This window comes from Rosa chinensis, chromosome 1, assembly GCF_002994745.2.
Source record: "Rosa chinensis cultivar Old Blush chromosome 1, RchiOBHm-V2, whole genome shotgun sequence".
Classification (NCBI taxonomy): domain Eukaryota; kingdom Viridiplantae; phylum Streptophyta; class Magnoliopsida; order Rosales; family Rosaceae; genus Rosa; species Rosa chinensis.
In genome coordinates this window covers 55,150,092-55,220,558 of record NC_037088.1, presented here as the reverse complement: position 1 = coordinate 55,220,558, position 70,467 = coordinate 55,150,092, and the positions used below count along the sequence as shown (strand labels likewise).

The following is a 70,467-nucleotide window of genomic DNA, read 5'->3' as shown; positions in this document are numbered from 1 at the left end:
TTGATTCATTATTCTTCTCGTGATTGAAGATAGAGATAAAAAGTAGAGTATTGATTATTGTATCTCATATTCAAGGGTGCTTTGGTAAAAATAAGAAGGTCTACTTAGCTTTTCAAGTATTCTAAAAAGTAAATTAGAGGTGTACTAAGTATAGGAGGTCCAAATAGCAAATTTGTAGGTCCAACTAGAACCACCCTTTCTAAATAGTTTAATGTTTTACAAGATCTCCAAAATACTTTTGCCACGTTTTAGTAGTATTAATTAGTTTGTATTTGATTGAATAGTTCTACAACTTTATTAAATCTCTAATTATAATTAGTACCAAATATTTTACTTGCGGCAGCGCATATATATACTCTTAATTACTTTAATTCACTATGATATGAAGGTTGTTCACCATTTTTTTTCAAATATAATAGATAATGAAACAAATAAGTAGCTCACAAAGTTTCACTTAAAATTTGGATAATTTTCTCTCAATTTCCACCATTTCTTTTGAAAAAATTTCGATATTGAAATTTTCCACTAAATTTTCATTTTTCAGACTATCAATATTTTTTTGATACTCGATATTTTGGTCATTGATCATCATAGACAAGAGAGACAGAGTTGGCTATTCATTATTCTTGCGCCGCACGGCAAATGCAGTTGGAGCAAAAAAAAAAGGTAGACACAAGCAAGGCCACCACCAGCACCCAACCTACCTTAATCTTCATCTATAATTTGCCTTTTCCTCAAGATCCTGTAGTATGGCCTTTATTTAAACCTTATTCTCCATGTATATTTATGTATAGCGTACGATTGATTTCGTTTGGGATCGATCTCGAGCGAGTTGTAAACTAAATACCCTACGTCAGCGAGTTGTAAACCAAATACCCTACGTCAGCCTTACTCACTCACTTAAACAGACGGCAAGAAAGCAAATTGGAAAGAAGAAACTAGTCCACATCGTTTTCGTGTGCGGAGATCGTGGACTTCAAGCCTTCAATTCCTCCTTGATCATGTAGTCCACATCTTCACAACACATAAACTTTGATCCAAAAGTACTGTTTGTTCGAATTGTTTAACTCTCGTTTGTTAGTTGGTGAAGGAAAAAGGACTCCACTCCCCTGCATGCCAATTAACACATCGGATTCCAATGTTGGCAGTCTGTTTTTAGTGTGGCAAAGCAAGCAAGCATGAATATTGTCATGAGTAATTAATATGTACACGTACAGGTCATACCCTTAATTTGCTATGCCTTGCCTTGCCTTGCCTCTTTTGGTGAAAAAGCAACGGCTAGTGCAAGCTTGATGAGAGCAAGCGCAAGTTGGCTAGCTGTGCAATGAGTTTTTTTCACGTGCACGGGCCTTATGTGAAAATTGTATGCCGAAACCTATTTTTATGGATCTTCGTTTAGGAATTACAATGTTCCCAAATTCATCACAGGCCTTATATGTTATTTTCCAATTGTTTCTCTCTTGATATCTCGTATGCATATATAGTGTTTTGTAAAATGCTTGTTCATTTTCTAATATCAAAATTTGGGATCACAATAATTGTGAAATTAGCTGATTAGCAGCAAAGAGCAGAAGATTGCCTTTACTAAACTAAGTAAAAGACACCAACATAATTAGAAGGATCGATTATATTTTATGTTAATGAGGTCGATCTGTAACCGATTTTATGCTAATAATGTTACCAGCATTGACATTGGATCAGAGCTAAATTAATGTTGCTTCGCGAGGTTCTGGGGCACCCGTTGTTTGACAGTATGCAACTCCCATTGCCGGCTAAGGCCATTGGAGCAACGTCAAGTATACCATTAATTAGCACTACGGTCACTACAGCCAGCAATTTAAACCCACGTTGTTTCAATTTCTCTCTTCCTTTTTGTTTGTATGCCTGCATTCATTTTCTAATATCAAATTTTGGAGGCGAACCAGGAGTATCTTTTTCTAAACCCTAATAAATATTTATTATTATTATTTTCATCCTAACACCGAGATGAGCACAACAAAAGAAAAATTAAAGATCGAAAGATGAAGTTTTTTTATTAGCTTAGAGTTGGTCTATATGTTCTGTTCTCTAACTAATCAATTTAGAGAACTCATGCGACAAGGAGACTAATTTTAGTTCTAATATATGATTGTGGATGGGTATGTACGTATAAAGACAACATTATTGAGTAGAAAATTCCAAATTAACACCAATTACAGGCACCTTATATGTAGCTGATGATCGCAACGTGAAACTATACATACACAATACGATCGATCGATCGACCTTATTTCATGCTAAGGTGACAATTAAGTGGATCGATCAACAATATTTATGTTAAAACATCACTGGTGACAGTGACGGCGATGGTGACGGTGATGATGGTGGTAGAGGCGGTGCACCTGGAGGTGGATTAATTTGACAACAGATACCAACGCAGGTTCCAATAGGAAACGGAACAAAGGGAACGCAAATACAGCCAATCTTGCATGGTTTTGTCATATCGCATACCGACGATGGACAACCGTCGTCGACCTTCAGACGTTTTGATCCAGTACTTCTGCTGCTTTCGTCTTTTACCATGATATTATCATAATAATCAACAGGACCCGGCTCAGCATCGACCGAGGCTACTTCGTTACCATCGTTAGAATCATAATTCTTATGCCGCACGGCGAAAGCAGTTGGATTGAAAAAGGGGGACACGAGCACCATTGCCGCCGCCGCCACCGCCACCAAACCTACCCTCTTACTCTCCATGTCTATTTGCCTTTTCTTTAAAATCCTAATGTATTTGTACGTAGCCTATAGTTGAACCTGATCGTTACACATATTTATACTAGTCATGATAAAAGTGTAGAGTTAGAACTGCTTCCTCTCTCTATTTGTAGAATAACAGACGGCTCCCTAACTTACTTACCATGCGACAAGAAGAAGCAAATTAAGGGCATAAATTAACTCACCATTTTCGTGCCCTGGCATTGTTGTGTGACCACACAAATTTCTCCCCTTACTTGCAATAAAGTCAGAAAACTATGATATATATCAAAAGAAGAAAGAAAAAAAAAAAAGAACTTCAAGTTCTTGCTAGTTAGGAGGGGAGAAACTAGCTAGCTAGGGTTTTGCTTTGCAGAGCACAAAGACAACATCCATCTGTTTCTTCTCCATTGCACGACTAGTTTGATCGTGTTTGATACTATAGCCTTAGGTAGGGACGTAGCCAAAAATATATTTCTTTTTGTATGGGGAAATCTTTGTAAGATAAAAATTAACAACATCTTGTGGTGTCATGTTATGAAAACTTGCCGGATGGTTTCACTTATCAAATTAATATAAAACTGTGTTTTACTTTTATTTTTTATCAGAATATAAAACTATGTTTGGGTTTATTTATTCCATATAAATTTGCAATGGTTACAACTACAATTACTACAATACTACCAAAATTTGAAATCCTAATATATAAAATTACAATTAGGAACGATAATTACATTTTATTTTACTTACTAGATCCTATGAAATTCTTACACTTATACTAATCATTATACTCAATCTCATCATTTATCGCTAAAGCTTAACACTTTTTTTCTGAGCATGTATCATCAAATGAATTTCATGTTTATTAATTACTCAAATTTCGTTAAGGGTATACGTGTGCGCTAATAAGATCCATGAGTCTTGAACTTTATTTGAATTCATGCATGTATCTTCATTCTTTCAAACCAAGTTGAACTTTTTGATATTGCAACTACTAGTTAAGGATGACATTAGTTGATATAAATATTGTAACTAAGTGAAAGATTTTATTCGTTTGATTTGTCTCAATTTGGATTTGGGTCGCTATAGAGCAGAAGTTTATTTTTCCTTTTGCTTTAGTAGTTGCTTTTTTGGCTAGCTAGTCTTTTAAATAATTGAGCATATAGTATGTGTACTGAGTAAACTTCTCTTGAAAAAAATTTGATTAGGCTTTTGGGCTTTGACCGTGTTGAATTTTTTCGAGTGTTTATTTATTCTAACTTGACCTAGTAGATTCTCTTGTATTGATCATGGCATCAATGGAGCTATATTATTTCCCCTAAAAAAATAGTACATATATATACGGACGTAGTACAATTAGCAAGTTACAAAACAAGTAATATTAGATAACACGTACATGATCACATTTCCATGTAGCTCATGCTGATCACAGCATAAGTGAATTACATCATTACGCACAGACACAGCAAGTACTACACAACACAAAATAAACGATTAATGGGTGGATGAACTATTTTGTGCTAAGGTGTGACGGTTGGATCGATGGACAAACATCATTTTATGCTAAAGAGCCTGAGGCAATGACGGTGGCTTGGGAGGACGGGGCGCTAGCGTTGGAGGATGACGTGGCGGAGTCGGAGGATGATGTGCCGGATTTGGAAAATGAGGTGGTGGAGTCGGAGGATGTCGTGGAGGCGTGGGAGGAGGTGACGGTGGCTTGGGAGGTGCCGGTGGCGTTGGAGAAGGTGACGGTGGCTCGGGAGGTGCTGGTGTTGGAGGAGGTGACGGTGGCTTGGGAGGTGCCGGTGGCGTTGGAGGAGGTGTCGGTGGCTTGGGAGGTGCAGGTGGCGTTGGAGGAGGTGACGGTGGCTCGGGAGGTGCCGGTGTCGGAGGAGGTGTCGGTGGCTTAGGAGGTGAAGGTGGCGTAGGAGGAGGTGACGGTGGCGTAGGAGGCGACGGTGGTGTTGGAGATGGACTATCGCAACAGATACCAGCGCAGATACCTACAGGTAACATTCCAATGGGGACGCAAACACAGCCTGGCCGACAAGGGAATAGGATCATATTGCATACCGAACCTTTACACCCATTTTTCGGATCGTCATCATCGTCATCATCATCGGCAACAGAAGCAGATCTGGCTATTTCATTATTCTTGCGCTGCACGGCAAATGCAGTTGGAGCAAAAAGGGTAGACACAAGCAAGGCCACCACCAGCAACCAGCGTACCTTAATCTTCATCTAAAATTTGCCTTTTCCTCAAGACCTTAATATGGCTTTTATTTAAACCTTAATCTCCATGTATATATAAGCATATGTATGATTAATTCCGTTTGGGATCTCTAGCGAGTTGTAAACTAAATACCGTACGTCAGTCTAACTTAATCACTTAACATACAGCAAGAAAAAGCAACGTACTTGGAAAGAATTAAGAAACTAACACACTGTTTTCGTCATTTCGTGTGACGGAGATAGAGGACTTCATGCCTTCAATTCCTCCTTGTTCGTATAGTTCACATCTCCACAACACATACATTTTGATCCAAAAGTTGTGTTTGTTCAAATTGTGTAACTCTCGTTTGTTAGTTGGTGAAGGAAAAACGACTCCACTCCCCCTCCATGCCAATTAACACAGTGGATTCCAATGTTAGCAATCTGTTTTTAGTGAAGCAAAGCAAGCAAGCATGGATGTTATGAGTAATTAACACGTACACAAGTCATACCCTTGTTTTGCAATGCCTTGCCTCGCCTTTGGTGAAAAACCAACGGCTAGTGCAAGCTTGATGAGAGCAAACCAAGTTGGCTAGGTAGCCGTGCAATGGGTATTTTCCACGGGAGAGGATCCTCTCCTGAGCTAGATTTCTAGCTGAGCTTCCTGACCTTTTCATCTTATTCCGCCACGTGTCCAAAAACACATCCAACGGCTCCTATTTTATATTGTACTTATTTTATCTTTTGCAGCTTAATCCAACGGCTGTAACCAAACCAAAACATTCTCATTCTCTTACTATCTGCTCTCTCTCTTGTTCTTCTTCTTCTTCTTCTTCTTCGTCTTAATCAACTCCAGTCCTCCACCTATCTCTTTCTTCTTGATCATTCTGATTTTTTTTTTCTCTTCCTTGCTCTCTTTCAATTTCATACAGACCCAAAAAATAAAAACAATCATTCAGATCTCAGGAACTTTGGTAACTGAGATTGAACCTGCAAAATCTCAAGCTTGGTTAAAACCGGTGCCTGGGTCTTACCCAAATCTCATTCTGATTTGATTTGTTTCTGTTTCTGAGAAAAGAAACCAGTTTCTTGGTCAAATCTGAGATTGAACCTCAGGCCCTCATCAAAATCAAATCAAATCAAAACTTTGGTAAAACTATAATCGTTCAGTTCAATCCATTGGCATTCACCTTTGGCATTCACTCTTTTCTCTTCTTACCCAAGTACCCAGACCAAATTAAGGTTGTATTTTCAATTAAATATCAACCGGAATCTCTAAGAAATAGAAGATGAAAATTGAATCTTTTGAGAAATAGAAGATGAAACTTGAATCTTTTGAGGTTTTTCTTTCGAGACCTGGGTTTGATGAGGCTTTGTTTTTTATTTGATTTTCCAAGTGGCTGTGAATGGGAATTCGAAGCTGGAGCAGATGCAACAACATGGAGTTTGATGAGGCTTCAAGGCATAGCAGATGAGAGAGAGAGAGAGAGAGAGAGAGAGAGAGAGAATATGTGCCTCAAATTGGGTTCTGGGAAAATAAGATCGATTTGCAAGAGTGAGGAAGAGGAGATAAGGTATGGTCATGAATAGATATGAGCCATTAGATGTGTGTTTTGGACACGTGGCCGAATGAGATGAAAAGGTCAGGAAGCTCAGCTAGGAAACTAGCTCAGGAGAGGATCCTCTCCCATTTTCCACATGCACAGGCCTTATGTGAAAATTGTATGCCAAAACCTATTTTTAATATAATGGATCTTCGTTTAGGAATTACAATGTTTCTACCATAAAAACTATCACATGTGGTCGAGTTGGTAAGAGCCTCCAGGTGTGGAACCCCCTCCCCCCCACACCCGGGTTCAAATCTCATTCGATGCTGATTGGAGTTTAAATCCCAATCTATTCTTGGTGGTCGGGGGAGGAAGCGTTTTGACATGAATCCCAGCACACGGATTAGTATCTAGGCCTAGGAAGATTTTGAGGATACCGTGTGATTTCGATAAACACCATAAAAAATTATGGTTTTTGAGTTTTTTTTTATTATTATTATTTTGGGAAAATTTCACAAACAGTACACCAAGTAAAGGTCACTAATAATTCTTATACATAAAGTTCCAAACCAATCATTTCGGTACACGAAATCTGAAACTCGACCCACTATCAGTACACGACGTCATTGACGCCGTTAATTTGACACCAAAATGTCTATTATGCCCTCAGTTCTCTTTCTTCTGTTCTTTTTTTCTCTTTTTTTTTAACCAAAAAAAATGAATTAGAGTGTGAGAGTACCAAATTACCCTTTTCTGCAAGGTAATATTTAACGGCGTCATTGACGTCGTGTCTACATAGTGGGTCGGACTCAAAAGTCCATGTACCAAAATGTTCAGTTTGAAACTTTGTGTATGGAAATTATTAGTGGCTTAGTTTGCAAAATTTTCCCTATTATTTTTTAGGGAGAATTCCACCAATGGTCACTCAACTATGACTCATTCGACACTTTGGTCACTGAAATTTCAAATATATCACTTTGGTCACTCAACTATTACACTGTCAATCACTTAAGTCACCCAAAGAGTATTTTTTATAATTTTTTTTAATGAAAAAAATTAACAAAGTGACTTAAGTGGTTGACAGTGTAATAGTTGAGTGACCAAAGTGATATATTTGAAACTTGAGTGACCTGTCGAATGAATCATAGTTGAGTGACCATTTGTGAAATTTTTCATATTTTTTATTTGGGGGGGGAAGGGGGAGGGTTTAATTTTCATATTTGATAAAATAATAAACTTTTTTTTTTAGAATTGATAAAATAATAGGGAGAGGATCCTCTCCTGATCTTCTATTTTGCCTAACCTACCTAAGCTTTAAAGGAGATTAAGATATGTGTTGATATTGAATCCAATGGCTGACAACTAACTCATGCTTTGTTTTTTCCTTTCACTGCCCATCTTTCATTCTAACTTTTGTCTCTCACTCCTTCGTACTGATCACTATTCCAATTCCTCTTCACTGAAACTATCAGTGCATGATTGACCCAGAAAAAGCAAGATCAATCCAAAATGTAGATCCCAAAATTCAAGGGATGAAGAACTAGCCCAGATGAAGAGGATATAACGAACCAAAATTAATCAAACAAATTGAAGAAGCTCGAATCTTGGACTGGAACTCGACCAAAATCAATTGAAGAAGCGCCGGTGCTCAGATGATCATGCATCAGCGTGAACCATGGAGACTCTGATAACATTCAATCAAACCCAGAAGAAACAAAATTCACTCAGCACCCTTAATAGTACTTATGTGGCTCGGGGTTCAGGTTATATGTCCCCCCTTGATGCAAGTTTTAAATTCAATAAATGACACCGGGCGTGGGGCTGAGCCTCCCAGCTAGGCTGGGTTCCAAACCCCTTTCAAAAAAAAAAAAAAAAAACAATACTCAAGTGGGTTTCCATATATGGATTTGATGGAAGCTCTTGATTTTTTTGAAATTTTGATAGAGTTTTAGAATTAGTGGGGTGATTGTGGGTCTTGCAGTGGTAATTAAGAAAAGAAAAACAAAAAGAAGAAAAGGTTCAGTTTTGTGTAGAAATTGCTTGCCGATTAAAAGAAAAGCCTTCAATTCTAGGTTTGATAATTAAGAAAAGAAGAACAAAAAGAAGAAGAGAGAACGAAAGTGAGAATGAAGTACAGAGAAAAGAGAAAGGTTGGGAAAAGACAAAATAAAATTTAAAAATAATGAGAGAAAAATTATGTGAGTTAGTTGTGGATCATTTGATCTCATATTAGCCATGTGGCATTACCTCTTTAAAAACTTAGGTAGCTTAGGTTGATAGTTAGGTTATGGGAGGATCCGGGTCCAAAACAATAATAGATAAATATAATATTGTTAGTCTTGTGGGCTGTGGCTAGGTGCTTTTGTATGCTTGTCGCTTTCGGTCTGGGAGCAGGATGGTCGCCGATACTTGTGAAGGCACTGTCCGGTGCTTCTCTAGAGTCCAGCAAAGTCTTGCCGGTGATGGACTCAAGCCTGGGGCAATGTTCTGGTGCCATGAAGGGTTGGTGGATTGCTGAGGCACGAGTGCTATATGGGTTTCGACCGGGCCTCTTCGGCTCTCGTTGGCACTAGTCGCCAATCAAGTTGGTGAATGACCGTGGGGGAGATGTACTGGTTTCTGCTGCAGGTGGGTGCGCGGCTGAGGGAGGTGGTGGTGATGTCCAGATGGTGACAGATCAGATGATTGAAGCTAGGGGTTTTGTTTTCCTCTGGCATCGAGATGGTGGTCATGGGACTGAAGTGCGACCTGATCGGTTTCCCATTGGTAGGAAGACTGCGGTCATCGGCGGCGGCCGGGCATGGTGGCTAGGCCTGGGCTAGGGTCAGACCGGGCCTGAAAATTAGTAAGGCCGAGACCGAGCACGAAATTGTAGGTTCGGGTCGGTTCGGGCTTTTTCCAGAATGAAAACCGACAAAAACCGAACTCAGACTTTTCTGTTCGGTCTTTCCGGCTTTTTGGGCCAGAAGAAAATATAGATCGGGTCCACTGTGTGCTAGAGCCTAGAGCAGTGTATGGATATCAAGACATAGGGTCGACATATTTGATTCCACCCAAATATTCTTTATTTCCTTCTTCCAAAAATACAAATACTATTATAGTATTATACTGCACCTTTCACTTTTTGATTCCACTCACCACAAACCCATGTGAACAACTCAAGAAATATGGCCGACATCATTTGATTATTCTTTCTTTCCTTCTTCTTCATCTTCCACACGGCTACACCTTTCTCTTTCCAGTCTCAAAAGCTCAAAGCCAGTCAAGGCCATGAAAAAATCTCATCTCAGATCCTTATAAAACTATTCGTTTTTCATTTCCGACAATTCAATTTCCATTTCTCCACCCAAATAATCCAAAACCCACAACTTTGCTTCTAAAGTTTCCATCTTTTGGTTCTTGCTACTGGAGTTCGGAGACGGAGAGTGGCGGAGGAGATGGTAATGGACACGAGAGAGAGAGAGAGAGAGAGAGAGAGAGAGAGAGAGAGAGAGAGAGAGAGAGAGAGAGAGAGAGAGAGAGAGAGAGAGAGAGAGAGAGAGAGAGAGGGAGGTACTGAGACGGAGATTTAAGCTGGTAATTTTATCTTGGTTTCTTGCCTTCTGCAAAGACTGAACTTTGAAATGGGGTTGAATCACCTGAATGGTTTAGGGTTTTAATCTGGGTTTTCAGAAATGGGGGAAGAACACGATATCCTTCGGGGCTGAGATGGTTTTGAGAGAGAGGGAGGCTGAGATCGGTTTGGGTTCGGGCTTTCGGTCTCCGTATATTTGAAACTCGAGAACGAACTGATAAAATACATTCGGGTCGGGCTTTGCACCGAATCGATAATTTTCATATAAAAACTGAACCGAATCGGGCTTTTTTGCTCAATTCGGGTTGGGTCCTCGGTCTTTCGGGTTCGGACGCCCAGCCCTAACGGTGGCTTCTGGCTTTAAAGGGTGCAACGGCAACCCTGTTCTTTCTAGGTCTAGGACTAGCTGGGCCATCTGGGCCTCAAACTTGGGCTTCTTGGCCTCAAACTTGGGCTTCTTGGCCACCCTCTTTGGGCTAGGGTTTCAGTTGCTGTGGGCTACTCATTTGTTGTGGGGTTGCTTGGATTGGGCCTCTGTGGCCCTAGTTCTTGTTTAAATCAATGTTAGGTCGCAAAGATCATAATCTCTTAGGGTTTTTTGCTCTTGCTTCGGAGGTTACTGGTCTTTATTTGGAATAATGGTGCGTGAATTGTCTAAGAGGTGGGTGTACTGTATTGGGTTCTTGTTCTTGTTTTAGAATAGGAGTGGATACTCTGAGAAACAATTCTTTCTGTTGACCCTATACTCATAGGAGTGTTTCGTTTTTGTACTGCTTGGTGAATTTATAATTTTATATAATGGGCTAACATCTTTTGATAAAATAAAAAAAAAAACAAATAAGAGAACAAATAAATAAATAAAAACAGACAAACCCTTAAAGAGCGTAACCTAGCTATCTCGACTCTCTGTTTCCTTCCCCACCAGTTTGAATGAATTTGGTACCTATGGGAATTGACACTGCATTTGAAGATGTGATGGAAGTTTAGGGCTTTCAGTGAGTTTGTATTTGTTTCCTTGTTGTATTTGGGGTGTTCTTATTACTTTTTTCTATCAGCATTTCCGTTCCTGCTCGATCTCTTTGTATTTTGATCATCGATCGATCTTTAGCTGCTATATTTTTGTCATCAAAATTTGTAACTTTCTACAGCTCGGCCCCTATAACCTATCGATTGATCTTTCTTGTTCGACATGGACGACACCCATGCCATGGGTTTCATCCCTAGAGACGATTTGGTAAATTTGCTGGCAAGCCAACGAGATTATGAGAAGTACAGGCGCTTCCAATTAATCTCTTAGGGCAACTCCAACCATAGGGTTCAAAACTAGATTTTGTTGAATTATAAGACTTTTCATCTCCAACAATGCTTTTTAGGGGGAGTCAGTCCTAAAATTATAGGACTTGGGCTCATCCCAAGTCTCATATTTGAGACTTTTCCAAGACCAAGACTCGGATACTGTTTATGGGGCCCAGCAAATGGGTTATTATTTGCTTTTACTCAAATTGACCTTATTTAATCTGACGGCTCAGATTTGAGGAAAAAAAGTGATCAATGACTCTTATTAAACCAAGGGTTATTATTTCTATTTTGTTCCAAAAAAATTTAAAAAATTACCAGAAAATTGAGGGAAAAAATATATACCTATTGGAATAGTAAATTGTGGGAAATTCTATAAATATCAACCCATTCTTTTCTATTTCCTCACACCAAATATCCTCCATCTCCTTCACAATTGTTTACCTTATTTAACTATATTAACATACTTTTAATATAATATTCATCAACATTACACTCATATTATATTTAATCAAGAATAGTGAAAATAGCACCCATATAGCACCTCATTCTTGGAGATGAGAATTAAGTCATATATGAATAGTGCAACAAGGGGGTGCTAAAATGAGAATAGCACCCCCAGATAGAGCCTATGGTTGGAGTTGCCCTTATATCGAACATCATTGGAAGTTTGGAACGGTAACATCAAATGGTGTCCTGCTCCAGGATGTCAGTATGCTGTTCGGTTCATGGTACTATTGGTGGGTGGCGCTAGTAAATTATGAGTGATGACGTGGTAAATAAAAATTTGGATGGAATTAATTTACCTTATGGTAACAAATATTTCCTATATTTAGAATGATTAAAAAAACCTTGATTAGAAGGAATCTTCAGTACAAACATATTGTGTATGGTAATAACTACTCTTAGGAGAGTCGTTCCTACAGAATTGAGGCAAGTTACTTATTTACTTATTTACTTTTTTACTTTTTTTTTTATTAACTCTTTATTCACAGAACCCTATTTTAATTAGCTGGCATAGAAGCCTTCTCATATAAGGAAAAGGATTAAGGGTCCCATTCCTATAAGAAAAAGGTCGGTTACTTGGTCACTACTCTTTAATTAACCCTAATCCCTTAAGGAAAAGGAAATCCAGACAACCTCATTTCCTTATAAATAAGGCAGAAATGGAAACCACAGAGCTCACTCACTTCACTCACAAAATAACCATCACAATGGAGAAGGGAAGGTTAATCCGTCTCAATGACCACTGGGTGTCCATTGCTATCGACAATCTTGATTCTTTTGGGGATGTTGGGTACCTAGACTTCGAGTTTCTCGATCAGGTCTTGCCGCACTGCTCCAAAGACCAGTTGATTCACATCGAGAAGAGCACAAAAGCTGTCAACCTGACTCCGATCACCAATAAGCTGTGGAAGAGGTTCTTTGAGAGAGAGTTCGGTGGCAAAGCCACTGATGAGGTGATCCAGAAGATGAAGATCAAGAAAATGAGTTTCAAGTGGTCGGAGTTGTACCAGGCCAAGTCGAAGAGGATGGAAGAGGATGAGAAAGAAGTCGGTGAAAGGTTGAAGAAGCTGTACGAGAAAGAAGCTGCTCGGAAACAAAGCCGGCAAGTTAAGGTGTTGGACAAGGTTCCACCTTCTTCGTCAAGCAACAAAAGAACTGGCTCCAAGAAAGAGAGCAAACTGATGAGCAAATTGAGGAAACATCATTTGAATTGTCTAGAAGTGAGAAACAATGAAGCTATGAAGATGAAGAGAACTGCTGCCAAGTTTTCTGGTCTTATCAGAAAGTCAAGAACGACGTCTATTCAAGCTATGAACGTCTTTTGAAGCATGATCAATCTTGGAGGTGGCTTTCAATCTTCCCTTTATCTAGTCAAGGATCTATAGATTAACATTTGAAGGAAAAAGAGATCTACGTTTGTTCTTGTTCATCTCTTTCTTCATGTTTTTACGATTGATGAATTTGATGTTTATTTGGTGTTTTATTGGTGTTGGTTATATGAATCTTGGTTATTGTTCTGATCCCGGTTGCCTTTTCCATTACACATTCACAGTAACGAATCTAATCAAAACATGAATAGAAAAGGAAAGGTCTTTGATACCATGCCTTGGTGTGGTAATTACATGTTTTGAGGAAACAACCAATTCCTACAGATTTGTCAAATTCTGTTTTCATTAAGTTCTTGATTCTCTATAAAAAGTTTGTATAAACAATTTCTGTTACCTCATATTAGTTGTTACTCTTAATCTAAGTACCAAACCAATTTATTAGGCCATTCTTTTTCTTGCAGCTTTCACTTGGATCATGCTGTATCCCTACCTTATTCTTGAGAAAGTTCACAGTAGATTTCTTTATGAATTTCACATATTTCGTTTCCATTTTTTGTCTTCCAGAGAACTAATGTTCAGTCTCACTTTTGAATCTTTGATAGACCATATTCTAAGGTCATGTCTTTGTAACGTATGCAACAAAGGCCATCTACAAGTTGCATTTGAAAGATTAATTGAAAATGAACGATGAGCAAAGTATCAGTACTTGAAGATAGGTTGCTTGATTCGGAGGACTTGGATTCCTCAATGCTAAAGATTGAGGTTTGTAATTGTTGACAATGGTGTCATGAACATGGTAAGCAAAGGCTGGCATGCGTCAAGATTTGTTCTTTCTTTTCCTTTGCTTCACAATCTATAACCTTGCCGATCTAAGATTACATATAGTTGCACATCACAGAGAACTGATTATTGGGAGGAGAAACAATTTTCTGATTGTTACCCAGTTACAAATGTGAATTGATGGTCTCATCTTACGCTAAACAATCCCATCTCGTGTTGAGCTGAATTGGGAGGCTTATTGTTCTCTATTTAAAGATTGAACTACATATCTACAAGATGTGGAATAAATGAAGTGTAAGACGAAGTGAAATTTTGAGCCCAAAAATTACTTTAATGAAGTGTAGGAATTGATGCAGACTTACGTACTCTGTAATTTTTCATCCAAGTGCTACTAGAATTTATGAAAGAATTAATGTGTCTTCAAGGTTTTCCGGATGTCTGCCAACATGCATTTACTTCACCATGATTTTGAGAATACATATGATGATTATGGAGAATGTGGAGGATATTTCTCATGATTTTGGTGTTTATAGCCTTGCATATATATGAAAGCTTCTTACCGATTGACACAACTAATGAATGCTGCGACCCTAGTGAAGATGAGCTCCGGACTTGGACGACCAATTCACAGGATATATCTCATGATTTTGGTGTTTATATCTCATGTGGAGGATATATCTCAAATCTTTCATTTTCCATTTTTCAGTTGCATAATTATCAAGAACTGAACTGGACTTGAAAATGAGTTTTTTTTTTTTGTCTGAAATTCATCTATTGATAGCCAAGAGGCAAAAAGCATACAACCAGAAACACCGAACAACTAAGGGCACGTTTACTTACTTGGAAGGAAATGGAATGATTACGGGGTAAAAACTGTTAGAAAGTTTAGCAGAATCTGTTAGTATAGCTGTCAATATCTTTCTGCTGTCAATATCTTTTTGCATTCATTCTGTATCTATCAGCATCAATTATCTAGGATAGTTTACCTTATTAGTTCCCTTGCTTTGTGGAGACTCTTTATTGTGATTGTTGTATATATTACACACGGTTGAATAGAAGAAATACATTCCAGCAGATTCTCTTCCCCATTCATTCTTTTCATGGTATCAGAGCAGGATTGAGATCCTGACTCTTCCCTAAACTCTTCCTTTGATCTACAGCCACCATGGCCATCGATGATGCTCTCGGCAAGTCAGCTGCCAACTCTGATTCATCCAAATCAGAGACTGCATCAGATTTTTCAAAAACAGACATCTCAAATCCTTATTTCACTCATCACTCAGATCATCCCGGATTGGTTCTAGTTTCCAAATCCTTGAATGGAGACAACTACTCCGGTTGGAAAAGGGCTATGACCCTAGCTTTAAACTCCAAGAACAAATTCGGTTTTATCGACGGCTCAATCGAGGCTCCTTCGAAAGCAGCTAATCCCGAAGGTTATGCGACTTGGTCGCGGTGTAATGACATGGTACACTCCTGGATAGTCAATACTCTCAATCCAGAAATTGCAGACAGTGTTATCTATTATCCTACTGCTCACGAGGTTTGGGAGGACCTTTATGAGCGATTCTCTCAAAGCAATGCACCTCGCATCTTTGAGATTCAGCGAGATATTGCTTGTCTTCGACAAGAGCAACTCTCTGTCTCAGCCTACTATACAAAATTGAAAAGCTTATGGGATGAATTATCCACATATTCAGACGCAGCACATGGAGCACAGGCAGATCAACAGAAATTGATGCAATTCTTAATGGGTTTGAATGAGACTTACAGTGCAACTCGAGGACAAATTCTTTTGATGAACCCTCTTCCAAGTGTTCGTCAAGCATATTTCGCTGTCTCTCAAGAAGAAAAACAGCGGCTACTCAGCGTTTCACAGTCCTCAGTGGATTCCGGTTCTAGCGCAGCCATGGCAGTACGGAACGGTAACAAGCCCAATTCCAGCTCGGCTAGAGGAGGAAAGTTCGAGCGATCCGATCGCTCCTATTCACAGCAGGACGCTCGTCCAGATCGCCCCTTCCCAGATCACTCCTTCTCAAATACAAGACGCCGTTTTGACTCAGAGCGCCGCGGATCAGGTAGAGGCAGACTTGAATGTACCTATTGTGGAGATATGGGCCACTGGGTCCAAACTTGTTATAAGCTGATTGGCTATCCACCAGGCCATCCTAAAGCAAAACAGAGTTCTGGCCCAAACACGAACAGTTTTAGAGGAACTCCTTCGGCTAATCAAGTTTCTGAAGTGTTAGACAATGATGAAGGAAGACCTGCAGTCTCATTATCAGAAGCCCAACTCAAACAGTTATTATCTCTTCTCAACAAACCGAATGAAGGCTCTACCTCCAAAGCAAATGCGGTAACAAAACCAGGTTTGTCTAAAGTCGCTTCCCGCAATTGGATCATTGACAGCGGGGCGACAGATCATATCACTTCATCATCTCAATTATTGCATAAGAATAAAAATTGTTCATTACTGCCCGTATTATTGCCTAGTGGAGAAAAAGTGAATATTGTTGCGAAAGGATCTTTGCCTCTGAATACCATCTATTATCTACATGATGTGTTATCTGTGCCTACATTCAAAGTTGATTTAATGTCAGTTAGTCGTCTGACAAGAGGTCTGAATTGTTCAGTGACGTTTTTCCCTTACTGGTGTATTTTGCAGGATCTGGCTACGAAGAGGACGATTGGTTTGGGTAAACAACGTGGCGGGCTGTACTACCTAGTGGTACTAGCTTCGGAGAAGTCAATCCCCAACTCTTCCTCATCCACAAATCGACCACTCTGCAACCTTACCACCTCATCCACCGATCTCTGGCATAGTCGCTTAGGCCATGTATCATCCTCTTGTTTAAGTTTCATTGCTAAAAACTTTTTGAATTTTTCCATTCAGTCTAATAAAGCTTGCCACATATGTCCCTTGGCTAAGCAGAGTCGTTTACCATTCAATCCTAGTACTATATCTTCTACAAGACCTTTTGAGATTATTCATTGTGATATTTGGGGTTGATATCGACATCCTTCTCTTTCTGGTGCCCATTATTTTCTTACTATTGTTGATGATTATACACGTTTCACTTGGATTTTTTTGATGCGACACAAAGATGAAGCACAACCTCTCTTAAAACGCTTCTTTAGCTACGCCTTCACTCAATTTGAATCTCGCATTAAAACTTTTCGTAGTGACAATGGTGGCGAATTTCTCTCACTTCATTCTTTCTTTTCTGATAATGGTGTCGTTTTCCAACATTCTTGTGTTTACACACCTCAACAAAATGGGGTTGTGGAACGCAAACATCGCCATATCCTCCAAGTAGCTCGCGCTTTAAAGTTTCAAGCTCATCTCCCTACCCAATTTTGGGGAGAGTGTGCTCTCACAGCTGTCCACATTATCAATCAGTTACCTTCACCAATCCTTTCCCACAAAACTCCGTTCGAACTCCTTTATTCAAAACCCCCTTCTTTTTCTCATCTCCGGGTTTTTGGATGTTTAGCCTATGCCACCAATGTTCACACTTCTCACAAATTCGACCACCGTGCTATACCTTCTATCTTCATTGGTTATCCCATCGGTCAAAAAGCTTTCAAATTATTTGCTTTATCGACCAAAAAGGTTTTTACCAGCCGAGATGTCAAATTCCATGAAGCTATTTTTCCCTATGCTTCTATTCAGCCCAGCTCCACCATGCCCACCACTCCATCGGCCCACCCCTCAGGCCCAATCCCTGTCCTGACCCATGACCCGGACCCTGATCTCCTTGATTTCAGCTTTGCCCCTCGTCCATCCCATTCAGCCTCTCCTTCCTCTCCTCATCCAGTTCCCGATCCGTCCTCCCCTTCGTCCCCTCCTCCCGCGCCGCCGCTTTCCCCTCGCCCCCCATCCTCCACACTTACTCTCGCCGTCCTCCCACCCACGCACCACCAGCTCCCACGCCTTCCCCGTCTCTTCCTCTTGCTTCCTCATCTCCCACTCAGGAATCCCCACCGCACCAGGTTCCTGCTCCACCACCGCACCCCCTTCTCGGGTCGCCGCCGTCTTCCGACCCCGACCCTGTTCTGGAATCCATCCCCGCACCCGCTCTCGCACCCCCTCCCATTCGTCGCTCGGGCCGTCCGACTGCCCCTCCTGTCAAGCTCAATGATTATGTCTGCTCCCATGTTTGCTCCGACCAATCGCTCTCCCTCGTCCCAGGTCCGACGAACGGTACCCGCTATCCCCTAGCCCATTATGTTTCCTATCACCGATATGGGCCTGCCTATCGGTCGTTTATTGCTCAAGTTAGTGCTGTCACAGAACCTCAGTCTTATTCGGAGGCCGTTGCTCTTCCAGAGTGGCGTGCTGCTATGGATTCTGAATTGGAGGCATTGCAGGCTAATGGCACTTGGTCGCTCACTTCTCTTCCCACCAGCAAGACCCCCATTGGTTGCCGTTGGGTCTACAAAATCAAGCACAAGTCCGATGGCTCTATCGAGCGGTACAAAGCACGGTTAGTGGCGAAAGGCTTCACCCAGTTAGAGGGTGTGGATTATCAAGACACATTCTCTCCTACTGCCAAGATCATTTCAGTCCGTTGCTTACTTGCCTTGGCTGCTTCTCGTGGTTGGTCCCTCCATCAGTTAGACGTTAACAATGCCTTCCTTCATGGTGACCTCGATGAAGAAATTTACATGTCTCCGCCGCCAGGGCTTCGGCGACAGGGGGAGGGGCCTTTGGTTTGTCGGTTACATAAATCTTTGTATGGTTTGAAACAGGCTTCAAGGCAGTGGTTTTCTAAATTCTCCGAAGCTATTCGTTCAGCTGGTTTTGTACAATCCCGAGCTGACTACTCACTCTTCATCAGAAAGCAAGGCAAGTCTTTTACTGCCCTTTTGATATATGTTGATGACATTCTCATTACTGGCAATGATCCTATGAGTATAGCTGATATCAAGAAGTTCTTGCATAATAAATTTCGCCTTAAAGACCTTGGTAACTTGAAATATTTCCTTGGTATTGAGATTTCTGCATCTAGGAAAGGCATTTTTATTTCTCAACGCAAATATGCGTTGGAAATCATTAAGGATGCAGGGTTATTAGGGGCAGCTCCCATCGATACACCCATGGAACGTGGGTTAAAATTATCTGATAAAAGTGAGCCACTCAAAGATCCAGGGCGATATAGGCGTTTAGTTGGAAGGTTGATATACCTCACAATTTCAAGGCCGGATATTACGTACTCTGTCCATATATTGAGCAGGTTTATGCATCAGCCTCGAAAGGCACATTAGGAGGCAGCTTTACGAGTTGTGCGCTATCTTAAATCTGCTCCTGGTCAAGGCTTATTCTTCTCCTCAACCAGTGATGTTACACCCCATATCTGAGATACCCTTTTTACTGAATTACATGAAATTCCTTATAGTTACCGTTCGCGGTTATAATTTTAACGTTTAGGGGGTGGTTAAAAATTGACTTTTTGTGAGTTAATAATTTGAGAAAATTTCCTTCATGAAAGTTGTAGAGGGCGTTAAACCGAGCGCGTGCATATGTGGTACGTAAAAATCAGAGTTCGTATGCAAAAGTTATGAGTGAATTAAGAAAATTACTATTTATGGTAATTTTTGGATAAAAATAGAAACTTACCAGGGTAGGTTTCCTAAACCGGAAACCCACCCCCCCCCCCCCCCCCTTCTCTCTCTCTCTCCCCGACTCTTCCTCCCCTCTCGGCCGAATTTCTTCCCCTTCGATTTCTTCCTCTTCCGGCCGACTCCGGACGTAATCCGGCCACCCCCAAGCTCGGTTTCTTCCCCCGGTCACGTCTGTGGAGGTATCTTTGGACGATTTGGCCGGAAAAGCTCGGATCGAAGGAATTCCTCCCCGGTTGCAGTTTTGGGATTTTGCCGATTTCCGGCCATTCCGGCCACCTCCGGCCGCCATATTCCCATCGAAGGTACGGTTTTTGATGGTGATTATTTTCCCTAAGGTGGTTCGTTCCAATTTGCATTGTAGAAGCCGAATTGACAATTTTCCATTCTAGGGTTCTTGGAGCTTCGGGGCTTTCCTTCACCGGCTCGATTCGGCCACTTAGAGGTAAAATTGATCAATGTTGTAGTTGAGAAGTTGATTGGGTCTGTTGAGATGATGTTGTTGCCGGAATTTGGTGGTCATCGGAGAAGGTCGCCGCCGGCGCGTGGTCCCCACGCGCCGCCACTGTAGGTAGCGTGTGGTGGCGCGTAGACTTGTGTTTTAATTGTCGTTTTAATCCTATATACCCTATAATGATTGTAGAATGTAATGCATGAAGTTTGGTGGAAATCGGAGGATTTACAAATTGAGTTTAAATGATTAATTATTGATTATCGCGAATTCGATCGCCGAATTCCTTTCGAATTCACTCTAGGTATTGCATCAATGACAGATTATTGTTGGAGCATTAAGGATGGATGTGGTAGAGAGTTGAGGAGTCGGATATTAGGAAGGGGGATGTTATGAATTGCCAATTATAAGTATCGTGAAATTAAAATTCCGTCCTGTGGATTATATATATATTTGTGATTGTTATTCGTACAGGACGAGAGGAGTCTCCATACGAGGAGAATCACGAGCGACGTCAGGATTGACCGCTTATTGTGAGTGGACCTTTGATTTTAATTGATGCATGCAAATTAAATTCCGCAAGTTTTAAGTTATTGATTTAACAACTATTTATCGAGCATTTTATTTTGGTTTAGATTATTGAATGTTTTATTGGTTTGAACTTTTGAATTAAGATTCGTTATGCTCGATTTGAGGATTTTGTTTTATGCGGATTCGGAAATTTATACTATTGATTTTATATTTATATTCAGCTCTTGGAGCTTTTTAAGAGATTTACGAAATAAGAATTCGAGGAAGCAAAATTTTATACTTCTTTATACCCTACTTATATTGGAACTTGAGATGATCTTGGCGTGCGGGGTCACGTCTTTATACACTTGGATTCTTATTTCGTGAGATAAGTGGGGAAATTATACAGATTTACTGGCTTTGGACGATCTCCTTCCTCACCATACGCGGGTCATGTGAATAGGTCTCCTCCTCACTTACTTTGTGTTTGTGAGTGGCAGTGAGGTAGCTTTCTCCTCCTCACGTGGGTGGTAGTCGAGGTGATATTCTCCTCCTCACACAATCTATGTGTGAATGGAAGTTGAGGTTATTAGTTCTCCTCCTCGCACAATCTATGTGTGAGTGGCAGTCGAGGGTAGGTTGAGCCTGGGGGGCTCCATTCCCGTATGGTGAACCCATTTTCCCCATGTTCTTTTGTTGTTGTTCTTGACTAGCGGGGCTAGTCGGTCTTTTTTTCTTATTGCATGCATCGGGAGTTTTATTGAGATAAATGTGGAAAAGTATAAAACCCTTTTTCTTTCAATTATTTATTTTTGTTCACTCACGCTAACGTTTTTATATACTTTTCCCTGGGCCCTTCGGTTTCAAATGCCCAGATTGCAGTGTTGTTGCTCGGTGTACGAGTGTGAGCCATAGTGACCGCACCTGCTTCCGCCATCACCTTCTGTAGGTTACCTGGTTAACCTACTGTATTCCTTGTCTATTTATATTTCTAGAATGCTCTGATTACTAAGGGATATGTGACCCAACTTATATGTATTATATTTGAGGCCTATGACCTAACTTTGGTGATTGTAGTAACTTATACCCTTTGGAGATTATGTACGATGATATTAGCTTTGGGATGATTGTTTGAATTTGGGAGCAGGGTGGCTCCAGGAGTCGTGGTTGGATGATTAGAAGTGAATTTTGGTTTTTCCACAGGTTTTTGGGTTAACCATTTTTAAGGGAGGTTATGCCGAAATTTTTGGTAAATCTCCTTTAAAGGTGGGTCCCGCAGGGCCACTTCGGATTCCAGGGTGGAATTCGGGGTGGGTCCTGTCAAGTGATCTGCGGCTGCGAGCATTCTGTGACTCGGATTGGGCAGGTTGCCCTCTTACGAGAAGGTCTACTACAGGGTACTGTGTGTTCTTAGGTCCTTCTTTGATTTCATGGCGGTCAAAGCGCCAGAAAACAGTCTCCCTTTCTTCAGCTGAAGCAGAGTATCGTGCAATGACAGGAGCTTGTTGTGAATTGACATGGCTTCGTTATTTACTTAGAGACTTGGGGGTTTTGCATCAAGAGACTGCATTGTTGTATTGTGATAATAAGGCTGCATTACACATCGCAGCAAATCCAGTGTTTCATGAACGTACAAGGCATATAGAAATGGATTGCCATTATATCAGGGACAAGATTCAAGATGGTTCGGTGGAGACAAGGTTTGTTAGTTCTGCAAATCAGCTTGCTGACATTTTGACCAAGGCTCTTGGCAAGGAAATCTTCATACCAATGATTCGCAAGTTGGGAGTGCAAGACATCCACTCTCCAACTTGAGGGGGAGTGTTAGAAAGTTTAGCAGAATCTGTTAGTATAGCTGTCAATATCTTTCTGCTGTCAATATCTTTTTGCATTCATTCTGTATCTATCAGCATCAATTATCTAGGATAGTTTACCTTATTAGTTCCCTTGCTTTGTGGAGACTCTTTATTGTGATTGCTGTATATATTACACACGGTTGAATAGAAGAAATACATTCCAGCAGATTCTCTTCCCCATTCATTCTTTTCAAAAACATTCTTGCGTTTACTAACACATAAAGCAATCGGAATGATTCTGGGTAAAAGAATTTCTACGTTTACTAACACATGAAGAAATCGGAATGGATGTAGGTCCCACCTCCTTATCAGGAATCGATTCCTGAATACTCGGGAATTCGATTACGAAGGGGGGAGATGGGTTTAGGAATCATTCCTTCGGAATCAATACCGATTCCTTTCTTCTCCCATTCCACTTGTCTCCGATTCATGATTATTTTCCATTCCAAGTAAGTAAACGCAAGACAATAGAAGCCAAGACACAATAGGTATAAATACTAGTACTAAGGAGGACCAGGAAGACCATCACTAGTGAGAACCAATTGCATGGAGGTTGAAGGACCATTAGTCCAATACAAAGTGCACAACCTCACTTTGGCTAGCTTTCATCAAAATATGTAATCACCAGACTAAAGGCATGGCGTCAATGACCTTTTCTTTTAGATTCAATCTTTTCATTAGATTAATGCTGTATTATTTGAAAAGGAAAGTTGGAGTAGACAATATAACATACCAAGATTAAATCACACAAATACAACAGATTAATATAACCAAGGGTCCAAGACCAATGAAACACCAATGATGATGATCCGGCAGCTTCTTGGTCTTGTGGGATCTGCATTTATATCAATGCAAGGTCTAACACCAGTACGTTGTGCATTGTGTACTGCAAGCCCTCCCGTCAATGTGTCATTTTTTCTGATCATTAATCGGCTTTCACATCGCTAGCTTCAATTTTCTGATTTACAAATGTGCTTGCCACTAATATATGCTAGTCTACTCAGAATGTTTATCTCTGAATCTCTAATAAGCTACTCATGAATAAAATGATCAAATATAGAGTTAGTACCTTGTGTACCTTTGGCCCTTTGGGTGTAAACTCGCTTGTGTAAAGAAAAAACAGAATCGATCTTTCTCATCCATTTAGTAGCAATACACTGTTGCAGAAAAACTAGCTAGTAAAGTAGTTACCTATAGCTAGCTACCATATTCGTAAATAACCTGAAGCTAGAGCGAGTATATATATACATATCCATTAAGTCTATCTGCAGGTGGAGACATGCATCCAATTAATGAGTAGTATATATACCATGCTTAATAAGACTAGCCATTTTATCATTGATCCCCCAATGCTACACTTAAAAAGAGTCAGAATTGATAGTCATAGCCACATATATAGTTACAAACTATAGATCGCTTTTGGACGATGCTCTCAGAGAAGAGACGGGTTGCGGAGGCGAGGCAGGGGCGAGAATGTTATTTTGTTGATAGTTTAGCTAATAATAAAAGTAGCCAAGCTGGGCTTGGTTGCGTTTTATTCAGCTCATGCTCAGCTTAAGCTTCCATTTATTTTTCCAAGCTCAAACTCAAGTAAAACAATGCCTCATTTCAAGTTCAAGCTTGGATGAATCGGCTCCAATATTGTGAAACAAACTCGAGTTCGAGTTAGACTTTGATATAAATTCAATTATTTATCTAAAAGTGCATATTTCATAAAATTTTAAGATTTGTTGACGAATTTTACGAGTCAAATATATCAAGTTCGCTCGATTTGTATTTTTCTCGACGAGTCAAAATCAATTCATTTCTAAACAAGGAAAACTTGAGCCCGACACGAGTTGAGCTCAAACAGCTCACACGTCTTCGTCTCATGTCGAATAATAGAAATTGTAGGTTGAATGCTCGTATTAGGTTTGCGAAAAGACTAATGTAGCCTGTTCTCTTCTCCCACATTCTTAACACACACAACTAGGCGAAGGTTGTTGTGAAGGTGGAATTAAGATCAGTTTGAAAAGAGTTCGTTCCTTTGTCTCCTCACTTCACTCTCTCTCTCTCGTCTCCTTCATACAGAGTTGCACATTTCCCTCCTGATATTACAATCTACCAGGTAATTTCTCTCTCTCTCTCTCTCTCTGTCATTCTCTTCCTTTTGATTTCATTCCTAATGTTTTTCCGATTATTCAGATTGCTTAATGTTATGGCGTTTGCAATTTCCCTGTTCTTTCTTATTGGTTTAGCTCCCCAGAAGAAAAAATAAAAAAAGTGTGTAAATTTAACTAAAGGTTAAAGCTTTGAGGCACAATTGGTGTGTGGTGTTTAGAGGCAAGCTTAAAGGTGGAATCTTTTTGTTTCTTTAGGGTTCTTATCGAATTTTCTTAGCACCCAAAATGGGTTTTATGCTTCTGCTGCTCCATTTCATGGATGTCAGCAGCTGTGGCTTTACATTAGGTTAAAGCAAGAGATGGGTTTTTTGGGTTTCAATTCTTAGAGGGGTTTCTGAGGAAAGAATGATGGTGATTGTAGGTTAAAATGGAGAACCCAGAAGCAAATCAGCTTCCTGAAGTGGATTCATTGCCAGATGGATTTGTTGAGAGCTCGTCAGAGCCACTGGCTCCTCCAACTCCCAACTTTGAACAAGAGAAGCCTCTGGGCAATCACGAGGATGATAATGGCTCAGAGATGGATCGTTCGAAGGAGCGTGTCGATGAATTGGGTGCAAATGAGTTGCAAACGAGCCAGGATAAGGGAGAGAAGACACCAAAGCTGAGAACCTTTCCTGTTCCATTATCGGAAACTGATAATTTTGATGCTTCAGTTGAGTCAGTTGAAGTTCCAAAGAAGGCTTCTACAGAGCAGACAGCAGAAGGTTCAGTAGTTGTGCCCGGGTCGGCTGATTCTGCGTGTGAGGCTGCAATTCAGGCATCTGGTTGCAGTGAAGTAAAGGAACAAGTTGAAGCAAAATGTGAAAGTTCAGAGAGACGTAAATTTCTTTACCTTTTGATTTCTCTCTTTAAACTACCAGCTCAAGATGTGTACACATTAGTTTACGCTAATCTGTCATTGCCTTTCAGCAATTGAAGTAGGCTTGGATGCACCAGCTCCAGCAACCAATCTAAAGGAAATATCTGCTTCGGAGAGTGTTGAAAAAAACAAAAAACCAGTCAGTAATACATACTTTTCTCTCTATATCGTACCACTTTGTGCTTCTTGTTGTTGATCCATGCAAGCTACATATCATGTGTCTGATGTCTTGTATGAAATTGATTTTTGTGATGCAATCATTAATCAAAAGGTATATAATCAATCATCACACATATACATACCAATTGACAAAGAAATAGAGATATATACATACACCTATGTAGTGATACTATATATTTGCTTATTTTACAGTAAGCTAAGTACGTTGGACTAATTTTGTCTCAGGATACAACTGAAACCAAACGGAAAAATCCAAAGCGGACCTTTAAATCAGAGAAGGAGTTTATAGAGTTCACTTTGAAGTATCAACAAGTTCTTGCAGAGAGAGATGGAGGTATTTGAAATGATTTTCTTTTTTTTAATGTTTACATGCAAGATCTATAGCAGATGTATTGATCTTTACACCTTCAGATATGAGCTATTGCGGAGGGAAAAACAACTTTGTTGCTAGTAACAGTAAATGTTAAATGATTGGCTTATAGTGATTTAGTATAATATATTTAGTAGTTGCTGCAGAAATGGACTACTTATAGTGATGCAATATCCTGTGCCGCAGTTTTTCATGAAAAAGTAATAAAATGTATGATGGACTTTAACTAGAGTCTACCGTAGGGCGTGAGTTATGATACCTGTAAACATCTGTGGTAGTTTAGAAGGAGTTAAGTACGTCCTGTTATCAGTGAGCAGAATGTCTGTTCATGCTGCACAAGCATGCGTGTGAAGTATGATTTTAACATTCTTTCTCTGAAGAAAGATATATGAATCTGGCCAAGTAGATGTGGACCATTTCAATGGTTTCAGTTTTATTATTTTTCAATCTCGCCTTTTACTGAATATAAGTTAAGCTACATAGAAGGCATCATGCATGATCGATCGTCTCCTTCTAATTATTGTTATGTTCTTGTGAATGGCTCACCACTTACGGTGGCATGATATGTTTTTAAAGAGATGGTGATATTCTTGTGGAGAAAAGATATAGCTTTTGTGCAGGTGTATATGGTACAGTAACATAATTGATATTATCAATATATATTTTGGAGCAACATTAAAGAGAGTTTTATTACTTATTTGTTTTCATCCTCTTTTGTTTTTAGCCATTGCTGTTCGAGATAAGCTTGAGTCGTTGTGTAGAGAGTTACAACGTCAGAACAAAATGCTAATGGTATGATATAATTTCCTTGCCGCATTTTCTCCAATGCATGTTCTCCAAAGTCATTTTGTTTTGAAACCTTGTCTATACTCCAGACGTGGATTATAATAGATCTCATCTACATGAAACTTAATTGATTAAATCATACTAGAGGAAATGATTGTTACAACCGTTGTCTGTGTGGGACCTAACTAATTGCATACCGGAAACCAAAGTGAAAAAAAGGGGCCCTCACTGTCTCTTTTCTATACTCTGCCTTTTAGTAAATAAGCCAAGAGACAGCTGAAAGAGTTTATAATCTTTTTCTTCATTGTCCGGTTGCTCTTAGATTCTAGCATAAGTTGTTTTGGGGAAGTGAGCTGTTGGGTGGTTCCGCACTCCTATGTATCGTTACTGATTGAAAAGCTCGAATAAAAAGTTTAACACTAATGACTTGCAATACATTGCCATTATGATGCTTAAATTGTTTCTGAATCTGTCTTACAATTTGATATAGTAAGTTATGAAATTAATCTGTACTCCTCCAGTCACTGACTGTGAAACATTAATGGTTCCTGATAATTGTAACAGGATGAATGTAGACGGGTGTCAACAGAGGGCCAAAACTTGAGATTAGAGTTATCAACCAAGTTCCAAGATGCAATAAAGGTTAATACATGTGCACATTTCTATATTCAGTTGTTACATTATCTTTTCCTCTGTTGATTTTTTTATTTATTTTTTCCTTTGACATATCAATCTGCAATTGATGATTCAAGCTTCATTCAAATGAAAATTCTGGTTAAAAATTACCTGCAACACACATTATTACACTCGAGATCTTTGAAGGTCTACACACTCCAAAGTCAATATTTTCTCAACTTATAGTTCTGTATTTTAAAAAGGAAAAGGACAAGATTTCTTGTTGTACTACTTTGTCTGCCATGATTATTCAGATGCTCATGAGAGCACATACAAGCATAAGGTGTCAGTTAAGTAACAAGTTTACATCTCTTTCTCTCAATTGGAACTAGTTCTGTGTTATTTCAAAGAGAGATGTATGCTTTGAGTTTATCATACTTTTAATGCATGGTTAAATGGCATTCTGATATTATTCTTATGGTTACAGGATGTGAGCAAAAAGCTAGATGAGCAGAAGGATGAATGTATCTCTCAGCTAAAGGAGAATGAAATGTAAGACCCAGATGTTCATTGGAGCTTATGTATTAACTATCTAGTTGCTGTATACCTGAAGTGAAATAGAGTCATGTACCTTGGAGTTTCTTATATTAGTTTTACTGGGAGCAGACATTATTAATACCATTAGTTAAGTCTCATTTAATGTTCTGACTTGATCTCTTATTTTAGTTGGCCTGGTTGATAAATCGATACCATTGGGTTATTTCATTTTTTGCTGTGATGTGATGGCATACATCATAGATTTTCAGTGTTTTTTTTTTTTAACACCTGAAAATTAGTTTATTAACATCCATTCATGTTCAGGTTAAGTACCAAACTACAGCAGCTCACCCATCAGTATGCTCATTCTGAACAGCAATATGAAACGAAGGTAAAATTTATCTGCCTGCATAAATGACATTGGTTTACTTAGAATGATTGTTTACTTAATCATGTCCTTCAACTTTTCTTAGTGGTTTTTGTTTTGGATGAACAGTTGAAGCAAAAATCATTGGAGCTTCAAATTGCTGATTTGAAGATTAGGCAGCATGAAGAGAAATTAATCCAGGAACAGTCCCAGATGAAATTATATGCAGAACAGGTGTCACAATTACTATCAACTGAAAAGAATTTGCGGTTGCAGTTGACGGCTGATGGGGAGAAATTCCAACAATTCCAGGTGAACTTCTGTTTTGTGTGTTGCTTTAAACCATTAGTTGGATCTTACTCACCAGAATCTGGTGAGTGTTTGCTTCCTAGGGACTATTAAAATCTCTGCAGAATTCGTTTATCGTGCAAATCTTCTGTTGGCTCATTTTCCCTTGTTAGATATGGGGCATGCTAATCGGTTGAGTCTCACTGGATCACACTTGCGTACTTCTGCTATATAATGGAGAAAAAGAAAAATTGTTCATTCTATGATTATAATGTGACTATTATTTTGAGTCACTTTGGCAATCTTAAGTCCTAGAGTTAACTGGGATTTGGGCACAAAAATGGAAACTTTCTAGTCATTGGCGGAAGTGGGCTTGCCTGTTTCATACTTTCATTACTCGGCTTATATCTTTGAAATGTGCTTAGATATGACTTTGGCTTCTTTCCAATGTTTTTTCTTCATTAACCAATGCTTAGGAGATGGCAACCTACTCTTCTTTATGTCGGTTTTGCAATATTTGAGCCTTCTTTATTCCTAATGGACCTTTAAATGCTCAGAGCACCTAAACAGAATTCTACCTCATCATAATTGGTGAATTGCTATATTTTGAATTTGCAGGATGCATTGTTAAAAAGCAATGAAGTTTTCGAAACATTCAAACAGGAGATTGAAAAGGTACACATGTTTATTCAAACTACATTTCATACAGGCACAAATTTCCTGATCTCCTTAGTCTCAGACTCTCACTGTAACTCGCACAATATGTTCATCTTAAACTAAGCTACCTTTCTGTTTGGAATACCCCAGATGGCAAAGTCTATCAAGGACCTCAAGAAGGAAAATGTGTTCTTGAAGAGCAAATGTGATAAGACAGATGTTACTCTTATAGAACTCGTAGATGAGGTATGGTTGGTTTCGCTTGTCAATCTTTTCTTTATTTTGCTGTAATCACCAATCAACTCCTGTAGAAAACTTTGTACATAACTCGGCCCTAAGCCCCATTCTTGGTATCAACTCCTGCAAAACAGCTCATACGTTTTTGGCATTTAAGATTTAGTACTTTATGCGCGGATTTGTGTGCAGAAAAGGCTAAACACTCTGATTTTCTGTTGTCTGAGCAGCGTGAGCGGTTGAAGAAACAGTTAGAGAAAACAAAGAATCAGAAAGAAAAGCTGGAATCCTTATGCCGGTCACTTCAAGCAGAAAGGAAACAGAACTCTACCGAGGGCAACACCTCCGATGCACTTCCAGTTTCATCATGAGTACCAACATGTTCAACTATGTATCTTAAACTCGACCCTTCCAAATGTTTTTTTTGTTTTTTTGTTTATGCCTTGTTTACAAGAAACCGGAAAAGAGCCCATCACCGAATTTACCGAGTATAATTTCACCGTCATTTGTTTTAACCAACATTTGTACTACTGAGAAAACTGGTCTGTATTTCATTCATCCCAAATCTCAAAATCGGGATCGTTTTTAATTCAGTTTTGTCACTCTCCAGACTCGAAAGCCTTGCATGGATGGAACTGTTGGTATCGAAAACTTCGTGTTCTCCTCAGGAAAACCTTCAAAGCCTAGGGTTTTAGCGGTTAACAGAAACGACTAATAACAGCCTAAACGACGTCGTGGCTGTCTTCAAAATATATAAAAGGGCTGAGAGGGAGGGAGGTTAGAGAAACAAACGGAAACAAAAAAGACGGATCCTTTCTCTTCTCTCTGAGCGAGGGCTATGGCGCCAAGCCAAATAGCAATGGAAGACCAAAAACCACAACGAACCAGTAGCACTAGTAATAGTGGTGCCAACAGCAACAAAAATTTGAGGGGGCATTTGGAGACGAGCAAAGCAGCGGAGCCAGTGTGGCTTATGAAATGCCCTCCCAACGTCGCCAAATCGTTTAAGCCTGACGCCGCCGCCGACCGCTCCGTCACCGCAGAGGAGCCTTGTCCTTCCGGCCCTGTCGCCAAGGTCATCCTCTCCCTTGACCCTCTCAACTCCAATAACGAACCTAAGGTACCCCACGACGACGACGTCGTTTTCTTTTCGCCTTTTCGTGCCTGCATTGCCGTTTCGGTCATGATTTGTTGTGTTCTTCTCCCAATTGTGTGATCTGGAAGCTAGGGTTTTGTTGGCCTATCTCCTTTTGCTTTTGTTTTGCCAAATTTTAAACCTTGCATTTATTTGATTCTGTTGGAATTTCCCTTTTATAATAATTTTTTTTTCTTTGGTAAATTGTTGCATGATTTGGGTTGGAATCTTCAATTTTATAATAATGTGGCTCATACATCTTGTTGCGAATTTCTTTTAACATGATTAGTTGTTAAAATTTGACACTCCTCAGTTTACCATGGAACTGGCGGCCACTGAATCTGCAAATACCCCCAAGTGTTACGCTTTGGATATGTCCAGGGACTTCATTCCAATGTCTGTGTTTTCAGAGTCGTCAGAAGGTAAGCATATATGCCTGCTTGCTTCTGTGATAGTTGGTTAGATGTGTGGAGTTGTTTAGTGTGACAATGTTGTTTTTTCATTGTTGGTTAGATCAACACTGCTGCGGTTCATTGTTAAGTTAAGTATAAGTTCTTCGTTTCTGAACTGGACATTGTATTGTTTGGGTTCTATCACAGCTTGTTAGCATTTGGTCTTTTAAGTAACTAAAGCAGAAGTAGCGTACTGTTAGTATGCCCAACTTGAGCAATTGGGTTACATTCATCTGTCATGTTTTTCTTAATTTAATAAGTTGGCATGTATGTTTGTATTGGAATTTTAAGAACTCAGAATGATTTAAGCTTGGTTTAGGACATAAGTCTGACCTCTTATTTGTAAGGAGGGTTGCAACCAAGCTTTGTCAAAAGTTTTCGCGTCTAATATAAAAGAAGAAACTGTTTCAGTTAAAGTCAGATTTTGGGGAAAGCACTTAATGAAAATTAGTGGTTTTTGTCTTCAGTTAAAATGGTTGATCCTAATTTCAACAGATCGTTGCAGTTGAGTACAGGAAACAAGTGTTATTGGCTTTCACGGTTTTATGTTGGGGAAATTGGGTTTTAGTGCACTGAGAAATGAAAATAATCCCCAAGTCATGGGTTAGTCGCTTTTGGTTTGATAAACATGTGGATTGGAATTCAAATTTTTAGTCAGATAATAGTCTAATATCCCATATTTATAATATATTTCTTGTCAGATATGGGTATGGCATCATTTTAGTGGAAGTATATGCCGATAGCAATTTAATACTCAGGAGCAGAAATTCTATGTTAACAACTAATTGAGATCTATACTACTTCAACAAGGACTAGTCAACTATAGCTGTTCATTTTGGTAATCTCAACTGAATGTTTGAAATTCTTTTTCATCGCAGGAAAGTTATCTGTGGAGGGGAAAATCTTCAACAAATTTGACATGAAGCCCCATGATGAGAATCTTGAGAATTATGGGAAACTTTGCCGTGAACGAACAAAAAAGCATATGAAAAGTAGAAAGATTCAGGTTTCTCAGATTACTTTGTATACCTTTGCTAATACTATGATTTATATTACTGATATAATCACTAACTTGCTCCTTACTTTTTCCAATTTGTAGGTGATCGACAATGACAATGGGGCACATATGAGGCCTATGCCAGGGATGATTGGTTTTGTGGTTCCTGGACCCAGTGTACATAGCTACCTACTTTTTGTGCTAATTCTTGAGTAAAATTGCTATGTGCTGCTTGCTTTCCCTTGGGCAAAGTACTTTTATGGTAGAATTACAATTTCAGAACTGATTACCCATCTCAAAGTATGCGTTAAGCACAAACTATCTTTCAAATAGGACAAGAAGAAAGCGCCAACTAAGGGATCAGAAATGAAGAGAACAAGGAGGGACCGTGGAGAAATGGAACATATTATGTTTAAGCTCTTTGAAAGGCAACCTAATTGGACTTTAAGACAATTGATCCAAGAGACAGATCAACCCGAAGTATGTTTTCTGCTTAACTTTTAGTTCTTCCCATTTAGATTCTTCATGTCGGATTTACTAGATGTCTGTTTGTATGTGAGTATAATCCAAGCTTTTAGAGTTATTGTTTCCTATTATGTCTTTCCCAGATTGATACACATAAGAACCGTTTCAGCATATGTCACTATGTGCATACATGATAGTTAACTTCTTGGACTATTGGTTTTAAATTTATACACGGAGAAGAAGTGCCCTTTGACTGATGAAGCAGATATCTAGTTATAGGTGATTTTATTTCCTAGATATAATAATGAAGGGTATTGTTTATTATGAAGAGTACTATGTAGTTGTTTTCTGCTAGGCAAACTATAAGGGTTGCTTTCACCTTGTATGAACTTTTCTCTTTATTATGTCCGACGGCAACTGAGTTGATCGCGAGATAATCAGACCACAACCTAGATCTTCACAGGCTAAATCAAATAACTTATACCTACTATATTGTTTTCATCATTCTACTTGTGCCTTTGGTAAGTTGATTGCTCTTATGATTTGTTTCTGTACTTGTCGTTTTGCAGCAATTTCTGAAAGACATACTGAAGGACCTCTCTGTTTACAACAACAAGGGAGCTAATCAAGGCACTTACGAGCTGAAACCTGAATACAGGAGAACATGCCAGGAGCCAGCTCACTAATAGGTTGTGTATGATATCGATCAACTATTTTAGATTCAGACCTTTTTTCAGGCAGACTTTGTTACTCATATTTACCATCTTGATTTGTTCTTAGACTACTAACCTCGACACTTCTTTTTAGCAGAATTGGAATGTGTTCTTCAATGTGAGCAAGAAGAAAATGCTATGCGCTTCTCCAGTTTCTTTTGTCTAGTTTGTAGGTTTGGAGTTTCAAAAGGCCAGCAGAGTTTACCTTTCTTGTAGTGAAACAATGCCAAAATAGATTTCTTGATGAGAACAGTTCCATCTTGTTTTTGGTGATAGTGATCGCATGGCACAGCTCTCTTCCGTTATCTTTAAGACTATGGAACTGATATTGATATCTTATGTCAGCAGTGACGTGGGATTTATGGTACATTATTAAAACAAAACAACTCAAATACATATTTTCTTTTGAGAAGAAAGAAAAATGCATATTTTCCGCTTGCGTAATCAAAGACGCATTATTTTTCGTCCAAAGAAATAGTAAATTGCTAAAATAAGACTTGCGAGTCACAATCTTTATCAGTAGAGTTTTTTTTTATTTTTTATTGGAAGTAGGGAGTATTTTAATACACCTTGGTGGATATTTGGTAGGGCTGGCTCGGTACCGGTAACCGACATTTTTTGGCCATCACCGTTACCGAACCGAAACTCATCGGTTTGCCTTTTTTTACAACCGCTGCCGATACCGATAAATCGGTTACCGATGAATCGGTATGCCGATGTTGCGGTCGGTTTCGGTTTGTCGACCGACTATCTCAACAGCGCCGGCAGCGAGGAAGAACGGTGACTAAAACGACGGCACGACGACCCTCCTCATTCGAGATCAAGAGATTTAGCTATAGATTTGATTTTGATTCAAGTCTGAGAAGGAAGAAATGGAAGAATGAATAAGGAAAACGAGAAGAAAATGGAGGAAGAAGCAATAGAATGGAAGAAGAATAGAAATCAAAAATGAAGAGAGAGAGAGAGAGAGAGAGAGAGAGAGAACGAAGAACATGAGAGAGAGAGAGAGAGAGTCGTTTCTGGAAGAAGAAGGAATAGCAAATAAGAGAGAGAGAGACACCGGATATGTTTATGGAAGAAATGGAAGGTGAGAACCTTTTTAATTGTTTATGAATTTAAATTAAGTGTATATATATAACTCTTTTGCTTAACTTATCAGAAGTGAGCTTGTGGTCCAGTGGTAAGTGGCTTGAATTCTCATTGAGGCTGGAAGGGTTCGATTCTTGGCAGACCCAAAAGAGTGGGAGTTTTTGGAATTAAACCAAAAACTTTTATGTCGGCTGGTTCGGTATTACCGAACCTATATGATAGGCTGTACCACTGCCGAGCCGAGCACCTACCTCCGGTACGGTACTACCGGTACCGATCGACTGGCAACCGTATTTGTCGGCGCCGAAGGCGGCGGTTCGGCCGGTTTCCGGTCGGTTTCGGTACGTCCGGCATTTTCAGCCACCCCTAATATTTGGGGAAGAAAAAGGATATAATTGTAGGTTTTTACTGAAATGTAAAAATATTTATCAAAGTTTAAAATCACAATAGTTAAGAATTTATCTCACATTCAAATTTAAGAATTTTCAAACCCATTTCGAAATTAGTGTACATCAAAACGAAATAAATGTAAATTTTAATAAAATGAATCGGTCCTGCAAAAATTCTAACAGCTTCAAGGTTAAGTCTTGATTTATCACCAAAAACGATCAATTGAACACATTATTCAACCCCTAACACGTGCTTAATTAAGCTCATGAACACAAAGTCGTATTTCATTTTAATTTAGCAGCGGCAAGAAATAAATAAAAAACAGCGGCGTGGTACACACACGGACAGCTACTCAAACCATTCGCGTGGCCCCCACACCCCCAGTTGAAGTCGTTCAACAATTGGCTACGCCAGAGCGCTGACCATTCTCCTTAACCCCTGACCAACCCATTTACTTTCCAATTTGGAGAGCTCAAAGGGCTTCGAAGATCAAAAGCGTGTGTGCTCAACACGACGTCGTTTCCAGCCCCCTCTCGGACAAAAACAAAGTCACAATAATCATTATACCCACCTCTCTCTGCTCCTCCATTCTGTTCCACCTAACACCAACTCATCCAGATACCTTTCTTCCTCCTCTTCTCTCTCAAGGTACGATTATCTATCATCTCTGATTCTCGGATCGTATTGGATTTCGTTGAATCGGTGCTTTATTTTCGGTTAGGAATTCGAAACGTATCTAATGTCAACGCTTGCTTAATTTTGCTTCTGGGTATCGAATTTCGATGTGAATTGTAAAATGTATATATGGTTTTTCTGAAATGTAATTAGGTAGCCCATGGGTTTTTCATTCGATTTTTATTTAGGTTTGTTTTACGAGTAAAGGAATTTTCTCGATTTTAGAATTGTATTGAGATTTTTGTGTTTTGGGTGTAGCTGGATTCGAAGTTTTGCTCTCTTATGATGTTTTGATTGTAGCGATTAAGAGTTTGCATGGGCTGTGGTGAAGATTTGTGGTTATTGTTAAGAGGCGTGTGTCGGCCATGAGAGTGTTGTTGATTTTTCTTTTCCTCCTTGTGCAGGTTAATTTTTTTTCTTTTCTAAGAGGTAGAAATGGAGTGCTTTTTCAAAGGTGCGAATGAGGACTTGACGCCTTCTCCGGTAGACATTCTTCGGTGTCCATTTTTGAGGAACATTAATGAGCCAACCAATTTTTCCTTCTCCTCCATGTCGTCCATGGCTTTCCCGATGCCGGTGAGTCGTTTCCTCCTGCTGATATTGCTGTGTATGTTACTGTGAGGGTAGTTTTGGTTAATTCCAGGTCTCTATATTCTGTTTAGTAGTTACTAGCGCACATTTAGGTCCATAACACATAGTGGCACTTACAGCTGCTCGTGAAGAATTTGGGTCAGGCAACTAATTAAACCTGATCTCCCTTTTGACCTCAAACTATGAAACACATAAAATGGGCAAGTTAAGCCGGCATTTTGTTTTGGTGGCTGCATTCTTTCGCTGACAGTTTAGCATTTGTTATAATTGGTTTGAAATTCAGGCTTTTTGATACTACTGTCTGCTTTTCTTGATCAGGTACGTGCAGCCAGCAAAGGTCCAATTTTTGAAGATGGTCCCAATTTCGACATGGCATTTAAGCTTTTCCATGGGAGTGATGGAGTAGTCCCTCTTTCTGGACGATCATTTGAGCATTCTGAGAAAGTTGAGCCTCAACCAGCCCCATGCATGTTTAATCCATTAGCTGCAAAGGCAGCTACTATCAGTCTCTCATCCTTTGGACCTGGAGGACCTTTCGGCTTTGATGCATTCTCTGAGAAGTGGAAGAAAATGCAAAAGAAGTCTAATTCCTCGAAAAAGGGTTCTTCTTCAAAGGTAAAGTGATTGTTGCTTCATACTACAAATTTCCCAGCTTATTGAGCAATTGGAATATTATTATTATAGTTTTTGAAACTGCTTGTGATTTTACTACAGCTTTGTAAGTTCATATTGTTTGTAGAATCTGTATTTGTGATTTACTTACCAATTTAGCATTTGCTGTTTCAGGGAGGAAACTCTAATCACGAGGCAGCGAGTAACGAGTGGCTGCAAAGTGGAAACTGTCCGATTGCAAAGTCATTCCGTGCTGTTAGTGGTGTCATTCCGCTTGTTGCAAAGGCTTTGCAGCTCCCTCCAGGCATGAAAGTTAAGTGCCCACCGGCAATAGTTGCAGCACGAGCAGCTCTGGCAAAAACTGCATTTGCAAAGAACCTCCGCCCACAACCCCTGCCTGCAAAAGTTCTTGTGATTGGAGCACTGGGAATGGCAGCCAATGTTCCTTTAGGGATATGGAGAGAGCACACCAAGAAATTCTCTCCGTCTTGGTTTGCTGCTGTGCATGCAGCTGTTCCATTCATAGCTGTACTTCGAAAGTCTGTGTTGATGCCTAAGTCGGCTATGGCGTTTACCATTGCAGCATCTATATTAGGACAGGTGATTGGGTCTAGAGCAGAGCGCTACCGTCTGAAGGCAAAGGCAGCTAAAACCTTGGCTTTGACTGAAACCTCTGTTCAGATCAAGAAGACTGAAACCTCTGTTGTTGGGATGAAAAGCCAGTTCCAGGTGGTTGAAGCGAAATCTGATCATTGCACTGAGATTGAGGAATGGAATTCAGTTGCTCTGCAGGTCTCACGCCCTTCTTCATCAACCGATGTGTTCTGCTAATTTGTTTGAAATTTGATGGCGTTGATATCCATCATTCCTTTGTGTATCACAGGGTTGTAATTCTCTTTACTTAGTGGAGCGGATTCATTTGTGCCTCTAGACACTGCCCTTGCCCTTTAAAGAATCGAGTGAATAAAAATGTATTACAATATGTTTTTTTATTTATTACCGCCAGGGAATCGTTCGAGGTCTTTCGCATTTTGAGACATATTCATCACCTTCCAAACTCTACACTTGAGAGGAAGTCTAGAATTCTGGATATCTCCATTTCAGTTGGGTAAACTCCAGATTCCTGCATAATTATCATTTCAGGTAAACCAATTTGAATATGTCTAATGCAGACTCCTCTGACGAATGTTGTTACGACTTCGAATGCATTTAAGCTAAGTTGGACTAGGGGCCAACCAAAGATCAGATCAGATCCAACGATTCCATACTAGCAATTAGTGTAGTTTAGCGCTACGGTCCTGGCTATAATTTCATTCAGAGAATATCAAGATGGTTGGCTATAGTCTTTTGACCAAAAATTTTAAAAAGAAGAACAGTAAAAATTATCCACTTACATCTTCTTAAGTGCATAATAGATTTGAGCAATCATATCCAACTTATTCCGTACTTAGAAACAGTGCAATTTTAACATGATAGCAAATGCAAATTCGAGATCATATCCAACGATTTCATAGATCATATATAACGGTTCCATGCTAACCATCTCCAATGATTCCATATTAGCCATCGGTGTAGTTTAACATGATAGGAAATTCAAATTCGAGATCAAATCCAACGATTCCATACAAAACATCGGTGTAGTTTAACATGATAGTAAATGCAATTACCAACTCACAACTCACCAATCAAAAACCAAAAATTACCATTCACCAGTTTACCATTGGTTCGCCAATAAATAATTAAATATACGCCTTCCTTTCATGGCGGTAAAAGTAAACCGTCAAAACTCGTAACTCCACATCACACAAGCAAGTTTGGCAAACGCAACAAACTTTTTGAATCAGTTGGGGAATCGGACACCGCCCCTGAAACGACGACGTCGACTCGAACCTCCAGCCTTTCGCCGGAACGCCGTTCCGATATTCAATGTCGACCTCTTCGCTATCACCTCAAACTTTCGGATTGCCGTGGCCCGATCTCAACGACGGCTTGTCATACAACGACGTCGTTAAACCCTCCGATTCCGGTACTTCTCTCTTTCTCTCTTCTTCTTCTTCTCTGCGTATTCCGAACGTAGCTGAATCGCTTAACATCGACGCTTTGAACTTGTGTGAATTTACAGAATTGACACTGATAGAGTTCTACTCTAGCAAATACAAGAGCTCAGCTCCGTTGCAAGGGTAAGAAGTTGTTCATCTTTCTTCAAGTTGTGTTGATTATGATTGCTTCGAATTCGAAGAAGCTGTGTTTGCTTGAACAATTGATTTTGAATTTGAACTGATAGTGGAGCAGTTGGCTGCAGAGAATCCGAAACGGACAGGTTCGAATATTTTCGAAATCATGGAGAGTTTGTTGTGAGAAATGAACATCTGCTTTGGAAATTCACAGCTTTGCTTTGTTGGTGTACAGATAACAGTTGATGGAGAAGTAGTTAGAGATTCGAATACGATTCTCAGGTGTTATTTTTTGTGTGGATACTGTTGTTTCTATGCTGCGCATGCTCCTTGTGCATAAAGCAAGATTCTTATGTGTGTTTTTCTTAATGTAATGCATTTGGTTAGGGTTGGTTCGGAATTGGTCTATCATAGGCTTGCATGGAGAGAGCCGGATGCGCCATACTTGCTCGAGGTTCTATATGAGGATGATGATATGGTAAATGTCTTAAACCTGTGACAGTTTGCTTCTTTTCGGTTATTATCAGTGATGCTAAACACCTAGGATAAGTATATTCGTGGTTAAGGTAGTGTGAAGTAACTCATGTGATGACAGTTGTGATTGAAAGTACGGAATTTCTGCACTTTAAGAGATTTAGGTCACTGTTATCATTGTGTTTGGTATTATTATATAAATGTTATCATGTAAAGATATGTTTTTGTTTGACTGAATGCTTCAATATGTATATATCTCAATGTATTGTAGCTGATTTTGGAGAATATCCAAGAACATAACGAAATAGAACATGATGAAATCTTGCCAAATTGCCACCTGAGCATTGCCTTGGTAGTAAAGGGATGAGGTGGGTTGGGGTGAGGTAGATCCTTGGTTCAGTTTTATCTGAGCATATCAGATTAGTATTTCAAATTGATCTTTTCTTTTCAAACAATATATTAGCAACCAAATAAAGCATCCTGCGGTTTCTCTGGGATAGAATGTGGTCAGTATTGTTTGATTTCATCCATTTTGATGGTGACTCTGCTTGACATAACATTGCAAACATGTGTTCAGATTGCTTTGAATAAGCCAGGCGGGCTGCAAGTTTTACCTGGAGGTCTTTTTCAGCAACGGACAGTTCTAACACAGCTCCTATGGCGGCAAACTCAGAAGATCCATCACTTAGCATGCCAAGAATCACATCCAGTTCCTGTTCATCGCCTAGGAAGGGGCACTTCAGGTAGCACATAATTTCAAAGCTGGCCTAAATGATGATATCCCTAATTATTTTCTCTTTTCTTTTCAAATCAATGTGCTTAGCTTTTTTAGGCACGGCTGTGGGCATGTTTGAATCAAGGTTACAACCTATGCTCATCAAGAACTTCTGAAATCTTCATAATTAGAGATCTTATGTGCATTGCAACGTAGCGAATAAAAACACATGATTGTTTTATCATTTTGGGTCTCAAAGTTTTGTTGTAGTAATTTATATACATTGTATGCCAGTTGGGTTTCTTTTTTTTTTTTTTTCTTTTTTTTTTGTCGTTTTGATTTCGTTGCAGATATACATTTCGGTGCCAAGTTGTACCATACAAAATAAATGGTTTAGTGATATTTACTACGTCTCTAAGAACCACAAGATCCTTTTATTCAAATACATTCCTCACTTTCCAGTTTTACTGGTCTATCTCCTTTCTATTGTTAATTTACTGACAATAATTGTTATTCTTGATTGTTCTTCTGATTAACTGGTGTAAAATTGTTCCAGGAATACTGCTATGTGCAAAGACGAAGCATGCCAAAACTCAACTTGCAGCATATTTTGCTGATGGGACATCCCATATTGGAGATGACAGGTTAAAGCAATGACATGTTCAATCTCGCTTGAACCTGCTTTTAGTTTTTTATTTTTTATTATATGGTTCAAAATCATGATGAGAAGACATTATTTTATTCACTTTATTTGCAATGACTAATAAGGAAAATCAACAACGCAGTGACACCAACATGAAGCTGCATACAATAAGGAAAATCTCAAAGATATACCGGGCGCTAGTGACCGGGATACTTTGTGAGGACGAGGTAATAAAATCTCATGAGACTCAGTCTGTGTGTGACTGTCTTCATGTGCAATGTTAATGTTGGTATCTCAGAGACCATTTATGTCCCACTGTTTCTATAGCTTCTTTGATCTAAAGTTGCATACTTGGTTTTTAGGCTGTGCTCATCTATGAACCTCATTGTGCAGGGGAAAATGGAACCAAAATAGGTTTTACCAATGTCTAGTCATTTAACCCTAGTTTGGTCAAACTGCCTTGCTATAGCACACATTTTTCATGAAAAAAAAAAATCATTTTTATGTTTTGCTGAGAATTTTTGCGTGGATACTAAAAAAAATGTTACAATGGTACGGGAACCAATCCCAAGGTCTTGTTGTAATTTGTTTATGCTGTCTTCTTAGTCAATCTTTATTGCAATTATTTATGCAACAGATTGTGGGATGTAACAGGTGATTGTTAAGCAACCAATTGGAACTGTGCGATATCCTGGTGTGGCTAAAGGGCTGTATGTTGCTTCTCCCACAGGTTTATCCCTCTCTCATCTGTTGAGTAGCTTATATATCTGTAAGAGACATCCAGTTGTTCATCATGATTCTAAAAGATAGCCGGTGATCATTTAGTCATGCCACTGTTTTCTTGCACCAGTCAGCATCTGTATTGAGTTCTTGGTTTTTATCAACTCATGTTCGGGAAACACCTGATTTTCATCAAATTATCAATACCCCATCATACTTACCCCTTTGTTATATTCTTTTACTTTACCAGGAAAACCAGCTCTGAGCAAAGTAGAAGTTCTTGAGAGGGACATACAGAAAAATCACACAATCGTACAGGTACCCCAATTTTTACCAATTTTAAACTTCAGGATATACAAGACAAAAGGACTTAAAATTTCATATATTCTTCTCTGTTGTCTATCTGCGTTGTTTCTTGAATGCAAACTTTATCGATGTTCAAATATAACACCATAGTAACAAACAATTGTATCAACAGGAGTCTTTGACAGAAAATAGTGTTTGCAACACCAATCTTGATATTCAAAAGGAATTAATTCCAATTTAAGGTTACAAATACAATAAAAAGTTACCTGAAGTCTATGAGGGGCATAAAATCATGTTAGGTTTAGTTCTGCTCTTTGGATTTAAAGTCCTTACATTAGCATATTGGTATTTTAACAGGTAGAGATTCAGTCAGGGAGACCACATCAAATACGCATTCATCTTTCTTTCATAGGACATCCCTTGCTAGGTAAACTTTTCAATGCCTGGTCACAGGTCAGGTGTCCTCCCAAACCATGCTTCTTAAGATACTTTTGAAATCCTAACATTGGTTCAAAGAGCAGTACGAGTTTGAGACTCATCTATTGCCTTTTAACAGGAGATCTTCTATATGTTGCTGGTGGACAACCAAAGTGCTTGGGATCTGACTTTGTAGATGAAAGTTTTGCAGATGACGGGTAAGGATATGCTATAACTGATAAACCAGGTTTTTGCTGGTTTTTTTTCCTGTCATTTCTTTCTTGCTATGTTGTTGGATGGGCAACAACTGTCCTGTTGTTGATCTGAAGGTGATCAGAGTATGATCTATAGTTTAGCTTGTTTGATGGAGAATGATAGCTACCTAGAAAACTGGTATTTTAGTGATGGAGAATGATAGTTACCAAGAAAACTGGTATTGTAGTGATTCCCAAGTTCTAAGATTGATGTCAGCAAAAGATGGCCAAACATCAGTCATCAGTATTGTTCAGTCAATGGATTCTATAGTATCGGCTGTTTCTTGAACTAATTAGTCTAAAACCTTAGCGAAGTGGTTTTTGATGAGATTTAGGTTTCGTAGTGATGTTTCATTAAACATAAAAGCCTTGTCAACAACAAAGTTGAAGTTGGCATGGTATCCTTTTTGTGGAGGAATGAACCGCTGAAATTGAGAAAAGAAGATGAAGATGTAGTGACTCCCAATTTGAGTTATTCTTCAAGTTACATTATCCTTTACATTTCATGCAGAGGGTTCAAGAGGCCTACGAAGCCTGTTCCTGGAGATTGTGGTTATAACTTGCATGCTCATCAAGTGGTTCTCTCTCACCCATCATCCAATGAGGTAATTGATAAATAGCATTTACATACCGAGTCCAGGCAAAATCTTGAATAATACATACATGTGCCTGAAAGTCATCCTTTAGGTTGATCAATATCAGAGTCTCCACAAGGAGAGGTATGTTTTCATCATCATTAAGTTCTCATGTTATCTCAGGTAATCAAAATTACAGCACCTCTCCCACTTGTCCTTCGGACTCGAGAAGAAATCGAAGAACTCAGTAGCGTTATGTGATGCATACAAAAGGAAACAGAACTTGAGTGAACTATTTTCAACAGTAGGGCAAAAGCTATTGAGGAATGATTTATAATTGAATATCTGTATTTTAACCTGAATTTTTGCCTTGCAATGCCAGTGGATGGTGAAAGGTGAAGGATTTATTAGCAGAAGAATTTAAGTCTCTGATATAAAGAACAGAAAGGGTATTGGATTTTTGGTAACCAGGTCAAATATCGGTGTAGGCAAAGAGACACCAGGTAAGAGCTCATAAACTGAATAATCTTTTCCCAACTTCAACTTTTGCAGTTTATTTTTCTGTATTTTGATAAAATACAACAAATACAAAGCTGCTGCAATATTACAAGCACCTAAAGCATTTTACCAAAAAGAACTGCCCTACCTTGTCACTAAATGAACAAACGCAAAAACTATTATACAGGACACAGCAAATAAAGGAATTTGCCGCTGAGGACCCGTTTCTCAAGGCCCTCAGGCACATCTACTACCTCCCTATGTCACCCTTACCTCTCCACGACTCCTCCTCCCTGATGATGCTCCCCTGCCCTCCATACTGTTCCGTTTTCGCATAGTGCATTCTTATGGCAGCCACAGGATCTGAAACACCTGTGCATGGTCCTCCTACCATAATTCCCCCTCTCCCTACCACATTCATTCCGGCAATCCCCCTTCCTTGCTGCTGTAAACTTGATTCAAACCCATTTCGTCTTGAAACATCAAATATGTCTTGCCTCTGCTTCACATCTACTGTAAATGGTGGCACTTTAGCACCACCATCACGATGCCTACTGAACACCTGATGATAATCAACAATTCCACTACTGCTGCTGCTACTAATTTCCCTTGAAGGAAAAACTGATGCACCATTTACATGGCCCTCATTGTTCCTAACTGCCTGCAATGGTTTCTGTTCCAATTTGGACGAGGATGTAGGAAAGTTACCAAAAGCTGCAGGGTACTTGGCAAGCAAGATGGCCGAATCAGGAAAAGATGGATGCCCATTTTGTACTTTGTTCCCTTCCCAAAAGCTGTAACTCCTCCTGGGAACATTCTCAAGGCCAGCATAATTACTACTATCAAACTTCAGGACGCCAGAGTTTCCATCTAAGTTATGATGCCCGCTGAATTTTAAGTTAGATGACTTGTTGCTTAAATTATGGATATTGGACCCCTTTTCTTCATTCTCCTGGATACTGGAACTGGACTTGGAGGTATTGGTGAGTATCTTACCGAACAGTTTCACATCACCATTCCTGCTCGGTTTATCCGTATCTGATGAACTCCATGAATGGGCTTTTGTAGTATCAGTTCGGCGCTCTATCTTTTGATGCACAAGTGGAAAATCCTGAGAACTTCGGGGTTTGCAGTTACCAAACTGAAGAAGGCAATCTTTTGGCCCGTCTGGCTTTGAAAGGTTTCGTACTTCAGATAAGTTACCAGAACTGATGTGCCCATTGATCCCTTTCTTCGTCGCCATGTGCAATGGATAACCCCTAAGAACATGGGCTGGATCAATATTTGTCAATACTGGAAGACCAGGCAAGTGCTTGTGACAATCATCTCCACCAACAGATAAGGACTGCTTATCTCTACCCTCCTGCAGATCTGATGTTGATGACAACCTATCTTGGTTAATGGCTTTCCCATATTCAACTACAGCAGAATTTTCCGGCACTGAAATTGCAGTAGCAAGAAGATTCTCATGTGACAATGAATTGACAGACGACTTTTGCATAGAATTCAACTCAACCGACACTTGATGCAGGCACTCAGCAGCCAAACCTGAACAGGAACCTTCAGCAGCCATGTCAGAAGCACTGCCACTAGAATTAGAATCATTTGCTGAAACTTGTAAGCCACATCCACTTGTATCTGTATTGCATCTTTCACCTTGTCCCTCCAATTTAGGTAGGTCAGAGCTGATTCCCTCACCAATGAGCGACTCTGCAACCAAACTTCTCTTTTCAGCCACATTATCTCTCACAGCATCTGCATCAGCAGAAAATGCTTCACTTCTCTGGGCAGGCACCGACTCGGACAGTCTGTCACCAACATCCATGATGTTGGTGACATCATTAAAAACTACCTCAGGCCTATCTTCCATCTGGAGTGCATCAGAAGATTTGAGAGCCTTGTTATCTAGATGGTCAACTTCTCCCTTCACATTGTTTTCCACTGATCCCAGTGGATCACATTTCAAATTAATGGTCTCTTCAGGATCAGAGTCTTCATGATCCATGTCCATAACAGACAATGGCAAGTCCTCATTCATTTCACAACCCGACTTATCAATGGAAATACCAGAACCAGTTTCCACAACGCAGGCATCTTCAGTATCACTCCCACCTCCATTAGCATCATCAACAATAGAAGCTCCTTCATTTCCACGCCGAGGATGTACCAAATCAAGCCCAAGGCACTTCCGAGCCTTACTAAAGAAAACCTTGCATTGATTCTGGGACCTCGTTCTTACACATCGTGAGATCATAGCAAAGTCCTTACCATGGGATGACACTGCCTGTATAAAGCTAGACTTCTCCTCATCTGTCCAATCAGAAGGATCCATTTCACCACAACTCTCATCTGAACATGTCTCATCATCAACACTTTGCATAACATCAGGTGTCAAAGGTCGTCTTACTAGTGAATCAACTTTCTGGCACTTCCATTCCCGGCAACCGTCACCAGGATCAATGGAACTAGTGATGCAAGAACTGACAGCCTCGGACGACAGAGACCCACAGATACCTGCTAAAACATCAGCAGCAGCTGTTTCTCTCTCATTCCCAATAACATCAAAAGTGCACGACCTTTCAACAGTCACATCTTCACTCTGTGATATCTTCATATTCTTGTAACCTCCTAAAATTAAACGCCCAGTCCGGTTTCTTGTACTGCCATCAGCCTGAGCTGCCATCACAGAAGCAGCACCAAGAATATCAAGGGAAGCAGCATTCACCTCACGATTCCATTTTGTCCCAGGGTTAATCATGTAGGTATTGGCAGAGGACTTTCCTAGTTTAGAGATATCAGGCTTCTTCTTTGCTTTCTGAAAAGCAACAGATTTGTGATGCTTGTAGTAGAACTCAACACAGTCAGCAGTTGTCTTGTGGTCGAAAAAAGAGGCGATCTTTTTAAAATCTTTCCCAAAGACCACCAACTTTTCTATGAAAGCTTCTTTTTCTTCTGGTGTCCAAGGGTTAATCAAAGCCCTTTCCTTCTCAACAGCGCAGGGATCTTCAACTAAGCCATTACTAGAAACAAACCTTGTCACAATCTTCTCCTTCTTGTCCAAAATTAAGGCTGGCATCTTCAATGAATTCCTATAAAGCTTGACTTGGGAATCACAGAGCACCTTGTTAGCAAACTTCTCAACCTCTTTAGTAGGAACCAGGCTCAAATTTCCTGCTGCGAAAAAAAAAAATTAAAATCCATGTTAAAGAAATTGTTTCGCCAAATCATTATTACAAAAACATTGAATCAATTATTTATCATATATACAATGATCAGTTGCAGTAATACAGGAAATAATATAAAAGACCATCACTCCAGAGAACAAAGCTGACTCAGGCCAACATAGACAGTGCATGAATCAACAGAGTATCACCATTCAACATAAAATTCTACCATCCAATATGAATCATCGAATGTTTATCTACAGAAACCATTAAGACCGATTCAATTACTCTCACCCTTTAACATGTACACCACTACCATCCAATGTAAAACAACACTTGCCAAAAACCATAGATAAGAACAACTTTTGCTAAGATTACAGGTCACAGAATATTCATTAGACCGACACAATGCAGGCACCAACAACCCAGCATAGACATATCACTACATTTTCACAATGCATATTCAAGCTTGTGAGCAAAGAAAATTAAAACATCCACAAATTTTACCAACAAATACTAATTTTTCTATCTTTCTTTTATCCCTAAATTGCTTATTGACAACCAGCCAACATGCAGAAGTATATACGTCAGCCTCATTGAATCATCTTTTGATCAACCGGTGTTACTATAGAGCCTCACTCAAGTCTGTATTCTGTATACCCAGATTCATACCACTGTGGTATGATGTCTTTACTCCTTTGCCACACTTCTGTCCAAGCAATGCCCAACCAACCTACCCAAACCTAGAAAAATAATTACCAACAGAACATAGGGTGTCTACTGCCTGAACATAGGGTGTCTACTGCCTGTAGAGCTGAGCTTACAATAAAGAAAAATATCTCTTCCATACATACACGGTTTACCATAGCCCTAGACCTAGTTATCTACCTGTCAATGGAAGAGGAACTGAAGTTTAAAAAATGAAGAACTAGCCACCTAGACAACCAAATTGTCTTGAAAGAGTGGTTGAGGAGACGGTAAAAATTGGACTCACGCAGAAAGGACTACAGCATATTTCTCTAGTATGGTGAGTCTTACTTCTGGCTCTTCCATTTAGAAACCCAACTTGTTTCCATTCTTTAACCAGCATATGTTAAATGCTCGACTCTAGGTATTTTGCCTCCTGATTTTTAGCCCCACCCACAGGTTTTTCAAAAGAACACTCCACTGACAAACATGTGAGCCTCCGTGTACAGTTATAATTTCAAGCTCTTAACTGTTAATGTATAATACATGAATTGGCTTACCCCTATTCGCCGTTATGATTAATAAATTTGATTTTAAAACAAAATGGACAAAAAGTTTCATATGTGGTTTATGTGATGAGTGGAATTCAATTGCTTTTCATCGTTTTTATGGCACCACAGTACAAAAAAACCTCAACAATATAAGGTAGAGAAAACACTTGCAAAAACAAAGGGGAATGGATTCTTACCAGGTGTAGAAAAACGGGAGCGAATGGAAGAGCGATGCTTTTGGTTCCCATTGGTGGTGTTCCGCAATCCTAAATCACATTTTTTGTGAGATTTTGGACGATATTTTCGCTCTGAAAACAAACGGACGTCTTCCTTCCACAATTGCTGATGAGCCTTATATTTTAAGGTTATGACTCTCTCCATAAACCTTAAACGCCGCTTCCTTGCTTTGAACTTCTCTTTGATCAATGAATCATTCTTCCATGATGAGGAAATACCAAGTCCCGAAATATCAACTCCACAGTTATCTTTGGGCAACAGCTTATTAAATATGTCAGACGCTCTATTTGCAGATTCTTTATTGGAAGAAAATATAGAATCACATAATGTATCTACTACACCAGCACAAAGATCCAAACCATCAGAAACAGGTGTAACTATCTCACTAACTAAAAGCATTCTACTATTTCCATGCACAGACAGGTCACTTTTTTCTTCATCTTTACCAGCCACTAAGCATTCTACATCCCTTTCAGCCGTTTGAACTAGGTCCTGGTTCTCAGCACAACCACTTGGATTCCCCATATCAGATGAAGCCACCTTCAACAAAGGTAACTGTTCAACAAATTTTGACGTTGCTGTTCCAGGACTATCCATATCTTGATCCTTAACACCACAGGACTCTCCCTGTTCTCCATTACCAAGGGCCAACTTCTGTGGATCTGTATCCTCAGAAGAAAAAATTTGCAATGGAGCAGGTCTGGTGATCAAATTTTTGGCAGTAGCGTGTTCTTTGCCAGATTTATCACTCTCCTCAACAGGCAAAGAACTGGAAGCTGCTGCACAGCTGTCCCTAGAATCAGAGTTCAATATCTTCAGTTTGTTTTCAAGCAAATCAATTTCTGATTCAGTCACCTCCAATACTTTTGAAATATCACCTTTCCATATAAGCAACTTGTTCATTGCAGTAGGTCTCATTGTACTAGAATCCATGGGACTTGGATCATCAGACTGGAGCAATTCATGTAATGATGAGGTAACATTAGCTAGGGAATTATAATCCAGCTTTTCTAATTTGAACGAAAATCCCTCTTGATGACTCTGAAGCTCAGGACCAGGAGAACGATATAAATTACTATCATTATCAACACCGGCTGCCTTGCCAAATGGTTTCTCTTCAACACCTGTTTAAACAATGAAAATATTAATATGACGAAAACTGTCTGAATATATAAAGGGAAGACTATTGACACACACACAACTATATGAAAAAGAAATAAAGACAAGACAGTGATTAACTTTTACAGAAAATACACCTGACAATGCAAGTTACAAAATTTCGGTGTCAAGCTGCATTATATCCATCACTTCTTTACTCTTATACGGACTTTTATCTGAATATTTACAAACGACTATATATGTGTATGTGCATGGAGGTGTGTGTAAGAGCCAAGTAAGTCAAACTTCATCGGTCTGCAGGCACTCCCCGTACCAACAAACAACAACTCAATGATCATGTGTAAACAATGGACCAAAAGAAAAACTTCCCATAACAGTCAAGGAGACGATTTCATCTCCCAACTTCAGGTAACTGACATCAAAATCACAAGCATCTTATATTACATTTCAGACGACTTGCATTGAATAGAAATCAGTAAGTAAATGGCAGCATAACGGTTCTAATGAAAGATCCCAATCTCGTAGAATATCATTCTATGTCTGTTCAAATAGTAAGAAAAGCAAAAATGTACCTGGAGAGGAACTGCAAGCAACAGAGGATGGAGTTGCAGGAGATGCACAATCCGAAAGCATCGTAACTCTGGGGCTTTTATCGGCCAAGTGTGAACTGAAAGATTGGACAGGTTCCATATTACCAACAGGACAGACAGCCCCATCTTTGTTCATGATAACATCAGCCGGGTCAACTTTCTTTTTCTCATACTTTGCCAGTCCCTCACCCCATCCAAGGCGTGGCTTTTTCCTAGAATTCGTCTCCTCTGATGGTGCAGCAGATGTCACACAGGCAGTAGCATCCCCTGAAGGAGACTGCACCGGAGTTGCATTTTTCGGCTGCGACTCAGTCTTTGCTTCACTGGAATCTATGGCCCCAATGCTTTTCGAACTACTTGAGTGGCTGAAACCTGAACCACGTGAAGACATGCTTCCAGACCGTGACCATTTAAGATGCCTCCAATCCATTGAGCCCAGGGAATTCTCTTTATCACATTTCTGGCCAGCAGCTATACCATTGGAACCACCCGTCCTATCAAGGTGGTCTTTCAACTGAATCTGATCCCATGTGCTCCCAAAGTCAGAATGCGGATTAGATGAGTATGTCATATTATCATCCTGAGGCCTTTGTTCATTATTCATATCATTTGGCCTCCCGGGGGTGTTGGGAGACAGACTGCTGGTTTCCCAAGAATGTCCTTTACAGTCCCTCTGGTTATAAGACCCTCTACTATCCCTACCATTCCTGCCATACCGTCCCTCTCCACGTGAAAACGACGGCCGGAAGCTCTCATCCTCCAGCATCTTCTCGTTGGACCGAGAAGATGCATATCCATGACCAGAATCATCCGAAAACATGTGCCAACCACCCTGTTTACCATGACCTTCATAAAATAATCGAACAAAAAGGTAAGAAAAAAAATCAAAAAGTCAATAGAAACCAATCCAAACTATTTTCCAAGAAAAAATCAAAAGAGATAAACTACATATCATTCAATCACAGATCCCCAAATTCACAGATCTAAATATACTCATGAAAGCCTATCTAACCAATCCCCAAAAATACACTAACAACAACATCGTCCATAATCAGCAGTACTGAATCAACAGAATCACACCAAAAAAAAAAACCGATTGACGGTGCAAACAACCCGGCTCAATTCGAACTCTGGCAAACCCATAAAACCCAAACCAATCAGAAAACCACAACCCCAAATCAGTGCCAAACAACCCTAAATCTAAACATCAACAAAAAAAAACCTAACTGAAAAGAACAAACCACACGTACCTGGCGGTCTGCGAAACTCGGCGGACTGCCAGCGGTTGTTGAACTCCCTCGGCGCGTGATGAGGCGAGTCCCTCCATCGCGCCACCGGTCCCAGCGACTCCGACCTCTCGTGCTTCCTCTCCTTCAAGAACTCCTTCCGATCCCACGACAATGGTTCTGGCGGCATCAAAACCAACCCAATTGCATGGGCAGCCACACCCTCCCCTAACCTATTCACACCGCAACCACCGCCGCCTCCCAGATCCCTCCTCCCTCACAAAGTTGCCGCCTTTATATAATAATATATAAAATCTCTCCCTACACCCAAACACAGCTCACATCAATCCCCAATCCAAACGCCACCGTCATCCCCCACCGCCGCACCAAAGCCTAGGGCTTTCCGCAAACAACAGAAAACCAATAACAAAAAACAAACAAATCCTCACCGCCGCGGCAGCCGCTGCCGTCTGGTTGTCCCGGCTAGGGTTTCGGACTCAGATCGAGAACGAGCTTAGTGAAAGCCGAGATAGACAGATAGATAGATTCTTCTTCTAGGGCTTGCGGTGGCTTTTGGCCTTCTTCTTCTTCCTTCTCTCTTCTCTGCAAAATTTGGGTTTGGCTTTCTCTCTCTAAGAAAATCTGCCTGTGGGGCGAGAAAGTGAGATAAGGGACAAAGAGACTGCTGGGGCTACGGATCTCAACCTCCCCTTATTAATTCTATTTCAATCTCCTTTCGCGTCCGTAATATTATTATTTATAAAAACAAATTTGAAAAAAAAAAATGAAATTATTAATTTATTTTTTCTTTTTATTAGTAGAGGTTCTACTTTCCCCTATTCTCTCATTATGTCATCAATCAACTTTTTCTTTTTCACTTTGGCCCCCGCGGCTGTTGTCCTCATCGTAAAAACCAAAACTGCCCCTCGTTTTGGGGATTATCTACGGCACCAAAAAAGGGTCGGGTACGCCCGCAAGTATTTTGGGTGTGAAATGACGGGGTTAGCCTTGTGAGTTTCCGGAATGACAACAGTGCTGTGTCAGTGTGAGTCGGATGAGTTTGGTTTTGAGGTTTGACTTCTCTTGCTAATGATGAATACTCTAATTTTTTCTTTTTTTTAGTTTATTGACAATTTGTCTGTCTTGGCAATCTGAAAGTGGGTTACATTTGGAAATATTTGATAATGTGGGAATGTATTTGTTGAAAATTGAAACTTGTGTCTTATCCATATGGTTTTAGACTTCTAATTTTTAGTTATTTGTCAAAGAAAATCAATCAAATCAAAAATTATTTTAATCATTTGTTAAACAAAATTATCAATTTTAAAACAATTAAGATCCTCAAATAATAATGATCGATTGGAATGACAATAGATAATGCATATGAGGAATTTTGGGTACACTAAAATTGTAATGGGCAATTAATATGAATGGTTTTGAACATGCTAAAGTAGTACTATTCAAATCTAAATCCAAATTTAATTCTTAAAAAAAAAATCTAAATCCAAATTCAAATATGGAAACATGCCCAATTAATCGATTTATTAAAATTTGCACAACAATCTAACACTAAGAACTTTTACAATATAAAAATAATAATAATTATTAGTGCTCATACATGACTAAAAAGAAACTTTCTAATAAATTCGCATAATCTTCTCCATGTTACACAAATATCATTGTGCCTCGACATAACATTAACCCCGTCTACCAAAACCTATCCAATATCAACGGTCACAAGATGCCATAATGCATCTCATACATATGCTCTTTAATTAGAGTTCTATCACGTACTTCTATGCAGTTTGCATTATGTTAACCTTATATAAGTTGTTTTGCGATAGCTACATAGTTAAAGCATTATTAGTAAAACAGTTGTTTTGCGATAGCTACATAGTTAAAGCATTATTAGTAAAACAGTCATTAAACACTAATTTCAATCGGTATGTATAATTCTCTTTATCCACTGAAATTTGTATGTGAAGATCATTATCTACCATGCACTCACTGATTTCAACATGTGCTCATCTAGACCAGTTGATCATTTCACACTGATGTCTTTTGTTAGAATCTAAATTCTCACAAATTTGTTATAAGTTTAAAAATCAATAGGTTTAAAATCAATGTGCATTGCTACGTTTACTAATAGTGAAGTTAACCTTCGATCTATAAGTTTGTTTGAACTCTTATACTCCTCTACTGTGGAACAATCACCAACCATTATTCCAGACATTACTAAGCACAAAGTTGATAATTATATTCAAAGTACAACAGTAGTGATCGCAATGAAGCAAGCAAGGGATAACTTATCAAAACCTCCAGGAATATAACAAGGCAATTGCGAACCTTCCCTAGCTTCTTGTAATCTCCAAACCAACGTCAAGTCCTTTCTCATATCTTCTGCTATAGAACCTGAAACCTTGTTTCCCATCACACCAGGAAAGCTAGGCTTTCTTGTCAGCCATTATAGGCGCGCCTCAAGTCTCACCGGCAAGCTTCTTGCTTTATTCATCAAAACAAGTTCTGCCCCAGCCAAGTTCAAGTTGATTGAACCAAATTTAGGCTTCTTTGTTTGATTGATTGTGGGGCTCGATCAGATAGGTTCCTAGCCATAGCTTTTTGGCTGGCCATATGGACCATGGTGGAGTTCTTGGGTTGAGAAATAGAGGGTTGATGCTTATCCTGCAAACGAAGAGTCATATGATGCATGATATATATAGGCTTTTTGGAAGCACCTGCCAGCCAATTGTTCTCCCCACAGAACTTTGACGTACAGTATGATTTTATACTTTGCCGACAGAAGGATATACATGACCTTTCCAATTACACGACTGTTGTTTTCTTTTGGAAAAAGAAAATAATACATATCAATCTAGTAAAAAAAACAACATTAAGAAATACGCTTTAAAGATAATATTTATTTATTGAAACATTTAGTTACTACATCGGATTATTAAAATTGACAATGGAACAAAAATAAATTTGTAGCGTTTATGTCAAATCTAAATGAGGATGCTCGTTAATAAGTTATTGTAAGGTAATGATATCCACACAATTAGAGTCTAGAATACATGGATCATTAATTTTAAGCACGCATTTTCTTGGCATTCTTATTGATTACTAGTTATATTTTGGACAAAATACTGTTTACTCCCTATACTTATAGGGTATCAACGTTTCAGTCCCTGACATTTCAATTTCACCTTGATAGTCCTTAAACTCTCTAATTTCACACAAAAGGTCCATGCCGTCAATTTTCCTTCCAAAATTCCGTTTTCTTGCTGACGTGGCACTTTTTTCACACTGAAATGACTATTATACCCTCACCTTCTTCTTTTTTATTATTTATTTATTTATTCTCTCTTTTTTGTTTTTCTTTTCACTTCTTCTTCAGCTCTCTTTCCTCATTCTCTCTCTCTCCCCTCTCCTTCTGCCTCCAAAGAAGCAGCAGCCCAAGAGGCGGAGCTGCAAACCCCAACCACCTTTAACCCGAAAACTCAAACTCAAAGAAACCAACCATGTAATTCGTCAGCGCAGACTTTTTGGCATTGGGAGCCCCGCAATAATCCCAACCGTCAACGACTTCTGGTCCTCCTCCTTGACCACCTCCTCCTCACCGTCCGATTCCTCCTCATCTCCTCTCTCCAGCGCCGCCTCAAGCAGCGCCTTAGCGAGCAGCCTCCGCTTCCTCTCGTCCTCCTCCTCCTTCAAAAACCTCAGCTTTGCTTTATGGGTCTCATCAGCATTTACCAATCTGTCAGCTTTGCTTCTGTACTTCTCGTCCCAAATCGGGTTTTGGGGTTTGGAATCCGAAGCGGCAATGGGTAACTCGTAGAGGGTACTATCGAAGCTGTTTTCGGCGTCGAATTCTGAGGAGGATGGGGTGTGGGTGGGATCGGATTGTTCAGGTTGGGTGGCATAGAAGCTGCGGCAGAGGAGAAGGAAGGTTGGGGATGGAGTGGTGTTGGCGGGTTTGGAAGAGAGGAGCCTCAGGGCTCTCAAAGATTTCATTTTGGTGTTACGGAGCCCAATTTTGGGTGGTGAATTGATTTGGTTTGGGTGCTGCAATTTGTGGTGAATTGATTTGGTTTAGGTGCTCCGATTTGAGGAAGGAAAGGCAGTGGAAGGTGAATTGATTTGGTTTGGGTGTGGTCCGATTTGGTTTGGAGCCGTCATATGGAGAGGGGTGATTGGGAGGGGTGGTGGTGCTTGCCGGCGTGATCGGGATGATGGATGGAAGGAAGGATGGTGGGATGGCTAGCATTTGCTCGGAGCGGCGGGTACGCCGGTGGTGGTGGGACGACGAGGTTTTGGCTTACGAGATGGTGGTAGGTTTTGATCTTATTTCTAAAGCCTGAATGGCTGGGGTTTGCAGCTCCATCTCTTGGGCTGCTGCTACGGCTGCTTCTTTGGAGGCAGAAGGAGAGGGGAGAGAAAGAGAATGAGGAAAGAGAGCTGAAGAAGAAGAGGTGAAAAGAAAAAAAAAGAAAAAAAGAGAGAGAACAAATAAATAAATAATAAAAAAAAGAGAAGGTGAGGGTATAATAGTCATTTCAGTGTGAAAAAAGTGTCACGTCAGCAAGAAAACGGAATTTTGGACGAAAAATTGACGGCAGGGACCTTTTGTGTGAAATTAGAGAGTTTAAGGACTATCCAGGTGAAATTGAAACGTCAGGGACTGAAACGTCGATACCCTATAAGTATAGGGAGTAAACAGTATTTTGTCCTTATATTTTTCCAGGGCTTAAGCGTATGAAGAGTAGTGTTACACATAATATTTAAGAAGAGTCCTTGATCATCTCTACGGTTACATATCGGTACTCCTAGCCTAGATTGTCATCTTGTTTGTTTAGAGCTTTTATCTTGCATGGGATTTTGAAAGTAATGACAGTTTATGTGGGTTGGTACCAAGCTTGCTAGTAACAAGTAATTAAGGAGAGAGAATATAATTATAACATTGTATGGGATATATGAATTTCAAAATGTAAAGATCTAGACAGTTTATGTGGTTTGGTACCAAGCTTGCTAGTTTATATGACAGTCTTATACTAGATAAGGTTGCTCTATAAGATTATATATCTCAAGCTTTAATTTGTTCGCTCACCAACTTCGACTACTTTTGAATGGACATGAAACATATCAGATCATGTCATTATTCATTGGGACCATTTTCAAATCCCAAAAAACTTGCGTTCAATCTTAAACTCATCCTTATTCCTTACAAGATAATGACTTGGAAGTTTACCAATTTCATGAGCTAAACTAACATTCCACTATCACATTTCTGCATTTATGTATAGCTGATTAGAGAAGAGAAATTGCCCTAATTTGTAAGAAAAAAGCTACTAAGCTAGGAAACCACACGCATTCCAATAACTTAAACACTAGGGGTTTCTTGCGCATGCATGGCGGCGGTACTCTTGGGACGACGTCGCTCATCAGGTTAGCGATGATAGTGTCGTGCACTCGTGCTAGTGTTTCTTGGTCATGAGAAGTTGTTTTCTCCAGTAATTGACTTATTTATTTGGCAACTGTCTTTGACTCTTTGTCTAGCAAGAAATCGTACATGTAAAGATTAACTTTTTATTATTTTTTAGGAAGTGATATTGAATGGTTACCATAGGTGTACGTGCATGGTCAACTAGCTGCTAGATTTATCCTCTGGAAGTTTTTTTTGTTTTCTTTTAGAGTTTTAAGTGTAGTAGTAATAAATGTTCTTAAATACTAGAACAGTAAGGTTGCACATTTTAGTTAGTTTTAAATTGATTAAGTTTGAGAAAAATTAAAGTAATGGAGAGCATGACTGTGACGCATCTAAGAAAAGAATAATTTTTATTTATTTTTGTTAGTAATCAACTAATCATAAATGTCCATGAAAGCAAAAACTAAATATAATTTGATCACGAGAGTTGTGACTAAAATTATATTTCACATAAAATGCATAAACCTCACGGACGTATATGATACCAAATTGTTCTATATATGCATTAAATATTAGATGTGCCCAAATTTTCATTGATGTTACCTAGGCGTTGGGTTGGTGTACGTACGTGGTACTTCGGCCGAAACCCACAACCGGACCAAATCTCTGGTTTTTGGATTTTAGGCACCGAAACCGCAAAATGTTTGATCACCAAACTAATTACGCCAATAATATTTGTCTCCAAAATGGTAGACAAAGCTTCAAGTTCAAATCTTCCTTCTCTGGAAAAAATAAAATACATGGAGATCAAGGTTGATTTTTTCAACCCAAATTATATAAAGCTTCATTTAAATAAGCAGAAAAATAGCAGAGGATCATTAGTAACAAAGGAAGATTACAATAATCAAAGTCAATATCCCATACAATAACTGGCTGGCACCTCCCATAACAAAAAAGAATTGACCTCTAATGAAATCAGTACTCTTTCGTTTAATCTTTCTGGTAAATGCTGATAGTGTTTTACTTAAATAAGGCTCAATCCAATTGAAAGGTTCTGCTTAGTGATTTAAGTTTATGCTTAAACAAATGGAACCTCGAATCATTTACTGATATTAAAATCCTAAAACTCGACCGGCTGATGACAGAAAGAGTGAAAACTACGGTTAGTTACTTTGTTGTTTTCACAGTCAATGGGTATCATCACTCTAGATACGAAACCGCACATAGTATATATAATTTGTTTTATGTTTTATGTTTTATGTTTTTGGTTTAGATTATGATTGAGTAGCTATCAAAAATAATTTGGGCTTCTGCGCTGGCTAATTAGTCAAAGCTAGCTAGTTGCTGAAACTTCTGGAAAAGGGTATTAAGACTACTAGTGAGGTGAAATTTGAAGCATGCCAAATGCATTGATTATGAAGAAATGTAAAGCTAGATTCACTAGATTGTGTTCACAAGTTGAGAAAGTGTTTTACCAATTGTAAAATGACAGAAGGAATTCCATTTGAACATCTAATAATTAAGCTCGGGGAAAAACAGACCAAAATTGGTTGATGAACTAGATGGAACATACATCAATGATCAATTTTTTGTAGACAAAGATAAAATTTTTAAGGCAATTGTATGCATGTCATAAGTTAACACATTGTAGAATTTTTTCAACAATGAGAGTCTCTATTGGGACCTCTTAATCTACTCACTAGATCTCCCTCAATTTTTAATTATTCAATGACATATGTACTCTTATACAAAAATACTGTTAAAGACAACAAACTAATAAGGAAAATAATTTTTTTTCTCTGCAAAGATTTATAATAATGAAAACATTTACATTTACAGTACTTTAATTATTTATTTCCATTTCTTTGTTTATAAAAGCTTTTAAAAAAGAAAAAATTAAGAAAAAATGCATTCAAAATTACTTGGCGAATCATTATATAAAAATAAAACTATGATACAAAAGTCTTCCTCTTGAGGATCATGAAACGGAGGATATAGAGCCCTCATGTAAACTAACCAAATAACTTTGTGAAGCGGCATATAAAACAAAAATAAATAATAAAAGAACAGAGCATAAACAAATTTAAGAGGAAATGATCATTTACCCAATGTTGGGGTTAATTAACCTCACTTACCCAAACACTCTAAGAGATTGCCCACTTACACAATATTTTATATAGGATTAAATTCTATTTACTACCCTGTACTTTTAAGGGTTCATCAGTTCAGTCCCTGCACTTTTAATTTAATCAGAAAAGTCCTCGCACTCTCCAATTTCATCAAATCGATCCATTTCCTCACAATTCCGTCAATTTCCTCTATTTAAGTGCTGACGTGTCCGGACGCCGTCTGATCGATCAGATTTGTGGGACCTTCCCACATGCAAAATTCCCAAGCTACCCCTCCAATATACCTCCCTCCCCTCTCAGAGCTCTTCTACTTCTTCTTCTTAGCTCTTGGTTATGGCTCCTCACTTCCCCTACCGATCAACATGGCCGGACAAGATGAAGAGAGACTAATAAACAAGAGGGGTGTTGGGTATGGGTTCATTCTTCAACCTCTCATCAGTGTCCTCCCTCGCGGCCAAAGATCATGCTCACAGCAAACCCAGAAAATTTAACCTAATTTGGTTGAGATGAGTCCTCTAGATTCAACTAAGATGCAGAAAAACCAAATCTGAACAAAATTCAAATCAAGATGCATATAAATCCAACATGAAAATCAAAACCAAATATATAGATCTCTTCCCAAATCAAAATTTCATTCTTCTACAAAATTTCATTCTTCCTAAATCCAAATCAGAAGCTCATTACCAACCACACCCAGCCTAAGAAGCTCAAGCTCGTTTGTAGCTCCAACATCGCATTCCACCCCAGGCCACCGTCTGGGAAGCTCCTCTACGTCAGTGGCAAGACCCAGATCATCTCCATCGACCGGACCATTGCATTCTCCAAGCTCCGGTCGATGATTTTCGATCTCACCCCCAACTCCTCGACTCCGGATCGAGCTCCTGTGCCCCCCACGCGTCAACTCCAAAATTCTCACGGTGTTTGGTTTCGTTTTCTTCAGAGCAAACCAAACACATGCGGCAAAGTCAAAGAGAAAGAGAAAGAAAGACAGAGAGTGTTGTATACCAGATCGACGAACTCATTTTTGATCTCCTCGAGGCTGATGGCCTTGGCGCCGCTTATAGTTGCAGAGTGGGGGAAGCGCTGAGCTCAGAGGAGCTCAAAGGCTGAAGAGCGGACTGGGATTTTTTTGTTGTGAACAAAAAAAAAGAAAACGAAGCGATTGAGGATTGGTCACTTGAGGATTGCTTCGACGAGCTAACCTCGTCTGCAGCCTTAGTCATTTGGTCCGCGAGCTGGTCCAGCATCGCAGGTGACCAATATGGGTGTAGAGAGAATAATTAGGAGTTGCACAGATCGATTCCATCATGGATGAGAGGAAGTTGCCCTTTTACTGTAGTGACGACCGAAGAAGAAAGCAGGGGTCGTGGGTGCCCAGAGAAGATTTCTGGTGCTTACGGCGGTGACGCGTGGGTTACTTTCGGGCATACCCCAATGACGGAAAAGCTGCCGGTGGATCGTCGGAGGCCGCTGAGCATGATGGTGGTGGAGGTGATGTGGGGTTATGCTTGGATACCCACTGAGGAGAGAGAGAAACCCAGTTCTAGTTTCTCTCTCCTCGAGTTCTCTTTGAACAGAAACCCTGAAACTGCAAAATAGAAGGAAAAAAAAGCTTTGATTCTGATGTTGGGAATTAGGCTGCTCGGGTGGGAAAGGGGAGGGAGATTGAAGAGACAAAAATTGATACGCTCAAAGCAAGCGCATAATTTAACCCTGAAAATGTCATCGTTAGTATATGGTAAATAGGGATCGTTCTAACCGAGGATTGAGGGTACACCTGTCATTGTTAAACAATTAAAGAATTAAAATAAAAACAAAGTATAATATTTACAAAAATAAAATAAAGAATAGTAATATATACAAGTGAACACAAAAGGGTGGTTTTGGAATAATTAAATCAAAACTTAAAATAAATAAAATAAAGAAAATGTAAAAACATATATACCAGGGTGGAACGCAAGGAATAAAGATCAAAACCACAATCATATGCAAGAAATCCAATCACAATTCCTATAGTTGATTTTCTATGTCATGAGAAAGAAGTTGACCATGTGAAACGTTAGAAAGCAAACGATTTCCCATTTTTTACTTTCCTTGAATAATTAATCTAAGTGAAAGCACCTAAATCAATCCTATTGAACATGCAATCATAGTCTAGAAAGCTAGCTAATCAAGACACATTCAACGCATGAAGCATAGAGAAAGGATGTCAACCAAAGTGCACAACCTAGTTATGAATAAGTTCACCTATTTGCAATCCTCCTTAATTGATTTCGACTTTTGTCCAAAGCCTTTACTACTTAAATTAGCTCCAAGTACATGCATATATCCTAAGTTGGCCACCAAAGAACATAAACATGCAAAAAATTTCTATAAAACAAAATCAATCAAGTAATCTCACATAAGCAACATATAAATCAACATAAAGAAATCGTAACTTTATTTCAAAACATATAAACGGGCTTTAAACTTTGCCCTTAACGTCATGTTAACTAGAATTCATAACTCTACAAAATCAAACAAAGGAAAACAAAAGAAAGTATGAAATACACCGTGAAAGATGGATGACATGGCCTTGAGACGAAGAACTTGAAGATCCTTGAAAGCAAGCCTCCAAAGCTTCACGACACAAGGTGGATGATGGCGGCTAGGAGGCTTCATGGCTTCTTCTTCTCTTCTTCTCTTTGCTTGAAGATGCAGAGACTTGAAACTAGAGGATGGAGAGAAAGCTTGATGTTATGGAGAGAATTTTCTGAATGAAGAGGTGTGTCCTGTGTTGTAGCATAGGGGGGTTTATATAGGGGAAGGCAAGGCTTCATGAATTTAATTTCTAAGGAATTTTCTGGTTGCACCACATAGCTCCAACCAATGAATTAATGCCACGTCAGCTCTGCCATGTCACTCAACCAATCAAAAAGCTCCAAAATAAATCCATAATCTTTCCAAATATATTATTGCTGATTTTCCCAAGATTAATTCACCATTTTCGGCCAAATATCTAGGCATGAACCTAGACAATGTATCCGGACTCATTTTGGACCTTTTCTCCCTTAAATCTCTCCATGGCTTTATCCTTAATGTCATCCCCTTGATTTTCTCTTGATTTTCACATTAAAATTACAGATTTTATTCTCTAATTTTAGCCAACATATCTTGAGGGAATTGAGGAACGAATCTGGACTTGTTTTGAATCTTTTCTTCCTTAAAATTCTCCCTTGATATTCTCCACGTAATCTCCTTGATTTTTCATGCAAAAATCAGATTTAATCTCCCAAAATATCTCCCACGTCATCATGTGGTCTCCTAATGCCTTCAAGTTTCCTAGCCTCATCAGGATTCCTGCGTTGACTGGGATTCCTAGTCGGACCAGGAAAACTCCATTTCTTCATTTCAGCTCCATTTATTCCAAGGTACCTAGAAAATAGAAACTTTTATTAAAATTACTAAAAATAGAAACTTTCTAAGGATGGAAACTTTCCTAAACAAGAAGGATTTATTTAAGGAAACAACTAAGTAAATATGAGGAAATAACTATTAAAACATCGCATTAAAATGCTCCTATCAATAGCTTGTGAATTTTGCATGTGGGAAGGTCCCACAAATCTGACACATCAGACGGCGTCCGGACACGTCAGCACCTAAACAGAGGAAATTGACGGAATTGTGAGGAAATGGATTGATTTGATGAAATTGGAGAGTGCGATGACTTTTTTGATTAAATTAGAAGTGTATGGACTGAACTGATGAACCTTTGAAACTACAAGGTAGTAAACAGAATTTAATCGTTTTATATATATTTTGCCCTAATACCCAATTAAATATTTATTTATTTATTTTTAGCACAATTTTGCCCTCTCCTTCTTTGTCACTTAAAGAGGGAAGTCATCGGAGACCTTGCCGGACTCCGGTAAAGAGAATCCGGCAACTGGTGACCTAAATCCGGCCATCGGACCGGTGACAGGATTTCGGCGTCCGATTTTATTGCCCCCCAATAAACATATTATTGCTTCTCAATAATCATATTATTGCCTTCCAATAATTATATTATTGCTGCCTAATAATCATATTATTACCCGCAATAATCATATTATAGCCCTCCAATAATCATATTATTGTCCTCCAGTGAATTGCATAAACTCCCAAAACCAAAATGAATACACTACAGACACAATTGATCAATTTATATGTTCAATTCTACATGTTCAATTTTTTTTTCCTTCCCCATTCTCGGAGCTCACGGTATACCAAAAAAAAAAAAAAATTGGCCACCCATAAATTGCTCTGGGCACCAGATCGGAGCAAACTTCAGCCTTCCACCCCCCCCGCCCGGGACTTCCTCTATACCAATCCTTTACTCAGCATCGGTCTTAGACATGATAGAGAGTCAGCTCTACCGTGGATGGAACCCGGCTCTTCGCCTCTGCTGGTGCATAGAAAGACAAATTAGAGCAGTCAAGGCTCTCTTCACCCACTCGCCCTCGACTCCAGGACTTGCAGAGCCTGCAATTTTGACGATCCTCTTCTTCTTGAGTCTTCTTCACATGGCGGTGGTGGTCAGGATCTGAGAAAGAGAGGAAACGAATCGGCGCTGATCTGGTCGGTGTAGAGCCAAACAGTGCACCACCACTCAGAGGTGGAGGACGATGGCGCGGCACAGAGAAGTCTCGCTCATCGCCAACGTCCCCGGAGTGGGCGGAGACTCGTAAAGGTTAGGAATTCGGGTTAGACCATATGACTCCGTCAGGAGGAGAGATTGGAGAAGGAGGGGGGGGAGAGAGAGAGAGAGAGAGAGAGAGAGAGAGAGAGAGAGAGAGAGAGAGAGAGAGAGAGAGAGAGAGAGAGAGAGAGAGAGAGAGAGAGAGAGAGAGAGAGAGAGAGAGAGAGAGTATGAGGGGAGCAATTGTTAATTAAAATGAGAGCAATACTGTTAATAGCTGTTAGATTGGGTAAAGGAATTCGGGTCAGACTGTATGACTCCGCCAGGAGGAAAGATCGGAGAAGGAAGGGGGAGAGAGGCTGAGGGGAGTCCAGAGAGAGAGTATGAGGGGAGCAATTGTTAATTAAAATGAGGGCAATACTGTTAATAGATGTTAGATTGGGTAAATGGGAGTAAAAAACTCTTAGTGGAGTAAGTGGACAATTTTATGCTCAAATTGGGTAAGTGGTCACGGTTATTAAATTGCAACCTATCTAGATTCCAGCATGCAACCATAAACCATAAAAACTAAGTTTTGAAAATCCATAATTAAGCATGAAATAGAAGGCGTGAAAAACCCCTGATAAATTTATGTTAATTAGTTACACTATCTTTTTTCAATAATTATCTCTAATTTTTTTTTCTTTGAACAATGTCAAGTTTATTTTGTGGTAAATAAATAATTATGGGAGCACTAGCTCGTCTTTTATGCTCCCAAAATTTTTATTTTATGGGTAAGATTAAGTTTTTTTTTTTTTTTTTGGGTAAGATTAAGTTAGGTATTTGAAAGAGGTTTATTTAGCAAAATTTTCTTTTTAAAAAACAAATAAGAGGTGTAAAGAGATGAGATGTCAAATGAGCAAATATCGAGGTCTCAATAAAAAAATTAATCGACAAATTAGTTATTAATCTAGTGGTATCTTCATCATAGAGAAAAAAATTAAATGCAAATAAAACATACATGTGCGTTTATCGATCTTAGAGACTTAAGACACTCGAACTATAATAACTTGAAGAAGCAGGAAATTGAGAGATGAATCCTGATGCTTAAGAGAATGCAGTAGGAATTATGCAAAATAGGCCTGTGTTTTACTTTGTTGGACCTAATACTTAATTAAGGCTCATACATATTTGAAACTAGGATAGGCACCCTAATTCTATAGGACTTTGCCCCATCGCGTTGAGTCATACACTGTAAACAGCGACTAGATAATAGAAATGGCATTCAATGCAAGTATCCTTGATTTTTTAAAGGGCACTGTAGGCTAGGGAAGCATGTATGGGCAAGGATGGTGGCTATAGGTCTACGTACAATTTGAGATCGACCCCCGGCCTATGGTCTAAAGAACAAGGTAACTGATTGTTATGGATGATGGTCACCTTAAACCTAGCCTAAAGGAGCTGTAGGGAGACTCAAGAAGTCAATAGTACGTTTAACTAGCTAGCTAACTAGTCCAGACTCCGAAACACTTACCTGCCTTTCATTGTGGATTAATGGACCTTTCTTATTGTGCCTAATCAATGATACGCACGCACGGACGTACCCATATAGTCTCGATCTTTTATATATGGATGAGAATTAATATGAGATTGGTAATAATACGTACGTCTTATACCGGCAATGACCTTGGTTTGATTTGATAATGGCGGAAATAATCGATAAAATAAACATCCTATATATGTATGTTAATTGTTGAACCAACCTTTCTCCTTTGTTATTGATGGACTAGTTGCCCAGATTAAGTGTTTAACTATCTTATTCCAAGACCCTCAGATGATGAACAATCACCACACCCACCTAGACTAATGAATCAGTACAAATACCATTAATTCTCCAAAGTGGATTATTCTCCAAGTAGTGAGCAAGGGTAAACTTATGAAAACCTCCAGGAATAAGAATTGCAGCGAAGAATTAGAATCTTAGACATATCACGGTATGAATTACTTAAAAAGGATGAGATGGAAAGAGATAGATATGGAATTAATTAAAGGAGAAGCATATATATATATATATATATATATATATATATATATATATATAGATCGAGAAAGTGTGCTTATGAGATAGCTTGACAAAGAAGGCACTAGCTAGGAAGCTCCAGCATTAATCATGCAATTTCAAAGCTTCACTCTAATATATGTATGCTATCCGGCCCCTTAATTAGTCCCTTTCGCTTCATCTTCTTCTTTGAGCCTCGATCTTCATCTTCTTTCTTTTGTTAATCGATCAAATTAAGATTGTTAAATTAATTGTTGCCCACATGAATTTTGAAAATTGCGGGGAGAGACAGAGAGAGACCTTGCCTGTGTTATAAATCGGCATATATGGAACTTCAGAGGCTCAGAGCCATCTAATGCTTTTTGGGACCATTTCCGATCCTCAAATCTCAGAAGCTGGCAGTTAATCTGAAATTCATATGAAGGGCAATGATATAGGGCCTCAATGAGGCCTAAGATTTGTGGCCTCAATCCTAGGTGTTAAGCCATGTCACCTATACACCTCAATAATTTGTCAAATCATGTCATGTCATTCTTGAATAAAAAGACTATTTTATTCTTTCACAATCTAATGGCTCTAAATTATTTTAGTTTTCTTCTAGAAAATATATATTATTATTATTTATATATATATATATATAATTCGTCTAAAAAATTTTATATTTATATATCTTTGTGAATATATATATATATATATTTATTTATTTGTAATTTGTCAAAAAATATATATATATGTTGTTGAATATATAACGGCTCTAAAATATTTTGACTTTCTTCTAAAAAATATATTGTTTGGTTTTTTTTCTTTTCTTTCTTTTTCATTATTTTGAATTTTTTTTCATTATACATATTCAAAAAAAAATATGGGTGTGTATATATATATATATATATATATAATTCGTTAAAAACAAAGTTATATATATATAATTCGTCCAAAAAATTTATATATATTCAATGGAGAATTAATGTGGTGTATATATATTAATATTGTAATTGTAATCCATGAAATCTGGTAAATTGAAGTAATATTTAAATATTTTAATAAATAAATGTATTAAAATTAATGGAAGATTAGTTACCTTACATTAACAAGTTAATTTGAAAAGTCAAAAATTAAATTGAATTCACAAAAATAGAAAGAAAAAGTATTTAAATAGTAATTTTAACTCATAAAATTTGGTAACTAAAAACCTAGATATCTAAATTGATTGGGAAGTTGATATCTAAAAAGAAATTGCTTAATATGGAATACAATATATTACACATGAGGAAATTAATTTTTGAAAGTATACTTGTTTTGTTGATCCCAAATTTTTCAATAGACAATAATGATTTTTAAATGTGAATGATAGCTTCTATTTTAGTGTAAATATGTCATTAGAAAAAAGTTTCCAGTGAACTCTACTTGTTCATTATTAGCTACTTAGTACTTTTTTATTCGTATAAGACATATTAGTAATTAGCTGACGTTCAATTTCAATGTGAATGATATATGGCTTCAATTTTAGTGTGAATATGTTATTAGGGAAAGATTCCCCGTTGAACTTTACTATTGGCTACTTAGTACTTACTTGTTTGTGCAAGACACACTAGCTTATTTTAAGTTTCAATGGATGATGGCTTCTATTTTAGTGTGAATATGCCATTCGGGAAAGGTCTCCAGTAAACTTTACTAGCTCATTATTAGCTACTTAGTACTTATTGTTTGTGTAAGACATGCTAGCTAACTTTAAATTTCAGTGTGGATAATGACTTCTATTTTAGTGTAATTATGTCATTAGGAAAAAGTCCCCAGTGAACTTTACTAGCTCATTATTGGCTACTTAGTACTTATTTGTTACTGTGAGACAATGTGGATGATGACTTCTATTTTAGTGTAATTATGCCAATAGGAAAAGATCCTCAGTAAACTTTACTAGCTAATCATTGGCTACTTAATACTTACTTGTTCGTGCAAGACATGTTAGCTCTTTCAGTTTCAGTAGATGATGACTTCTATTTAAGTGTGAATATGCCATTAGGTAAAGGTCTTCAATGAACTCTACTGGCTTATCATTGGCTACTTAATACTTACTTGTTCGTGCAAGACATTTAGTTTTTTCAATTTCAGTAGATGATGGCTTCTATTTAAGTGTGAATATGTCATTAGGTATGAACTCTACTAGCTCATCAGTGGCTACTTAGTACTTATTTGTTACTGTAAGACATGTTAGCTGACTTTAAATTTCAGTGTGGATGATGATTTCTATTTCAGTGTAAATATGCCATTAGGGAAAAATCCCCAGTAAACGTTACTGGCTCATTATTAGCTACTTATTACTTATTTGTTCATGTAAGACAGGTTAGCTGACTTTAATGTTAATGTGGACGATGACTTCTATTTTACATCTTCCTTAATTGCACTTTTTCTTTGATTATTGCTGTGTATACACCTATTGTTCATTGAATTTCTACATAGTATTAATAACATTATGATTGTTTTTTCATGTAAAAATAAACGAACAGTTGTATTAATGAAGTCTCACTTGACCTTTAAGGAACACTTCCTAATGTTGTGTTTGGATAAGACAATATTATATTATAGAGAAATTTTGAAATGATGGAATCTAGAATTTTATCAATTCAATTTATTAATGATATTTTCTTACCTCTTCAATTACCAGATTTCATAGGTTTTAATTACGATTTCAATACATTTTCTTTCCATTTTTGTGGATCCAATTTAATTTTTGACTTTTCTAATTAACTTGTTAGTGTAAGGTAAACTAATCTTCCATTAATTATATTAAATTCATTTATTAAAAGAGTTTAATATTACTTCAATTTACCAAATTTGATGGGTTATAATTAAGATATTAATATATTTTCTTTCCATTTTTGTAGAATCAATTTTAAATTTGACTTTTTTTTTAATTTTGTGGGTTAGAATTATGACATTAATATATATATATATATAAATTTCTGTAAGAATTATATATATATACATATATAATTATATATATATATATATATATATATATTTATACACACAAACACATATTTGTATATAATTTTTTTTTGACGAATTATATATATATATATATATATAATTATATATATATAATGAAAAAAAGAAAAAGAAAAAAAAACCAAAATAATATATTTTATTTTTAGATGAAAACCAAAATAATTTAGAGCCATTAAATTTTAGAAGGATAAGATAGCCTTTTTACTCAAGAATTACATGACATGATTTGACAAATAGAAATGTGTGTAGGTGACAAGGCATGACACTTAGGATTGAGGCCACAAATCTTAGGCCTCATTGAGGCCACAAATCATTTTCCTTCAAGGTCCCGACAAGCTTGATCATAACGACGTCCAAATGTTACCTATTTTCAGAAGTAAAACTAACATTGTATATATGAATGCCATTTCCTACCTCAATGTACGTATATAAGAATTAATGATCACAGACAAATTGTTAATTAATATCTAATTGTACATTCACACTATAATTAATGCGTGACATAAATGAAGCAACACTGTGAGCCCAATCTGACTGGTTAATGTATATAGTTTTCTACGTGATACGAAATGAAAGAACATGAAAGATATTTGCAGGAACTCATCATTGTGACTCATCATTCTGGATTTTATTAAGTCTCCTTTTTTAGTCTCCGGTAACTTTATATTAGTTTGATCAATTGCTTGTACTAGATTTCTGAAATGATTTTTTTCGTGAAAGTAATAAGATAGCTGATGCTTTGACGAATTATGTTACGACTTCTCATAATATGGTATGATGGGATATTCCTCCATCTTTAATTTTATCGCATTGTCAGAGTGACCAATTAGTGATCAGTTTGGTATTTTTTAATATCGGTTACGATAACTTATTTCCTTTTCATTGCTTTTGTAGGGAGATTTGGTTTAGTCCCCCTCCTAAATTGCTATTTTTCTTCTTACTTTTTTAATAAATTCAAATAAAGGGAAGGCCCTTATTTGCTTTAGCTAAAAAAAAAAAGGTATCTCTTAAACTACTAACACTGCACTTGGACAAAGATCTTTGTGCGACCTCATTGTACATAATACTACATATCAACACAAAGTGAAGAATTAAGATGTGAGGTTCAAACTTATGATACCCTGAACTCTAAATGGGGAAAAATAACAAATGAAAGTTTCGAGTTTTCAACATCTCCAAACATTAAGTGTAATATAATTTCAAAAAATCAAGTTGAGAAATAAATTAACAACATATACGAACATAATATAGTGTCGCTTGTAGGTTACTTAAGAACAATGCATTTTGAGTTGAGAGTAATGCATATAAAACAGATAGCGATCAAAACTTATTTGTTGTGTGAATCGTGTAGTACTAAATTTCCTATTTCCTACTTTGCCATTGAAAAACAAAAAGAGAATCCGACATGAAAGACGAGTCGAGCTTGAATGTGGAACCACGTTTGGTCCCTACTCCATCCAATTTAAATTGAAATGCCGTCATTTTCATGGTCTACTTTCCTATTTCCCCTAACATGGTAGGCCACTCTTACCAATATCCAGACATTTCTAGTTCACGAAGTACAAACTCAAGTCCAACACTCTTACCATCCACTAAGCCGCAACTGTTGAAATTCACTGCCATTAACACTACCAAATTCTAATGTAAATTCCCAAGTCAGTCACGCAATATTCTTAAAATATGATCTTGAACTAGTGTATCAGAGTCAGGGTTTTCATGAAGGTCAATGTAGGTGGCTTGGGATGTACTTGAAGCCTTGAAGTGAATCAGAGTAATGGAGTTTGAGAAAGTTGGAAGCTTGGAACTTTGAAAAATTATTACTCCTTCAGTTCTTTTGGGGTAGTTATTTCTTGTTCAGCACAATTTGGGTAATGGGCATGTGCAGCTGACATGTACAGTTTATGTGCCATTAATCACAGGGCTTCAATACTATCTTTCCCCAATTGTTTCTGTCCAGTCAAATATAGAATCTACCATATCGAATTGTGGAAATTTCCTTGTAGATATTTTGAAAAGCTCAAATAGTCTAATATAGTACAAAATTAGAACTGACAACCCATTGGTCCCAAGTTCCAGAATCCAGAGGGTATGATATCCTATGATGATATCTCATATTTGTCAAAAGTGAAAAACAAAAGGTGAAAAGAAGAAGGGATATCTTCACAAATAGTGTATGAACTTTAAGCATTTCTACACTTTGGTGTACCAACTTTCATAATATCAAGTTTGCTTCAATCTTTTATTTTAGTGTACGCAGTTACATTTTCTGTTAT

The 70,467-nt window shown here is 38.5% G+C and overlaps 7 protein-coding genes across 10 annotated transcripts; 5 read left to right on the top strand and 2 right to left on the bottom strand.

The window, feature by feature from the left end:
- The first annotated feature begins 12,530 nt into the window (after nt 1-12,530).
- On the top strand, nt 12,531-13,196 carry LOC112170017. Its single transcript, XM_024307158.1, has one exon. The coding sequence runs from the start codon at nt 12,531-12,533 to the stop codon at nt 13,194-13,196; it is 666 nt and encodes a 221-aa protein (XP_024162926.1).
- An 11,108-nt stretch (nt 13,197-24,304) lies between these two features.
- On the top strand, nt 24,305-30,082 carry LOC112182449 (beta-taxilin). The gene is made up of 12 exons (XM_024320945.2): nt 24,305-24,525; nt 24,942-25,398; nt 25,490-25,578; nt 25,845-25,953; nt 26,714-26,781; nt 27,340-27,417; nt 27,878-27,942; nt 28,252-28,318; nt 28,424-28,606; nt 29,201-29,257; nt 29,390-29,485; nt 29,704-30,082. Exons 2-12 carry the CDS (start codon nt 24,948-24,950, stop codon nt 29,842-29,844), a joined length of 1,404 nt encoding a protein of 467 aa, XP_024176713.1. The 5' UTR covers nt 24,305-24,525; nt 24,942-24,947; the 3' UTR covers nt 29,845-30,082.
- Nucleotides 30,083-30,239: 157 nt separating this feature from the next.
- Nucleotides 30,240-33,540, top strand: LOC112182451 (general transcription factor IIF subunit 2). Its single transcript, XM_024320947.2, has 7 exons — nt 30,240-30,593; nt 30,922-31,030; nt 31,939-32,066; nt 32,160-32,234; nt 32,391-32,537; nt 33,092-33,211; nt 33,333-33,540. The coding sequence occupies exons 1-6, from the start codon at nt 30,312-30,314 to the stop codon at nt 33,206-33,208; spliced, it is 858 nt and encodes a 285-aa protein (XP_024176715.1). The 5' UTR covers nt 30,240-30,311; the 3' UTR covers nt 33,209-33,211; nt 33,333-33,540.
- Nucleotides 33,541-35,198: 1,658 nt separating this feature from the next.
- On the top strand, nt 35,199-37,588 carry LOC112182450. Its single transcript, XM_024320946.2, has 4 exons — nt 35,199-35,362; nt 35,794-35,965; nt 36,299-36,595; nt 36,767-37,588. The coding sequence occupies exons 2-4, from the start codon at nt 35,825-35,827 to the stop codon at nt 37,421-37,423; spliced, it is 1,095 nt and encodes a 364-aa protein (XP_024176714.1). The 5' UTR covers nt 35,199-35,362; nt 35,794-35,824; the 3' UTR covers nt 37,424-37,588.
- A 775-nt stretch (nt 37,589-38,363) lies between these two features.
- On the top strand, nt 38,364-43,280 carry LOC112182448 (RNA pseudouridine synthase 5). Of its 2 annotated transcripts, none has more exons than XM_040518413.1 (14): nt 38,364-38,618; nt 38,715-38,772; nt 38,885-38,912; nt 39,002-39,048; nt 39,181-39,244; nt 39,818-39,983; nt 40,512-40,599; nt 40,741-40,825; nt 41,253-41,328; nt 41,569-41,636; nt 41,982-42,051; nt 42,181-42,259; nt 42,807-42,900; nt 43,054-43,280. In XM_040518413.1, exons 1-14 carry the CDS (start codon nt 38,519-38,521, stop codon nt 43,129-43,131), a joined length of 1,101 nt encoding a protein of 366 aa, XP_040374347.1. In that variant the 5' UTR covers nt 38,364-38,518; the 3' UTR covers nt 43,132-43,280. The 2 variants fall into 2 exon arrangements, with proteins under 2 accessions (XP_040374347.1, XP_024176710.1); XM_024320942.2 differs by having other exon boundaries at nt 38,367-38,618; nt 39,154-39,244.
- Nucleotides 43,281-43,386: 106 nt separating this feature from the next.
- Nucleotides 43,387-51,619, bottom strand: LOC112182447. 3 transcript variants are annotated; one of them, XM_040518406.1, is made up of 5 exons: nt 51,392-51,618; nt 50,967-51,263; nt 49,699-50,562; nt 47,968-49,131; nt 43,387-46,542 (listed from the first exon to the last, which is right to left on the bottom strand). In XM_040518406.1, the coding sequence occupies exons 2-5, from the start codon at nt 51,130-51,132 to the stop codon at nt 43,619-43,621; spliced, it is 5,118 nt and encodes a 1,705-aa protein (XP_040374340.1). In that variant the 5' UTR covers nt 51,133-51,263; nt 51,392-51,618; the 3' UTR covers nt 43,387-43,618. The 3 variants fall into 3 exon arrangements, with proteins under 3 accessions (XP_040374340.1, XP_024176708.1, XP_024176707.1); XM_024320940.2 differs by having other exon boundaries at nt 43,387-46,539; nt 50,967-51,619; XM_024320939.2 differs by having other exon boundaries at nt 50,967-51,618.
- A 2,851-nt stretch (nt 51,620-54,470) lies between these two features.
- Nucleotides 54,471-54,953, bottom strand: LOC112170001 (GTP-binding protein ERG-like). Its single transcript, XM_024307148.1, has one exon. It carries the CDS (start codon nt 54,951-54,953, stop codon nt 54,471-54,473), a length of 483 nt encoding a protein of 160 aa, XP_024162916.1.
- Nucleotides 54,954-70,467: the final 15,514 nt, after the last annotated feature.

Excerpts from the sequence above, each read along its gene's own strand:
- LOC112170017 (XM_024307158.1), top strand. The coding sequence starts at position 12,531 with ATGGAAACCACAGAGCTCACTCACTTCACTCACAAAATAACCATCACA.
- LOC112182449 (XM_024320945.2), top strand. The coding sequence starts at position 24,948 with ATGGAGAACCCAGAAGCAAATCAGCTTCCTGAAGTGGATTCATTGCCA. Across the intron at positions 25,579-25,844 it reads TTGAAAAAAACAAAAAACCA|GATACAACTGAAACCAAACG; the intron begins GTCAGTAATACA and ends ATTTTGTCTCAG. Across the intron at positions 25,954-26,713 it reads TCTTGCAGAGAGAGATGGAG|CCATTGCTGTTCGAGATAAG; the intron begins GTATTTGAAATG and ends TTTTGTTTTTAG.
- LOC112182451 (XM_024320947.2), top strand. The coding sequence starts at position 30,312 with ATGGCGCCAAGCCAAATAGCAATGGAAGACCAAAAACCACAACGAACC. Across the intron at positions 30,594-30,921 it reads ACTCCAATAACGAACCTAAG|TTTACCATGGAACTGGCGGC; the intron begins GTACCCCACGAC and ends GACACTCCTCAG. Across the intron at positions 32,067-32,159 it reads TGAAAAGTAGAAAGATTCAG|GTGATCGACAATGACAATGG; the intron begins GTTTCTCAGATT and ends TCCAATTTGTAG.
- LOC112182450 (XM_024320946.2), top strand. The coding sequence starts at position 35,825 with ATGGAGTGCTTTTTCAAAGGTGCGAATGAGGACTTGACGCCTTCTCCG. Across the intron at positions 35,966-36,298 it reads CCATGGCTTTCCCGATGCCG|GTACGTGCAGCCAGCAAAGG; the intron begins GTGAGTCGTTTC and ends TTTCTTGATCAG. Across the intron at positions 36,596-36,766 it reads AAAAGGGTTCTTCTTCAAAG|GGAGGAAACTCTAATCACGA; the intron begins GTAAAGTGATTG and ends TTGCTGTTTCAG.
- LOC112182448 (XM_024320942.2), top strand. The coding sequence starts at position 38,519 with ATGTCGACCTCTTCGCTATCACCTCAAACTTTCGGATTGCCGTGGCCC. Across the intron at positions 38,913-39,001 it reads AGAGAATCCGAAACGGACAG|ATAACAGTTGATGGAGAAGT; the intron begins GTTCGAATATTT and ends GTTGGTGTACAG. Across the intron at positions 39,984-40,511 it reads CCTAGGAAGGGGCACTTCAG|GAATACTGCTATGTGCAAAG; the intron begins GTAGCACATAAT and ends AAATTGTTCCAG.
- LOC112182447 (XM_024320939.2), bottom strand. The coding sequence starts at position 51,132 with ATGCCGCCAGAACCATTGTCGTGGGATCGGAAGGAGTTCTTGAAGGAG. Across the intron at positions 50,563-50,966 it reads CGAGTTTCGCAGACCGCCAG|GTCATGGTAAACAGGGTGGT; the intron begins GTACGTGTGGTT and ends TATTTTATGAAG. Across the intron at positions 49,132-49,698 it reads TGCTTGCAGTTCCTCTCCAG|GTGTTGAAGAGAAACCATTT; the intron begins GTACATTTTTGC and ends TTGTTTAAACAG.
- LOC112170001 (XM_024307148.1), bottom strand. The coding sequence starts at position 54,953 with ATGAAATCTTTGAGAGCCCTGAGGCTCCTCTCTTCCAAACCCGCCAAC.